Below are 72089 nucleotides of genomic sequence, written 5' to 3'. Positions count from 1 at the left end.
ACAATCAGACAAATTCCACCTGTTCTGCTTTCCTTAGGAATTTTCTATTGAATCTGATCAGAGACAGGATACTGGGCCACATGGATCTTTGATCTGACCCCTGATAAGTCTATTTCTGCTGAATGCTGCACTACACATTCCCTCTGAAGTGGATCTAGAGATAGACAGAATTACTGTCATTTACTACATAAAGACATAGTTACACACACAAAGGACAATGTTTCATCTAAATTTGGCAAAACATTACTCAGTTGTTAGCACTTCTGACTCTTGTGAGGCAAATTGTCAGGCCAACTGGCACATGTGCTATCTAAACAGTGCTTGTGTGAAACAAAACAGAAGGAACACTTCAACAGGTTCAACAGGAACTTGTGCTTCAGCAAAACACACTGGCTTTTAATTTTCTTCTCAGTACAATTCAAGATATAAATCTGAACTAGTTAAGCACTGAAATACTAATTCATTTATTTCCTGTCAAAATTAAATTTCAAGTGCAGCATCACTTTTCTTCACTTTTTGAAATATACAACCGTGATCCAGGTAAATCTAGCCTACATGTAGAAAGATTCAGGGCCTAGGCATATTAATGCTTTTGACATGATACTTCAGCTGTTACAGCCGTTAAGAAATAGAGTAAAAGGACGAAAACATCATTTTAATTGTGATTTTCTGTGGTGTACCATTTATAGATATTTCTATTGTTTATCAATGAAGCTGTAGATATTGTTTTTTTGCATGGCTCACTGCTTTTGTGCAGTTGCAATGTACTCACTACACTGAATTCCAGTTAATTTTAATGGCCTTCACTGAAACTGGTTTCCTTCAGATCCTATGTCCAAAATTTGAAGTGATATTCTATATATAACCTCTGGGCATCTCTCAGTTAACTAATGAACCAGGTGGAATTTTCAAGGGCAGTCATCCAGTATTCCAACCACAGAAGCCAGGTGCACATGCAATTCAGGTGCTTTGATTCCCCAGGAAAACTATTAGGAGAACTAGTAGATTTTCATGAATGACAATGGAATTTCACTACCACTCTTGAACCATGCTTTCTTCAGTCTCTTGACATCTAAACTAGACTAAACCCTTTTCTTCTGAGGCAGCTTTCTCTCTGGTACACCCTGGCCTCTGAGCTTCTATGCTCTTTTGGTACCCAGGCAGAGAGCTTCAGCTCTGCCCTACATGCAGGCTCCTCCAAGGCTGACAGCATCAGAGCACAGACAGGAAGTGGGCAGTGCTCTAGGATCTCCTCTCTGCACAAACGTGGCTGCAAGAGCACGGTCACCATCAGGACTGGTGATTCTGGGAAATGCAATTTTTTTCTATGAATCTTCAAAAACCTAATGAAAATAATACATTATAAGAAACAATCTCTTGATGCAATATATTTAAGACAACTTCTAACCATAAAAGTACTGAATGAAGTATTCTCATTCTTATTATGTGTCTACAATCTAGCAAGCACATTTTAATTGCACTCTGTAAAAGTTTAATTTTTTCTCCCCCTTACCTCCTCCTCAGATTTCTGCTATGAGACATCCAAAAAGCAGTAAACTCTGTGCAAAAAGCCATGGCTTTATTTGCTTGGGAATTCACATTTCCAGTATTTTTGATACAGATTTATCACCTTCAATCCCTTCTCTGGCCTGCAGCTTGTATGGTGCATCTACCTGCTTAGGGCTTATAATACATATCACTTTTTCTACAGGACGGATGTGCTCCAGAAAGTCCTCAGAGTTAACATAAAAATGTTCCTTGTTAGTATATACTTAAGTTTTGATAAATATAAGCCAGATCATATATTATTGGAATTCTGTTACATAAAAACCACAATTATTATTAGGTTTTTAAATGTTTTAAAAGAGATAGAGGTACTGTCAGGTTATGCGCGCAGCTCCAAAGATTCAATAAAGACTTGTACAGATAAGATCAAAAGAAGAACAAAATTCTGTGGTAAGAGGGATTTTATCTGTGATGTTGTTTTATATTTTCATGTAACATATTAAGTAGCAAACAAAAAAAAAAAATGGCAATGTTGTCTTTTTTTTTTTCCTGTCAGAAATAAATCTGATACACAGAGATAGAGGAATTCATTCCTAATTTGAAAGAAGAGATGATCATAAAAAAATTTCACAATTAAATCTTTCAGAAACCATAACCTTTTTTTAGGCTTTTCTAAGTAAGAAAACACTGACAAGAATGTTATATGCATATGTAGTAAGTACTGTTATCATTTCTTCATTGTTTCTATTGTTGCTAGGAACAGAAAAATAAATCTGAGCACTGTTCAATGCCTTTTGGGCAGATAGTCATTAGAAACTCTTTTTCTGGATGTGCGACTTACTGAAAATAATTGTTTAATTAAATGTAACCATAAAAATTAAGCATATCTTTCAGATCACAAAGAACAATTTTTACATTTGTATTCTTTTCTGCTCTTCTCCCTTGATTAGTTATCCACTAGACTTGTGTTCCTACTCTTTTCTTCTTTCTGTTAATCTTTGTCCCAGACTTCATCAGCAAAGTATAATTCAGATTTCCATTAGCAGCAGGAACTACTAAGACTCTCCGATTTTCTGTCAATTTAGAACGTGCACACTCTTCCCTGTTTAAAATCTGCTATATTAAGTATGCTCCCAGTACTTCATTAGGGCATTGCATGATCTGTCTTCCATTAGAGCTGAACTCAGGGACTTTTAGTCAACAAATTATACCAAATGTCATGCAGCTGTCTTGCCTAACAGTCTTGCTCAACAGGGAGCCTGGGAAGCTCACTTTGGCTGAAATAACCGCCCTACGATCAACACACAGCTTCAGACATGCAGATAGGTAGAAAAGTGAGGTCAAGCAACAAAACAATGATTCAGTCTTGAGACAAAATTTCATGGTTAATGATGCTGACAGATTTTTATTCTCCTACAGTATAAGTAATAACTGTAACTCACCTAATTCAGGCCAAAAGCATAGCATGTATATTCATTAAATGAAGAGCTGATAAAGTTCACCAATAGAAGGTACTCCTTTTATTTTTCCTTCTTAAGTGGGACGTGGGGACATTGTTCTTGATGTAATAATCAACCTGATTCCATCTTTGATGTTTGTTTGTCTATTACTATGTAGACAGACTGGGCTTTGGGCATTTCAGCTACAGTGACTGTACTATTGAATTCTTTATTATTCTACAGTCTTCTAATTATTAATGACTTTTAGCTTATGAACTGACCGGATCTGTACAGGTTTTTTTTATATATGCCACTTAAAGCTTGTTTTTGTTCTAAAAAATGGTAAGAATTTTACAACTGATTATAATTAGAGTATGCATTATTCTGTAAAAGTTAATAACTTGTATCTTCCAAGAAGTGACATTTTGGATAGAGCAAGGAACATGTTTGAGAATGAAAATATGTGATAGTTAAGTTCTGTCACTGTCACTGTGACGTTAGAAGCTTTGAAAAAAAAAATACGCTTAGAGTGATACTTTCAAATTATTTCACCTCTAGGTTTAAGTTCTAAAATATTTTATCTATTTTAGAAATAAAAGTATTTTCAGAATGACATGGAAATTAAAATCATTGCATGTCATTAATATACTCCTTAGGTTATTGTACCTAAACAAGTGGTCTGGACTCAAATAGACCATCTTGGAAATTTTACTTTGGTATAAAACAAAATATAAATTCAAAACACTTTTTTTTGTTTAGAATGTAACTACAGATACAGCAGCTTATATGTGGCCATATTTTTGAAAATATGACATTGTTTACTCATCTATAATTTTGAGATATGCATATCAGTAAAATACAATCAATATCCAGAAATCCAAATATGAATCTGAGAAATATCTAATATACTGTATATTTGCTCACTCACATATTATTTAAATACCTTACACTTGCCCTGTAATGGCTGTTATTTTTGAATCATAAATTATTAGTAATTCATTATTCATTTAAATGTTCAAGTTGATAGTCCTATTTGTGATCTACTGAAACGTTCAATTTTATAAATATTCCTTTATCAATTTATACAAGTGGCAAATTCTTAAGCAATAAGCACACCATTTTATTTCTGCCACATTTTATAAAGTATCTCACTCCTGTTGCGTTACAGGGCTCTGAGTTTTTTCTCTTCTGTACACATGTCCAAATTATGGCTTTTGACATTTCAAAATGTTGTAAATGAGAAGTGGCACTTCCACTGTTTATTCAGGTAAACTGTTTTGAAAATAATCTAACTAGAATTGAAGCTGTTGAGGTTCTTCTGCTCAAGTGAAAATAACAGATGCAGGGGTTGGTTCCAGTGCTTTTTGCCCATGGTGTGAAATGGTTTGCCTGACAAGTTGATATTTCTTGCCATTTCTTTGAATGATCAAATTCAAAATCCTACATAAGACTGAACATCTGTTTATCCATTAAAACCCTTCCTTATTCATCTACGCAGGCTGGATGAATACCACTTCTGAACTTTCTCTCAGCATGAAGGAGCTGTGAAAAGTCATTAAGGCTTTTATGACCAGCTTGAAAAATATGCTTTAGACTGATATAAGCAGCAGAGCTTTACATGTGAAAAATGGAGTGACTTTCTACAGCCACTGAAAAATAGATCTCAGTATTGAGTACTCTTTTCTTACTTTAGTATCTACTATCACAGTAATAGCTATTTTTGAGAGAATACATTCACACAATAGTTCTACAATTTCAAGAGACTATAAATGCTGAGTAAAATATTCATAGTAGCAGCTGCATGCCAGAAGAGAATATTATGATCTTCTTTCATAAGTAAGGGTGTCAGATTTGTCTAACTTGTGCCTAAATAGCTTCAATGACAAAAGGGGGGTGTTTTAAACAGCAGGAAAGGATCCCAAAAATTAGACTTTATGTGGAGTGTAGAATAGTCTCCTCTAACTTCTCTCCTTCCAGCATTGTAGTGTGTTCTTCTGCAAGAAGTAGGGTAGGACTGCCACTGTGCTATATAATGAGTCATTAAACATTTTTTTCGAAAGAGTCAGCAAAAGAGTTTATATAGGCATCATTTAGGATTTTGCTTCAGCATCTTTAGAGAATTTCTGTCTGATGATTTTGATACCTGAAAGATCAAGTAGTTGTGCTGACTATTTTGAAGGTTAAATTGAGATTATATTACTGAATTAGATTGGCTTTATAGAACACACTACAGCAAATAAAAACATTCTCATCACAGCTGACAAACAAGATTGTATACTAGTAACACTCTCATAAACATTCACTGATTAGTCCTGATCAAACACTTGTACTTACATGAGTTATCACATTCACATTTGACAAAGAACTTAAGTGTACAAAGAATAGAAAGATAGACTTTTCTTACCTTTATTTTCCTTTCTTTCATTGATATTCATTTCACTTCTAGGAAAAGAAAAACAAAAGACATGAACTACAAAAACACAAAAACAGGAAGTCACAGAATATTGCTCATTCCATTTATCTTACATTTTTCTAATTTTTTCATGCATACATAATGAAATTTTTTAAGAACTATAAATATTTTTTTCATTTTTTAACCATCCACTCTACCGCAAATGTGTAAAACACTGAAGTAGGAAATAATCATCTCTGTATTTGCACGCTACATTTTTATTTTTTAACAGAACAGGAAGCAAAAATAAAATTTGATGAAGGATGCAGCATTCATAGAATGCTAAAATTACTATTCTGTGAGCAAGACTGTTTTCTTAAGACATTTTTTATTGTAAGCCATCACTTACAAACAGCTCCAAAACCTATAATAATTATGCAGTTAATACAGTACACAATGCTTCACTAAACAGCTAAAGGTATTCTGAATGGAAATCTGTAACCATTAACTCATTTTTAAAAGAAAAACATGAGTATTCCTTGTTTACAAGGCTCTAGGTAATTTCTGTGTATGTACTGGGGGCTGAGGTGATTTGGGCCAGGCTTCCACATGGTCAATTTCCTATAAATATATGCTTCAACAATCATTAACAGCCTCTGCCCTATATAAGCCCGACATGAAAACTGTCTAGTTCAGTGCATCAGCTATTTTTAACCACTCCATACAGTTTCCTCAGCCATGCGGATCTCTAGTTTCTGCAGCATTCTTACCTGACCAGAAAACTAGATTTCAGGCAGCTGTCTTAATGCTGCTTATGTCTACTTCCCATAAATTTCATATTTCTAAGAGACGAGACAGAAATGATGGCTGAACATTAAATGTAAAATCAGTCAAGATAGCCATCTTAGGGTTTCTGTTTGCCCTGCAGATGGACTAATACAGGTATTAAATCTTCAAAATCTTTCAGATAGATAAATATAATTTTGATAATCTCACTGTATTAAAGTACATTAACTTTCTTCATGCTAGCCTGAAAATATGAATGTGAAAATGGAAAGACAAGGTCTTATTCTGGACATACTTGGCACATTCAATGTGCACTGAACTGCCCTATTTAAATCCTAAGTTCCTTGAATCGTATACTATTTCTATTCATTTTGTTCAATATTAGGTGTATATGGAGTTATTTGAGGACAGATTGGAGGGGGCCCCAGGCAGCCTAATCTGATGATCAGCAGCCCTGACCACAGCAGGTGGTTTTGGGCTCCACAGTCTTTAAAGTTCCTTCCAACCCAAGCTGTTCTATGATCCTATGTGTCAGTGATTTGTAAAAACAGTCAGAAAGTGTCAGAATAATATAAAAACAACTGGAAAGTTATTATTGATACATTGGTAGAGTTTTGCCCTGACATCGGGAAAGCATATATCGCAAATAACTCTATTCTCAGTTTGAAGATCTAGCTGATGAACAAACCTTACTGTCTTCACAGTGTGAAATTGAAACTTAAGTCCATAAGTAGAACTCTGACACTCACCAGACCATATTTATACTAAATTACTCATTAATTAAAAATAACTGTAATTCAAATCCAAGAATTTTCCTTAAGTTGCTGAATTGCAAAATGTGCACAGAAAGATACCATGGGGAAAATTTGTAACTCACCACTAAATGAATGTATTTGTTCTGGCAGCACAGTAAAACCAGTGACAAGTAGCAAAGGGAGGTCTAACTGATGACATGAGAAGTTTATGGTTTTGTAGTAATAACTTAACAAGTGACTCTGAGGATCTCTGATATTTGAATAGTTGAAATAGACTCACATTCCAAAAACCTGAAGGACCTTCCTGTAGATCTTGTGTAGATATCTACACAAATACTATTTGCAAACTGTGATTTTTATTTACTAAATTTCTGAGATGAGTTTCACAAATTCAATTAAAGAAATATCATAACTCAAAGTTGAGCAAAAACTGTCTGAATTTCTTCATTATCAAGGCCCTCACTGGTGGTCCATAAGATTTTTCTGAATGTTTTAGATGCTGTTTGTGGGTTAATGTTGCTGTCTTTAACAAACTATACAAACTGCACTGAAATTGAGCATGCTTGTTACATGTGTCACATAACCCTTGAGAGAAAGTCTGCTTAGACATGGGTATTATTCTTAGTGGCATTTAAATTCTAATTTTAAAATGGAACTAAATTCAAAGAGGAACATAGGGAACACATACCGTGGAGTTTCAGAGATACCTGAATGAAGAAGTGGGGCTTGTTGCCTGCAGTTGGACCATGAGGCCAGAGCTATGGTGAGTTCCGATTTATTCTCCTATGCAGACACATGTGACCATAATTTAAGGGCAATTTAGCATTTTAAGATCCAGAATTTACATATCTCTCTTTCAACTGTAGAGTCAGACTTGGCACAGATACCTAAGACAAAAGTGCTGTTAGGTTCCATATTAAATTTTATAAAAATGCCTCCACCTCCTCCCCCAAAACAGAAACTAAGATAAATAGATTAATTAAATTCTAACTGAGATTATTCAGACCCATTCAAGACCTTGGAAAAAATCCTAAAGAACTATAAGCTATCTTGGAAGCAGGGCACTTTCTTCCCCTTTTCTGAAGCCAAGATACTGCTCAGAATTTGTTACAAAATCGAGAAGTGATCCATCATCTCTGAAGTAAAAGAACACCTCTCTTGAAGATGGCTTCAGATCTTCCAGATATTTGTATGAACAGCATCAACAATGGATTAGCAAATACTGTAGGTAGGCAGGCATCACTGCATGTTCTGTAGGTGACATTATTATAGGATATGAATCAATAGCAATGACCTGATAGACTTCTAAGCTATTCAGGTTTCAATTAGCATTAGTATTATTTTCTACATATTCCACTGCTCATTAGCAAGACTTGACAGTCCTGACAGCTGGTGCTTTGGAGTATTCCTGTATAGTATTCCCAAGTGACCTTGATGAACCCTTTAAATCACTTTAGCTCTACTTTGAAGAACAGATTGTCCATGCTGATTTTATAACCCACACTGCTGCTGAAGCAGCTTTCTTGGCCAGCTTCTGTCTCCCCACTTCTGAACATCTGCTGCTTGGAAAATTCAAGTCATCACCTGCATATTAGTCAAACTTACTGATAACAAAGTTTATAAGAACTTAATCTGCCTCATTTCCCATGTAATATACTGAGAAATATATGTTTTTTTCAAATTCCTGTATTTCTGCGTGTTTGATCTTGTAAAGGCAAAATCAGAAGTCTCTACAACAGTTATAGAAATGTTCACTATCATGTTCTAGGAAAAGAAAAAAAAAAAAAGAAGAAAAAAGAAATGTTTGGTTTCTTTACAATTTTAATGCATTGAGTGTTACTGCTTCCAACTGGCACCATCCTGCCCTACAATCCTGTACAGCTTCCTGACTGTCAGCTCCATCTTTGCCTCTTACTATAAGGTCACAATTTATGGACTACTGCCAGACCATCAGCAGTCACTTCTCTCCTTTGTCTTTCCAGTACATGCTAAGTGCTCATAAGTCACATTAACTAGAATTGAGCCAAAGCAACAAATTGAACAAATAATTATAATAGCCAACAGGGAGAGCAGAGACCTGTTTATAATTGCTTAGTTTGCTGAGTACATGGATGTTAACGCAACTCACTTCAAAGCAGTTATGTTGTAGCTTCTGACAGGTGCAACATGGAATTATTTACTTTAGCACAACTACTCTAGGCAACCTTGGAGAGTCCATGTCAGCATTTAGTACTGTGGCCTTGTACCTACCATTGAACTCCCTGATCTTCCTTGAAAAACAGAACTTCTCTGTTTACCCATTATTCCAAATAAACATCTGGTCCTTCAGATTTCACTGACTTTTTGTATCGCTTTCTCAGAATGATTACTGTCAGAAACTTTTGAAACTACCTTGCTTTATAAGCCTCTTTGCGATGTCTAAAATGGAGCTGAGGCTGGTCTGAAAAGTGATCACTGCACAGCAGTTAATCACTCATGCAAAATATCTCCCAGTTTCCTATGCCAGAAGGGAATAAAATTTGAGCATTTCATTATTCATTTTCCTCATTTACAAAGCTGATTTTTTCATAAAAAGCCTCAGTTGCTTCCATATGACCCTGCTCAGCCTGGAAATCTTGCAGTCTTCACAGCCAGTCATGGACTTTCTATTCAGTGTAATCTGTGTAAACAAGACTGCATACTGTCAGGGTCAAAGCTCTCTACTATTTGGCCTCAACAATTTTCTAGTACTATGAACAGAGAGCTATGTACAGAAGACACACATTGACTTCATTTAAAAGCATATTTGGATTCTCAATGTGTTTATGTATTTTTGAAAAATATTCTGGATCAGACCATCTCTATTTTGAACTAAAACCTGAACAGAGGTAGAATGGAAAAGAAGAAAAATATAGCAATGACATTAGGAAAAAAAAAATAATAAAAACACACTTCCTGCTCCTTACAGTTACCCATATTTATTTCAAGTGTTAGTTTCTCTCACAAGCTTTTCTCCTTTCTGTTCACAAATGTTTACAAATTAATTTCCTCAAGAATTTTCTTTATTAATATTAACTCAGTACCTTTCAGTGGCATTTTTATTACTGTTGGTCAATGTTCTATTTTTCTAGTATCTCTACATTTCTTCATAGATAAAGCTCCCACAAAATATCTGGGAGATTTGGTTAGTTATGACCATTGCACAGTGCCATTTCCATTCTCTGACCACATGTCAAGCTCTGAAAGCTTAAATATTTGTAATCAACAGAATTTTGGTGACTTGCAAATGAAGATAATTATTTGGATACCAAGCTAGAACATTTCAAATAGGACCATTTGGTAAAAATCACTGTATAGGCCATCTTAAAAATCGAGCACTATAAAGCAGCCCTGCTTGGCACTAATACTAAGGGAAATAAAAGTGTGTACTTCCTAAAATTTATCACTTCGCTTCTACATATATTCATTTCAGGAAAATTCAGTTAATTGAATGTAAGTGAAAAATATACTTCAAATAGAGACATCCACTCAGCTGAAATAAACCCAAAGAGTTTAGACAACCAGAATTAAAAAAAAAAAAAAAGTGATGGAGAATGACCAAACACATTTTGTGCTCTAAATTATGAAAAACTGATTAGGACCCCTAATCAAAATCGAAATCTTCTCCCTGCTGTTCAAAATGTACCAGGAGTAAAAATGTTCTGATTTTAACTGATTTTAACTTTTAACAATACGTACATTATAATAAAAACTATTATTAAATTACATTAGAAATCTTAGCAAAGGCAATTAAATTATCCCCACGTTTCTAGCAGATGCACAAGAAATTTCTGTTGTCCAGAGAATGTGGTAAGTGACTTAAGTGAAATACTTGCCTTACACAGCAGTCTTTCATGGCGTGCTATAACTAGTAATCTACCCAGGATCAGAGCCAAAGAGGGATTAACCCATCACAGAAAGACATTCTATTTTAGGCTTCAGGCACAAATGCCTACTGACTGAACACACTGAGCTTTGTGCAATACGCCACTGCAGTTTGCTGCTTGATGAAAAAGAATGCTGTAATTTATCTTAAGCTTATAATACTGTGTTGATGCATCACACCTGTCAAAATAATGTTAGTATAGTAGACTGGTAAGTCAGATGCATCTTCCAAAATCCTTGTTTGGTGACTCTTGCAGTGTAAAAAAAACACAGCTATAGATTTTCAGCAGCATTCTTTCAGTGTAAGAATCAGATCCTTCCCACCATTGCGGAAGATCCCACATTTATCACTGAGAATATAGGCCTGCCAGCAGAACACATATTTTATTCCTTAATTACAATGACTATTAAGCCACCGATACAACTGACTGTAGTCCCCAGAGAACTATGCTTTAATCTTTGTTCTAGAATACATAGATCTAATAGAGGGACAGGAAAATATATTTCTGCTAGGGGTATGTGTAAACATTTTTAAACTATTTTCTGTAGCAATTACAGGACACTTCTGTGTAGTCATCTACCACGTTTGATAACACCACGACCTTAATTTATGGTCACAAGAAATTCTCTCTATAAAGCAGGTTTAAAAGTCTAAAAGGCTAAACTACCTTGCAGGTATCCCCAACTCCTCCATTTTAAGAGTTTATTCTACAGGAGGCAGTTTTCCTATTTATTTATTTGTAATATGTCTGATTCAAAAGTATATAATTCAGGATCTCCATGTGGGACCATGTGCTATAAGACTGCAGTCATTTCCTTTGGATTCCTTCACATTTTCGTGAGCCAAGGGGTCTGACATAACACTACAGCGGTTCAGAAACACTGTTCAGCTATCAAGGAAAATGGTCATAGTGGGAGAGGAGCTATATAACTAAAATTATACGTACATTATCTAGCAGGCCTTTTGATAAGCACTCCAGATGATAAATCAAGAGATGATTTTCAGACACAAAAATCAGCTTGATACTAAAGTGCTTCAAGTTACTTTGTGTAGTAGACATCCTTTTGATTTATTCTGGTTATAATTAGTTATTATGGATTTTAAAGCAGAGTGTAGAGAGCTCTCTGGCATTTGAATGATCACTGGAGATCTCCATCTGCTATAATTTATCTGCACTCAGCTAAAATTTTAAATGAGCTGAAAAGAGGACATTATATGGATTTGTACATTAATAGAACAGATATGGGAATCAAAATGGCCACTTTCATGTGTTTTTAACTGCTTTTTTAATAAATTTAATTTACTTTCTATAGGAGCATTTTTTATAATGCAGTTGAGGTGTGAACAGCTATTTCCTATTTTGCTTTGTGTTCATGAAAAAAGAAGAAAGACGACTGTCTTGTTTATTACACATCAGTTGTTTTGTGTTCTGAAAACACAATTACTTCCTTGTGTAGTTCTTCTATTTGTATGGCTTTTGTAGCTCTTTACAAATACTACTGAACTTTGTACCACTGTAGTGAGCTGGTGTTCTTATTCCCAGATGCATGAATTCAAAATTCTGTGCAAATTTGGATAAACAGTTTTTTTTAAAATGTACAAAGAATTTATCAATATATGCCATCATTTGTATACAAAACACATATTTTTTTGCTTTTAAATGAATGTTCAAACAACTTACACCTTCAGAAATGAATGATCACATGTGGACACCCAAATTTATTAAAAAAAAAAAAAAACCAAAAAACTATGTGACAGAGTCAAGGATAGAACCCAATTCTTCAGAGTGATTCTTTTTTTCCTTTTTTTTTTTGGGGGGGGGGGGCAGGGTGGGGAAGGAGTGCTTATCATTCCCACTCTAAATATATCTCAAATTCTCCAACAAATGGAACAGATATCCAAAAGAGAGCAAACTAATTCAGTTGCAGTACAGACCTACCTGGTGCACTGAAGTCGGCATTGCTGAGGGGAAAGCGGTGTGTGATCATGTCATTTTAGATCAGAGCTCCATGGGCTTCAGGGCTCGAAGGGCCCATCTTGATCATCCAGTCTGACAACGTGTATAGGAAGAGTCCATGGGAACAGCCCAAGATGAATCTCCTTTCATAATGCATAAGTACAAAGATACAGAATTAAAAATGTGTGAGCAACTTCCATTCTGACAATCCACAATTTAGAATGCGCGTTTTTGCAATGCTTTTTTTTTTTTTTTTTTTTTTTTTTTTTCCCCCAGGAGAGAAGGAAGGGTAGAACTGTTTCATGTTTAACTCCTGGATGTTGACTTCTGAAACAACCAGAATTATCTATAAATAGCCTCCTGAATCAATTTTCTTCCCTCTGGGGTGTGTAGAATAACAGCTTTTCAGCATGCCAATGAAGTGACCACGCTGTCTTCCTACAGGAGATGCAAAGAGGCAGATTCTGGAAGCACCGCACAGAATGAAGACGTATCATTCTGGGTACAGTGAGTGAGGCTGGGGAATGGGATAGAGGGACCAGGCTTATAGCTGGGGAAAAGGGGACAGGAATAAAAATAGATCTAGGGATTTGTTATACCTTATTTTCCACATGCTGTCATTACTGTGTTTGCAGTCTCCGTCACGTGTCTCTTGGAATTATGTCCACTTTATACTACCTTAAATATTTTCTTATTTTCTTTTCTTATTTACTAATAGACTAACTGCTCTTTCTAAGTCACTTGCCAATTTTAGAGGAAAATATCTACGCCACTATGACATTTATAGACGAGACAGCTTGGCTGCTTTCACCTTGGGAGGTATTTGATAGACATTGTTGCCCTGTTGATAGTTTATAACTAACAAGCAGCAAAACCTGGCAATTTCTCTGTACATATTAAATATCAAAACTCATGTCATTGACTCATCACGATAGGGAAGACAGCACTCAGCACAAGGCAGGAGAAATCCCTTCTGCTCTTCAGCTGAAGGAGCTGGTATACTGTGGTTTTGCACCCGAAATGGAAGGTTGGATATCAATGAGATGTGCAGCATTCTCCCATTTGGTCAATCACATGCTTCTCATCTCAGTCTTATAAGGAGTCTGTTTTCCACTATATTCTTTCCTCTAGATGTATGACTTTCTATAAAACATAGTCACAATATTAAAAACTTGCAATTGTGGGCCATATTCTGCTCTCAAGCATATTTGAATAAATCTGAAACTCAATAGCTAGACATTTTTTGGAACTGAGTATGTGCACAATCTATTTCTCTCATCCATATGTCGTTTAATCCAATCAGCAAGATGTACATTTGCTTTGTAAAATGAAATAGAAATGGCAAGCACACGTGCCCTAGTACTTAAAATATCATTTTACCCACAGTCATCATGTAGTAAATGCTGTTAAAGTAACAGAGTTGTGCTTGGGGGATGGGGTGCAGTGCTGCCTGAATGTTCCTTATCTAAGAAGGGAAGAGATCTTTCTTTTTGCTGATATTCATGTGACAGCAGAGCTGGAGGGACCAATTCAAACTTAAGAGCTAGATTTAATCTGAAATGATCAATACCCTGGAACTTGCCTTGTCCCACATGATTAGGCCAAGTAGCAGCACCATATATTCTGAGCTTGTGTTGCAAACCACTGTGTATTCACCAATTCTGTTAGGGAGAGTGTTTTTCCTACTACTCACATATTTCCAGAGGATAAGCCTGTGCCAGCAAATTTGACATTCAGTCTTCAGAGAAGAAATGGCTACTGATACACAGAAAAACCTTTTCCTATAACACGCAAGAATGCATTCCAAAAATCTGTTGTAAGAGATAATTATTTTTAATCCAAATATGTAAAGTTTTTATCATCAATAATTGAATTTTTAAAGCCAATTTTAGTTCCTGGTATACAAATTCTTTAATGGCACAGTACACACTAAGCTGTGGACTGCAAGTTCAGGGGCTCATCCATCTTCACACATATTTACTAAAGACCAAGGTCTTTCCCAGTCATTACCCTAGCATGCATCTAAAAGTCACTGTGTCACTAGTTCTGGCTGCTCCTCTTAAAGAAATATGAAGAAATTATCTTTGGGTTCTTTGGATTCTGAATGATGTGACAGACAGTTTGGATGAAGCTTTTTCTAGGAGTTAGATTATTTTTTCTATGATGCGGGTTTTTGTTTGTTTTGCTTTGCTTGTTCGGTTTGTTCCTTTATTTGTTTTTAACCCTGGATTTCTTCCTGCATGGAAAAGCCTGATATGGAATAGCTGAATTACGTATGAAGGGACTGAGTTTTCAGTATTAGTGAACAACTGAAGTTGGAAGCTAAAAGCAAATTTACTTCTAAGAGACTGCATGAAGATGTTACATTATCTTGGGACCAGATCATTTGCAAAATATTGCAATTTTTTTTCCTACTTTATCTCATAGCATCCTTGCCTTGTCTCAAGTCTTGCTGTAGGTAATCCCTTTCAGTACAACTTTACTCAAACCAAACAATACTTATGGTATCCCTGGCATAAATTAAAGCTGAAAGCCTGCTAATAAAACTCAAAGAATGGAACAATGAAGTGAGACATTATTTCAAAAACCATATAGAAATATGGCAGCTTCATGTATGTTTCAGTACATTCACAAAACATCTAGATTCTAACGTTATAGGGACTGTGATATCAGTAGCGCACAGAATCATCAGACCTCAGCAGAATCACACAAGTTATTACAATCTAGTAAGTATTATTACTTTTCTTAGCTAGAAAGAGTCCATCAGACCCTGGCCCACATAAAGCACCCTTATATGCAACCATGGCACCAGTAGTATTTCAGGGCAGGTTTTGATTAAAAGGGATACTTTGAACTATGTACTTTTCTGAATCAGAGCCATAAGCATCCACCCTTGAAACCAAAGATTTAATGACTTCCTTGAGAAAGAAAAAAAAGTTTCCTGATCTTTGACAAAGGAAAACTTACTCCTCTGTATTCAACTGAGTTTCAGCACTTTCAGAATACTGGAAGCACATGAAAAGTCAGTGAACATATATTTAGATTCACTTATTAAAAAAAAAAATGACACATGCAAAACTAACCACACTTATCTCTATCTACACTGAGAGAAGTACAACTTTTTGTCTGACTCAATACTTAAAGTAAATATCCTAAGCATACTGATTGTGTATATATAACAAATATATTATTACTAATTTAAACTAAGTCTACATTATTACAAAAATTTAACATGAAAACACAATGTATATATATATTTTTTTACTGTTTGCTGAGAAATCAGAGATATTAAAGCAAAAGGAAAAGGTAAAGACCAGTGTGGACGGAAAGCTGAGACACTACCATTTTTAAATTCACTTTCTATTTAACATCCAGCTGTTGGGACAACTGCAAAAGCAACTGCTTGGCTTGGGGCCCTTTTTTTGCTTCCCTTTGTGTTGATATGACTGACATGGCAATCTGTTGACAGTTTTTCCTCTTTGAATAGCTAACGTTGGGACTGCAGAGAAGGTTCCTTAAAGACACCCTGAAAAAGAGAGAATGTAAGGACCATCTGTTGTCTGTAGTATAATAAGGTCCCACTATTAAAAAAACAACAACAAAACAAACATTTTCTTTGAAACACTGGTTTATTTCTATGAAGGATATCCACTCCTGACCACAGCCACCCATCATAAATGGCAGCCACCCAGCAAGAGTTAAGTTCACCTTTCTGACTGACTGATGAACAGGCCCATCCATTTCAAGATATTACTATCTACTCAGTCTGAGCATTAATAACATTCATTAATCAGAGCATCCTGCATTTTCTTTGCCTAGAGTCAATGTTGGAATTTTTTTGTGTGTAATGTCATATTTAAATTTGCCCCAGTTCCACTCAGCTTCTGCCACCTTGAAAATACTTTTAAAATTCGCAGCACAGATGAAAGCAAAGAGACAAATCTACACAAATTGATCTCCTCCTGCGGTATCACGTGAAACAAAAATAGCCATGTAAATCCTAGCTGTCTTCCAGTTCTGAGTAGTCCTCTGCCATTCAGATTCATGGCTCATCCTTGCATTTTCAACAGTCCTGTGTTAGTATTATAATAATTACCCAGTATCTGAATCAGGCCATAAACCTATATTTTTGTAGATCTGTACTTCAACACTGCATAACGTACAACCATTTGGAGACACTGTGGTTCACCCCACTGATCCATCTCAAGCACCCAGATAATATGAAGGTATTCAATTAGCTCACAGATCTATGCCATATATACAGGAGATTCTGATCAGCTGACCAAATATCATTCTTATGCTGTCAACTGCAAGAAGAACCCTACCAAACCAAATAAGGTGAGGATCTCCCCCGTGTGTATTTCAGCCATTTAAGTGGGAGGCAAGCATGCAAAGCCCTTTTCTAAAGCAAAATCATAGCAGTACATTATGATTTTTCAGGGTCAAAAAGAGAACTCCAGCTCTTAAGACTCAGAAATACCACAGAGAGATTCAAATGTAACCATAAGGCTTTAAGGAAGATTTAACTAGCAAGTGAAATGTTATTTTTCACCACTCAGCAGTTAAACACTGGGACTTAGTTCCCTAAGTGTTAAATCAGTACTGAAAAAGTGGGTTAATAAGAATATGAATGAAGGAGTATTTGAAATCCAAGTATTTTTTCTTGAAGTCTGTGATGTTCTGCTCAGTGTTTTAAGCCCCACATAGAAGTGGAAGTCTGTTTCTCTGAAGAATATAGAAAGCTTGCTACAACTTACATCTGTGTCTGCCAGAAAATTCTGACTGAGAGATTTAATGGCCAATGGGTCCACATATGTTTCTGTCAACATGATTCTTGACTCCAACTGTGTCCTACAGAGAATTGCTTGAGCACACAAGAGCTACAGCTGAGCCACACAATAACAAAGGCAAAGCTAACACAATGATCCTATTTTAGAATGGAGACAATATCTTAATTCATTATCTAGAATAGAAGATGCACTGCTCGAACAAAATGCAATGATTCATAGCTGGACTGTCATTGTGTACATTTTTTTGCACAAGGCAGCAAGTAGATTTGATAGGATTCTATTAAATACTAAATGATAAATTTGTTCTAAGATTTCTATTGCACAAATTCACAATTTGAAAGCTGATACAACTTGTTTTATGACACTGTTGATTTCTTTGCTCTACCTCTCAGTTAAACTTCCTTCTATTTCCCATATGTGTAACATTCTCATTTTCATCAATAGCTAAGTGTACTAACAGATATTAAGGATTATCTACTGTATTTTGTAAGGTTTTACAAGAGATATAGATCATAGACCTTGTGTTCATTTACCCTTTTCAAAGATGCAGACTTACAAAGTCAGACTTCAGCACAAGAGGCAAGAGCAGGACAGTTTAATAAACCATTCTACACAGCCAAACCAGTACAGAAATCTGAATCAAAATCAGGCAGACAGACTCAACACTTTGGTTGGAGATTTTGTTTATGCTTCAAATCAAACCTGCATCATAAACTTCTGTTAAATAAATTCCAGCTGTCATGCCATTCTAATCTCACTGCCTGTGGATGATGAAAAGATAATTTTCTTGGGCGGAGAGGTTTTTTTTGTTTGGGTTTTTTTTTTTTTTTTCCCTCCAAAATAAGTAATCAATCTGAGCCCCAAGACCAAGACACTGGGTTAAGTTATGAAGAAATCCAAGTCATTCAGTGCCTGGGTGAAAGAAAGGAGAGGACTGCGCCTTTCTCTTCAGGCTCCCCAGGAGTCTACCACTGTCCATCCTCCTCAAATAGGTTTATCAACAATTTTAAACAGCTACCAAGAGATTGCAGCAGCTGACAAGTTGTTAAAAATATACAGAACTTCACTGTGGAGGTGGAGAGATTGTCACTACTGGACAGAGATAGAAATCATAGCAGCCCAATATTTTTGGCTACTGCTTGCTATATTTTAACACATCATCTAAGAACACTAATCTTATCCTTGTTTTGTCTCTGCTGTCCTTGTTGAAGATCTTTTAAATATAACCTTTTAAAGTAAAATGTAATGCTGTTTTTTTGTTGTTGTTGTTTTTTGTCCCTTTTAAACAAGTCTCTCATATTAAGAGATGAGAAAAGAGAAATGATTTTTCCATCTGCTACCAGTTCCCCAGGCCAAGTTTCCTGGGGTAGCTTAAAAAACAAACAAACAAACAAACAAACAAAAAAACCATTCCATAACTCCACATGGATTCCAGTGGATTGTTGAGCCAAGCCAAGAGCTGTGACTTTCAGCTGTTCTTGCGGGTTCATGTGGCAAACTGCATAGAAAATGCCATACGAGCCATTCCTTCAGAGCAGATGTGTAGAGACATATTAACTAATCATCACATAAACTGTTATAGGTGTTTAGATTCTCTTTATAAAAACAGCTTGCTCTTTAGCCATTTATTCAATAGCTAATAAGCTGGATCTCTTCTACACATTCAAATTTTTCCTTCTTTTTGGGTGATATACAATCGGGACCACAACATGCTCCCACTTGTCGCTGTAACTACTAGTGGCCTTATCCTGACTGCTAAAATTGTCCAAGATTCTATAGTTCTGAAGATTCTATATCTGAAAGCAAGATCATTTAGTAATGTCTGTGGAACATAACATCTAAAAGTGGGATTTTTTTTGTCTTAATGTAGATTTTTTTCCCCACAGTGATACAAGTTACTTATACAAACGCACTCAGAACAGACTAAAAAAATTTATAATTTATGACTATCATAAACTTAAAGCTTAAAGCTTTCTAGCTGCCTATCCAGGTCTTTAACCTAATCTTGAAAAACCCCGAGTTCTTATCCTCTCTGAAAACTTCTGAAAGGACCAAACACAAACTAACTTCTTGTACCCTAAGACTCAAATCCCTCTTTCTATAGCTGAAGACAGACAATACTTGAAAATACTTGCACATTTCAGAGTTATTTTCCCTTGTTCTAAGCCAAAGGAAACGCCTATATCATTTCTCCACAGTGCAGTGGAGAAACAATGAGCCTCTCTGCCCAATATTCAGCCAATGCTATCAAACCCTCAGTAACTCAGTTGTAATTCCACTTCCTACTGAAATGACTGAAAGAGTCTGAGAAAGTCTTCATGTCCTATGTTAATTTAGGATCAATTTCTGGTTGCTATATTCAAGTCAGTACTATTATTAAGAAAAAAAAAAAAAAAAAAAAAAAAACAACCACCTTTTCCAAGCACTTTGCTGCTACATCTTTTTTGTTTTTCTTTTTTTTTTTTCTTTCCTTTTTTTTTTTTGTGTGTGTTATTTTCTATGCTGCTATGTTTTAGGTTTCTCTTCTTCCCCTGTTTATCTGTAGTTTGAAGAAACTTCCTACTAGATGAATTTATCATCATTAGGTCTTGCTTTTTCATAAAACAGATCTTTTTTCATCTATTTCAGCTATTTACATTTTCAGACATTTATTGCATTATCTGCAGCACATCGCATGACTTCTTGATATTTCTTAAAACTTACTTTACAGCAATAAATAAAAATAGCTTAAGACAGCATCTTGTGTCCTCAAGAAACAGCGTCATTTGTTTACAGCTAAGAATCATGACAGCAGCTGCATACTGGACATTCAGTCCAGGACTGAAGATTATTATCTCATGGTATCACAAGAACATTATCTCTATTTGTAGTTACAGAAATATTAGAGATATCAGTCAGATAGAAAATATCCACATGAAACATCCAATGAATGAATCATCCATCTACTGATACCTAAAGATTTGACACCTAATATTGTAAGAGAAACTGTGATAGAAACAAATCACAGAAATAATCAATTTCTTATGAAAGACAGAAACCTAAAGAGCAGGAGACACAATTTGCCCCAGGAACAGAAGAACAAAGAAAGCATGTTTTCCAGTAGGTTTGTAACTTTTAGCCCAGTCTCTCTTCCTGTTGCTCACCTGTTTTTTTTGTGTTTGTTTTTGTTTTATTTTTAAACAGCTCCTTCTGTCTCCCTTAGAGACCTCCTCTACAAGAAAGACAGAGCAAGCCACAACTTGCTAGCAGCTACATTTGCACTGATTGGCCACAAATCTCTTAAATAGAGAGTAAGGCATCTGAGCTTGTGATCAGCAAGAGCACATATTTTGTTTTGTTTCTGCCAAGTTCACTGTCAGTTTCCTCAAAACTTCTAGGAGCTTAGTTTTATTTGAAATTTTAAGTAAATTTCAGATTTATTGAAAATCATTTGTAGGAGTCACAAATAATTATGTGAATAATAGATGACTCAGTAGACAGAAAGTTTGATTGCATAAGTCTATTGTCTTTAGGCAGTATTTCTTATCCTTATTTTCTTTCTCTATATTAGATAACTACAGCACATTTAAATTGGAATGACTCTGGAATTAAACTTTTCAGTTATCATTTCCAGTAGTCACCAATATGCAGACACTATTAATTTATTCATATAAGCAGAGCCAGAAAGTATGAGAATATTAATGGGAATCTTAAAGAGGTAGCAATGTCTTATGTCTCATCTGAGCACGATAGAAGAGAATAAAACAATGTTAACTAATATTGTGAACGAAAGCAGATGGTATCTCAGGTCATCAGTAGCACAGAAGTCTTCCCTACCTTCCCCAGGGAGCTGAAAGTGACTCAGCTTCTTTTGGGTTTTCAAGAAGAGCAAATGCTTACAAAAAATTCACAAGATATATGGGTCTGATGACAGAGCCAAGCATATTCCAACACCTCATTTTAAGGAGATGGCATGTGATGCTCTTTTGATACAGGCTGACATTCATCACTTCTTACAGCCAGTACAAACGCCATTTCTCTTTTTGAAGTTGCATGAAGCTATAAAGCAAATGTCACAGACCAGAAGAAGCCAAGGTTGTGTTTTAACTCTGAAAAGTAATCTACACTGTATTAGGTTGAAATATATATTTTGAAACCTGTTTCTTTCTCTAGCTTTATTTTCATCTTTTCAAAAGCTGGCAGAAATTTAATTCAATTGCAAAATTTTGCTAAGGTGGTAGATGTGATTTGATGTGCAAGTATCGCTATAAAGTAATTCTATTAGCAGACTTCTGTAGGGACTGGAGGCAGTTGTGAAGTGAGTGTTGAAAGAAATGGAATTAGAGGACATCTATTGATGAACAATAAACTAGAAAAGTATAAGACTTCAAAGAATAAGGACATGGAGCTTGGAGGAAGGAGAAACTAAAACTTCAGGGAAACAAGATTAGTAGCCTGAAAGACATCCAATTAGCCTGATATGGTGTTTATGGAATTTATATAATATATAAATAAAATAATATAATTAATTATATTATTATTTATTATAATATTTATTATATTATTATTTATTATAATATAAATAAAATATAATTTATTACCTGATATGGTATTTATGGAGTTTAGTGCCAAACAGCTGAAGAACCCTAGTGCAAATCTTATGATCAGGTACTCTGCGGCATAGAAGACAGGAGGAGATAAATAGAGATTGAGTTTTGGACAAATACTATGAAAGAAATGAAGAAGAGAGCATAAGTTATAGAAGAATATTGCTGATATATTTTATATCAGAAAATATTTATTGGAAGTGCATTTTTATACATATATACATACCAGCACATATATAAAAGATCTGATTATATTAAGTACAGACATACAATCCCAAATAAGACGGTCAATCTACCTTTGTAAGGCAAACAGAGCAAGAATACGAAAGCTAAATCTCTCCAGTTTATATCTCAATTTCCAGCAGTCCACACTTTAAAGATGTTCTGAAGCAGAGGATAGACCAATATTGTTGTGTTTGAAGTCCCAATAAAGGGACTTCAACAAACCTGTCAAGTAATTAGAGTATAAAGACTTACTGGCAAAAAGCCCAACAGTTTTGTAGTAAAAGCTACCATTACTTCATGTAAATCATGCAAATGCATCGCTTTTCACTTAAAGAATTTCATACGCTGTCAAAATAATTCAAAAAAAAATAAATAAATCTTTTTTTCCAGAAATTTCATTCTGCTCTTTAAGTCTTTAAACATTGCACTTAGTACTCTTATACTCTTGCTGAATAAATTAGAGAACTCAGCAACTTTCAGCAATTTAATGACCAGGAGAAACATGCTTTTACTATTTTCAGGAATAATTTATATCAGTATAGGAAGAACACCATTCTGAAAATTACATTTTCTAGGCATGGAAGAATGTTACAAAAAATATATATATATATATATTTTCAAGACTATACAATATTCTTTCCTACATCTAGAATCCAGAAGTGAGAAAAGCACAGTAACTAATCATGGAAGGCAATGAAAAGTTTGGAGAACACTCTCTTATGTACATACCCTGAATACGAAGGAAGAATATAGAAAAACTGAAACCAATAACTTCCCAAGGGATGCCTGAGAGACAATTGCAGCTATGAGACCAGATGGAGGGCTGAATTTGAACCAATTGCTTTGTAAAGAAAATACGAGCTGTGTAAACAGAAGGGGTCAATCAAGGATTTGGTTACTGTAAATCACCAAATCTAATCCAAAGCCTTCACTCCAGTTCCAGCAGATTCAAGACAAATGCCCTGGTATGGAATCAAGGAGAATAAAAAAAGTGCAGTGTTTTATGGCTAACCTCAGTGAACTCAATGACAGAAGCGTTTTTAGATTGTGACCATGCTCTGAGTTCTGAAAGGAATTACTTAACATTGTTAACTATCCTGAATGACAATACTAAGATATAAAGAAAAAAGTAAAGTGATGATGCTCCAGTGAGACAGAAAAGAAAGTGTTGTCTCTCATCTCTAAATAAATAAATAAATCCTTTTCCATATAATTTGTAAAGTTTTTATTTTTATTTGGTAGGTATCCTTTTGAATATAAATGTACAAAAAATGATAGTATGTTCAGAATGCATTAATACAATTGTTAATTGTGTTTATATAATGAGTCAGAGCATATCCATAGCTTTATTTACTCAACGCAATGCATGTGAAAGCTTCATAATCGGTAACCGATTTCAAAATTGCTATACAGAAGTTATTGTATAGATATCATGTAACAATCATTCTATACATTTCCTATGTCTCTTTATGAAGAAAATACTTCAAAAATTAAATAAACTCTTCAGATTATGAACTCTAACATATTACATCCCGTCTCTTTGCAAAAAAAAAAAGAGAAGTTTTGTCTAGTTTTAACTGCACATTTAGGTTTCAGCTCCCTCTTGCTCCTGGACTTACACACCATTGTGACCACAGCTACATATAATTAGTGTTTATATTCACATACCAATTGCTTATATAAATCAGAACAGAAAATTAGTTTGTTCCTCCCTTTCTCAGCTGCTCCACAGTGAGCAAGATTTTTTCTGCTAGGTAGCAGGCAAGCTGTTTCCTGACAAGGTCCAGTCTGCTGTACTGCCTTTACTAGGTTTTCTAGGATCTACTTACTTTATGAGCTACACAAATTTTACCCTTAATAAAGATTCACAAGCCAAAGGCAAACAGTCCGTTTGGTTTATTTCCTGCCTCTCAATGATTCCTGATGAGATTAATGTATATGAACAGTTTGAGGCTCCTATCCAGCGTTAGGAAGTTTGCTTCACTTGTTTAATGAGATATCCAAATACTAGAATACAGTTCACACAATTTTTATTATTGATTCTTTACCATGGATCAAGGGAAATTTCCACAGCACTGTTAAATGCTTTTACAAATAAAAGTTCCTACTCTATTACATTGTCCTGTCTCAAAATATATTTCAGAGTTCTTGTGAGCGAGCACAGAGGAAAAGAAGTTCCCATGTAATACCTTATACGAACACTCTACACATGCCACCTTGGATGATTTCACACGCAGTTATTAGATGCAAATTAAATCTTTATCATGAGTTCTCACTGGTTATAGATAGGCATTTTTTGTTAATGAAAGGAGTTTACTGCTTTCATTGTCCTTATTTTCTCAGCAAAATACAAGGGTTCTGGAATACTTTGCATGGCACACGTTTAGATATCAGTGTCTCTAGGCAGTTTATCTAGATAAAGTATCACTTTCAAAGATCCTGATAATAAGTAGTGAGGACAAATTAAGTACGAACATTGTCGGACACATTCGTTCTTAAACAATATTTTTTGTGCTTTTAAAATGCAGCAAGATACATACCCTACTGTTCCATTCTGGCTCTGACACTGCCTAAGCAAGGTCATTTCAGGTGATCTATTTATAGAGAAGATCTTAGTCTCTTGAAGACTATACTGAAGAAAAACCTGTATAATTGACTGCTACAGGGAGAGGATCCAGCTCATTATTTGAATTACACATCCATCTGTTTCAGTCAGTGGGGTTTATAAAGATAGTTTAATTTAAGAGTTAGTTGAAGTTATCAAATAACAGATAATTTTAAACTACAGAAGAGATTTAATTTTCCCCTGCTGTTGTGAATCAGCATTTTTTTTTTTCCCCCTCAAATAAATGCAGAAGAATATGTTGTGTAAGCCAGAGATTTAAAGGAGTTTGCATTATCCTCATTTGGGCCATGGACTATCTATTATACTGAGCCTGGTTATATTCCTTGCCATCTTTGCATTCTGATTATTTTGCTGTATTCAGTTTGGCTTCTTGTGTTACTTCAATGTTAAATATTTAAAGCAGAAATATTAAGTCATGTATTTATTGTGCTAGCTATATCTTAAGTTTTTTTAAATTCCTTCCTGCAGAATATTACACGAAGGATGAAAATCTATCTACAGAGATACTCATGCTGTATTTTATCAGAGATTAAGCAGATACTGACAGTATGATATTACACAATCTCTTAAATTGTCTCACATGTAAGAACTCCTGTTTCCTATCTTTTTTCCCTTTCTTTTTTATTAGTTATTCTAAGGATCTAGTATATCTAAGGATCCCAATGTACCTGCTGCTAAGGTACAATCTATTGCCTTTCATAAAAATCACAACCAGAACCTACTTCTTTATGATCTGGGATTTCTTATCATCTAACTGAGAAGCATTAGCAGATGTTTACTTACTGTTTTATTCTATATTTAAATGTTAAGTTACTCTAAGTCACAGATTTTTTTTAAGCTCTTGGTCACTATAGATAGCATGGATTTACATTTTTGTGTCTAGATGTTGAATTCTGAATATAGACATTAAGATTGTATTAGAGATTTACATTTTTCACACAGTCCAAGAAAGCACCTGTAACTCTATAACATGATGGAAAATACGATAATAGCAGGATGGCAAAGCCTTTGGCTACAGCAAATGCAGACAAGCCCAAGTAAAGCAAGCATAGAAGCATCAACAAAAGAAAAGAGCTACTTACCTTCAAAAGGCCACAAGTAGGAAAAGATCCCCAGTGAGATACTTTCTTCTCTACTGTCAACCTTTAAATTAGCTCTGGGAAGGGGTGGATCCTGGCTCCACTCTTTCCAATCACTCAGTGCATTGCACGCACCTGAACTCCCCTGGGTTGGTCTTACCTTCCCACCAGGTGCTCAATTGATATTTCATGCCATGGCTTAGCATTTCAGCTACAATATTTCAGTTGTTTCTACACTGTTCTATACAGAAATATTTAAATCCAAAATATTTTGTTTGAACTTTCTATGTTTCTGATATTTTACAGTTGATTGACTGAAAAGGAAACTTCTTTCATAGAATATATTTTCTTTGGTTTTCAGCATCTTTCATGTTTTCCTGTGGTTTGAAGAATGTTTTCATTTGAAATATTTCATAACCCTAGCTTTGGGATATTATGGGAGGAGAAACAGATTCATGAAATTTCTACCAACAGGCTAATTTGGTGATTCAAAGTCTTCTTTCTGATGACAGATACTAATATGGGGAAGGACAAAAAAAAGAATTACCCAACAAAGCAAAATTTATTCTACAATAACTGAAGTTTGAGGAATCTATAGGTACTGAAGTGTATATTCTGATACATTCCAATATCCACAGTCAAGGAAAAGATTATCAGGGAAGGTAATATGAAAATAGAGGAAGACTATCTAAAAAAGCTTTGGAGATTGCAGGAGGAAAGTTGATAGACCCAGAAAACTCCAGATAATCTTACCACTCCAATTCAGACAGAACTATTCAATTGATAAGGTCATTCTTTGCATGTTAGCTGATTAATGGTAAAGTCTTCTTCCAAATATAATTCCACTATATTCTGTATAAAGTTTGTTGTTTAGTTTGGCTATGAATTTTTATCCAGCAATCCAACTCATTAGAAAGAGTGACAGGGGATCTTTCCTTATGAGGAACACTAAACCCATACCTCTCTTCTTGATCTTCTTATTTCTTTTGCAAAGCAGCAGGATTTCTCCGGTCCTGTATGTTTAGGAGATCATTCCTTTTTTTTTTGCACCTTTGATTCAAACCTTACTGTTGAACACAGATTGACAAGTGCCAGCAAGTCCTGGTCAAAATTCGAGAAATCCTTTTTCTGAAGATTTGCAGGTCAGTGGCAAGGAGAGAGAGATTAATAGCAGCTTAATTGCCAGCAAGAAGACTTTTGTGTGGGCTCCTCTTGAGGGAGATAACTATATCTGCATGCTCAGGAATGCTGCACATGACTTACCTAAGTGCCCAGGAATGCCATGTTGGCAGAAGAAGAGGATAAAAAAGGGAACCTACAACCAAGTGAGTGGTGTCTGACATGCCTCATGATGTGATACCTACCTGCTGCTGGACTCTCCTGGGCTTGCTACCTGAGACTTGCCTGTTTCTCCTGGACTCACTGTCTCTATACCTGCTTATTGCCTAAGGCAGGCCACTCTGTTTCTTCTCTCCCCTGTTCTTTTCCTCCTGTATTGGCCTTGGACCATTGGAATGGCATGCAACAGGATGCTGCTAGACCTTAGTGGTGACTATCCCCACTTTACAAAGGAGTAATTCTTGTCCTTTCCTATCACCCTCTTTCTCTTCCCCATCACTCTAATTCATATTAATCACCAGCCTTCCCTTCCCCATCTCCCTGATTGACTAGGATTCCTAATAAACTGGTTGGGCAAACATTTGACCCACTGTGTCTTAATCTTGCCATCAGGTATGCATATATTAAAAGAACATCCTCTCCCTCCTGCAATTGAATCAAGACACTATGCTAGTGTACTCTTGTTTCAGGATATTTCAGTGTCTTTTAGAAAATGAATGAGGTGGAAATTTCCCAATCAGTATGCACTTGTGACATTAATTACTTACAGTTCACTGACATAACAATTTATTACTACTCAAAATAATGAATTGAGATAACAACTGAATTCCTCTTTTTAACCACAGATGTGGAAGGTCTAACTTGCTAAATACAACTGACAAGTTTTTATTTTTTTATGTATTAAGAGCACACTATCTCCAAAGTTAAGTACAGAATTTTGCTTATTGCACTAACATGAGGTACAAGGATAGAAATGTTCTTATCCACAAAAACACAGGGCAGGAATTTTTTTCAACCTTCACTACATTTCATCTTTTCTGCCAATCCTTGTAGTAACAGGTTGAAGGTAATATTCAGTCATTTAAGACGCTAAATTCTTAGTGATTTTTTTTTTTTACCAGACATCAATAAAACACAGGTGTTAAAATCCCTGGTTCACAATAACAATTTTAAATCAGTTTAAGCTAACATTTCTTCCCTAAAGAGATACTTTCTCACTTTAAATGGTGGGACTAGAGTTGTCATTATTTCTTCAGTTGCCCTTCTTCAGTCAGTTGTTGTCATCAAACCAGATCTGCTACCTGCCTGCAAGGCCACAAGCCTCCTCACGGTTCTGAGGAAGCAGCATGACCTTCAGTATAAAATTAACTTGGCCCCTCATAATTCTCAAATTTGAATAGAAATAGTAAAACTCCTCCCTGGCCAGGCTCAGAATATTGCTTCAGAGGATCGAATTTAAACAAACAAGCATCACTGCCCCCCAAAAACTGCTCTTTTGTATAGATGCGCAGCATTCTCTCAGAGACAGAAGAAAGATAGGAGGCTCCAAAAGGAACACAGACCATCAGTCTGCCTCTTTGCTTCCCACTGGGCTTTTACTGCCTGCCGAGAAGGAAGACCTTAAACTACTGACCTGCCTATGCCCCCAGCCACCCATCCCGTATTTGCTTTTTTTCCTGTGGTTAATTATTTACATCACTTGCTTGAATAAGCAATGTTTTAAAACAGAGTCTTTAAAACATCTCACAGGCAACTAGTGTATGTGATTCAGCGTGCCAGTGCACTGGCCCATAGCTCCATCTGCCTCCAAGAAACAGCAAGGTTAGTCTGACCATAAAATTATTCTCAGTAGAATGGCAGGTTTCCTGATCAACAATGTGCTGAATTCAGCAGGAACAGGCTTCTGGCTGAACAGCCTTGATTTTCAGCATAAGTGTGAAAACTGTTACACACTATTCTGTGACCAGGATATACAAAAATATACAAAGACAAGAGATATTCAAGTAGTAAATTTCTGCTGTCCAATTTTATGTATTCCTGCTGTCCAATTTTATGTATTCATATATAGAGGGAAAGAAAGACTGCTGTTCCATCTACAGACTGAATCAAGAAAAGATTTATGAGTGCAACGTTCTCTTTCATTAGGTTATGTGGTGAACTAAGATACTGTGGTTCGTTTAAGAATGGTACATCATTTCATTTATTTATTTTGAATTTTGGACTGTTCCGTTTAGAAACCACAGGTATTATAATAACATCCGGCAAAAGCATTATCAATAAAACTGCAAGAAACTTCATCTCCTGAGAATACAAGGGAGAGAGAAAAAAACTTACTTCAGTAAAAATAATTTTCAGACATAGGTGATAAAGGAAAAAAGCAGACTGTATAAATAACCTTAAGTTCCAAGAACTGCATACCTACAGCTGAGATTTTTTTAGGCTTTTGATTTTTCAGATTAAATGTGTGAAAACATTGCTGCGAAGAATAATTCCTGTAAATGTCAAAGTACTGGCCTCCCTAAAGTCTTCCATTGAATGAAATATGCTAATGAAAAAAAATGAGACTTTAGTTCCTGAGAAACTTAATAAGGTTAGCTAAATAAATACCGAAACTCACAGGCTGTAGGATGGCAGCATATTTAGCCTGAAAATATGAACATATTCCTGTTTGAGCTGTCATTTAAATATCCATAGTCTAGTGATTTTCCCTTAGAGATTTCCCATATTATTTTGAACATCCCCTAAAAAAAAATGAAAGTACAACTTTATTTCAGCCAAATCTCTTCAGAACTAAGACTTGTTTGTAGGGTAAAGACAGCAGCTAGCTAACCAGTATTTCTATCAGTCTCTTTTGAGGGTCTTCAAATTATTATCCACTGCCAGATCACAAGCCACTTGAATGGCAATTGGAATATGTGTTCTTCAGAAGGTATATACAGAGACACCACCAGGTCCATGAGGACAACCAGTGTGGCATTAAAGTTACTACTGCATTTTGTCTGCTCTCACCTAGCTCTAAATTGTCCTTGTTTGTTCATTTGAAAGAGGGAGTCAAAATCAGTTGAGCATTGTCCCCAGCCTCTTTACCGTCATTTCCAGCTACGGAATATTTAACTAGGCAGTGCAACACACCAAAGAAGTAAACCCCAATTGCCCTTATTCTGAATAATTCTTCACTTAATTTAAAGAAGTTATTTCTATATTCTAGATAGATGCTAGATATGAAAAATGTCAACTCATATAACCACATGATTACAACCACTTTAGCCTGTACAGAATAAAATTTGGATATTTTAAGAACTTTTAAGTTAGAACTGAGTATAATTTAGAATTTACCAGTTTGTAAATAAAAGTTTCACAGCACTCTAAAAAGCTCTGAGGAGACAGTTAAGATAACTTAAGTTTTAAGATGAGTGCTGGCTTTGTTACAAACCTTAAATAATCCAAGAAAATTAGGCTTATTGTCAGTACAGTATTCCTACAGCTACATTTCAGTAGTACTACTACTGGAAATATAACTCCCCCCAAAACTTAAGTACAGATTTATAAATATAAATATATACATGCAGTTCCACATGTTAACTCTATTGATTTACAAATAGTATAGGCTTATTTAGATTCTGTGTTCAACAGAAACAATGAATGCTGCATTGTATAACCCCTACTGAAAAAGAAAAGATACCGTAGGTTATTGTTGGATTTCTTCTCTGACAGCTCCCTTAGGAAATTGTACAAAAGTATTTATTATTTATATATAAGCAAGAATGTCAACACATTTTTAGATAACTGTATTTTTTTTCTGTCTAGCAATGGAAACTACAGAATAAATTATATATGACATGTGTAGCTATTCTAAGAAAGTTGGTATTATGTAGCCAGCAATATACATATTAGATATAAAATGTTGGATGGAGGTAGTACTTTTGGAATGTTGTTGATGTTCCTATTTCATACCACTATCTATACAAAATTAAGATAAAAAGTACTCAACATAGTTTTCTGTAACCTGATAATATCTGTCCATATGAGTACTTTCAGATGTCCTGAGGTGATATGCCAGCTGTTAGGAAGGTTGCATTTTACTTCAAAACCCACAGGTATATAGCAAACATATTTTGCTATGCATACCATCTGGTACCTGTTTTTACCAGAGAACAGAGTGTGTTTCATCATTAAATCCCACCCTGGAATACTGAAATTAATTCAGACAGATATATGCATTTTACTCCCTGTGGGTTTTCCTATCAAAATAATCTTCTTACTTTTTGTGGCAGCAGATGAAGTCACCAGATCAAATTATACTCTAAGATAGACACATAAAACAAATAGAAAATCAATAGGTTTGTACAAACATACATGTTCAAAAAGTAATCAAATGTAAATTACAGCTAGTATACAAGTATCTTCTATACACAGTAGAGTGTCATCTTCTACTTCTTGAACTTTATTGTAGCACAATTTAATTAGAAAATCAAGATTTATTTTCTGGTCACGTCAAGGATAGGTATCAGTATTCTCCACCTTGATTATTCCTGCAATTTAATTCTAACAATGTTTCTTTTGTGAACCTAATCAAAATTCAAATTAATGACACTTTTGTCCAGTACTTTCATCAGTTTCATTACACAAAGGATTTTCTAGGGAAAAGATATATTTTCATCAGTGGAGGAAGGCTAAAATTTATTCCAACATTTAAAAAAAAAAAAAAAAGGAATTTGCATCCCAAACAAATAGAAAAATATGATAAATAAATAGAAAACAAATAGAACAACACAACAAAGGAAAGGTTTTATCTTCAACTGAATGAACAGTCATTTTGAAATATGAAAACTGATTTTCACAATAATTGAAAAATTGCAGTTTTTCACAAGAAATCAATATAAGCTTGTGTGAATATCCATGTTTTTAATGAGAAGAAAAAAAAAATAAAGATTACAACTAATTCTTCCCTAAGAACAAAACTTTATTTGGTGGTTAGAAAAGGTGGAACTGCAAAGCAGTGTAATGGCAATCTACTGAATTAAACAGTTATTACAGAAAGCTGCAATTATCTGCATATCTCACTTTTACCCCTGATACCAAGCTCTCATCAGGTGTCACAGTGCTACATATGGAGAATATTTTTGGAATGCTTTCTTCTTTCACCTTCAAGATTTTTGCATAATGAGATTCACTTCTATTCATTTGCTTTTGTTCAGGATAGCTGATGAATTAGACATTACTGTATTAAAAGCATCCTGGGCTTGTACATAAGGGATTAGAGCCAATTAATGAGCCAAGACTGAAATGAATTCTTTTTTGTCCTTGTTTTACATAGTGGTCATATCCTCCAAACTTCTAAACCAAGTTCTGAACAAACTTGAATGAAATTCTGCATTCTAAACCAAATGATCTTCAACTGGCTCAAGATGTAGAAGAATTGGCTCGACGTAGAAGGACTCTGTAAAGTTTCACAAATTTCATAATACAGGAAGAATATAACAATTCAGGGAATTTAGCATTTCCTTTTCCAACTCAAAGTTTCTGTTAACAACCCTCTACTGTGATCAGTCCCGAACAGGGGAGAAATACTCCCCATCTCTCTCCATCATCCCTTTACAGATGTACGGGTTTAATTTATTCAATTAATTCTGTCTTAGGTCTTACTTTATTTTAACAGGGTATTTGTGGAGTCATAATCACCTGTGTAAGTATAAAGCTGATAAAATTGGTGCTATTTTGTTTTCAGTTCACTCCTTTTTTGCAGTACTGTAAGAGAGAGAATTGGGGTTGCACGTGTGAAATTCATATAATTACAAGCTCTTAACCTCAAAAAAGTAATTCAGAGCTCTAATTTTAAAAAGAGCAGTTTAACTTAGTCAACAGCGTAAGGGAAGATTTGAACCAATTAGATTTTAAAAAGTCTCTAACAGCTCTCACTGTTAAGAAACACCACAGGACATCTCCTGGTCATTTTGCTTTGTTATAAGGATGCTAGGTAACAGGAGACTGAATTATATTGATGAGGTTTAGTCCCATAGTTCTAGGTCATTTACTTTAAGTAACCCAGCTTGGCCAATTTCATTACCATTTATCTTTGTAGACCATGTATCAGCTATCAGATACTTGATATCCTTGATATCTTGATGCCTGAATACCTTCTGAGTAATGAAGAACAAGGATTCACTCACCATTAAGGACAGAACACTAGAAATCATAGTTCTGATGGTTACCTAAGATTAAAGATATTTAATCTTATTATTAGGGCTTGAATGATCCTATAAGCTTTATTCTTGACTCTGCTGCAGATTTTCCTCGTGTTTTGTAAATTATCTGCCATTTTTTTTCAACATCATTCACAGGCTTTCACTTGCATACAAGATGCCAAAGGACAGTCCAGTTTGTTTAAAAACAAGCAACCAAATTCCCACAACTTCACAGAAAGAAACAAAGTGAAAAACAGTAAAACAGCAGCTGAAATTTGGTACAATATGTATTTTAGCTTATTTTATTATTTTAGTTTTGAATCTGTTGTATGATGCAGAATATTTTCATAAAACTTGAGACCTCATGTTCTATAGGGAGATATTAGTAGCATGAGAGGCATGGGGGAACGTAGTCTTTGCTCCACCACTACGATATTTATGACAGTGTAGCTCCACCACTACTATATTTATGACAGTGTAGCTCCACCACAAGATCCAAAGATACACAGAAAACACAGATCAGAGAATGGTGTCCCTAAATTGCCTGCAGTGGGGTAAACAGTAAACTGAGTTTATTTAACCCTGGACACCTAAGCCTCAGGAGTATGGCAGTCAGCAGTCCGAGTTCTTTGGCATCACTGTTAGGCTCACAACACGTTTGAGCTTATTTGTGTATGCAGCATAAAAGTAATCCTCACAGTGAGTGACAGCAAGGGCTAGAAAAAAAATGTCTTACAGGGAGAGAGGTACAGGTTTTCTCATGATACATTCAGATCAGTGGAGTAAACACAAATAGGAGTAACTGCTAAATTCAGCAGAAGGAACTGCACAATGTAATTCTTAAAGGTGACTGAATATTCTCTCACCGTGACAAGATGCTCTGCAATGCCATGAGGATGAGCCACTTATTTTCTTTGATGAGTGTTTTTGTCATTAACTTTTAAGGTCACCTGAATGGAGTTAAAATAATCCTGTGGATAACCAGCTATTGAAAAGTAGTCTATATGGGCCTAATGCATCTGTGCAATAGATGACCATCTCCTTTTGTAAAGATATATAAGACAGCCTAAACACACCAAGGGAGTTAACAGAACTTGAAGTCTTCTCAACAAATACAAATAATTTTATGTGTATGAGGAACTAGCAAGATGACAAAAAATGTGACTGGATTAAAGAAAGAAAAAGACAGCTGTCATACTCATCTTGAAGTGTCGTACTGTTCATACTGACATGCAGCTGCAGGAATTGCACAACAGAATAAATTTAATAAGAATTTTTATGATATTGCTTAGTTTTAAAAACTGCACCAGACTCTGTTCTCACTTTACATGGAGAAAATGAGACTGAACCAAGTCTACAACCAATCTGGATGCTGGTGAAGGGAAGCAAGGTCAAGTCCACCATGGGCAAACTATACTGCCAACATTTCTGTGCATTCTTTTTTATTCAAATTCTTACATTCTCATATTTCCTCAGTACATACCACATTTCTTGCATCTTCTTTGCAAGAGGACAAATGATGAGCAGCTGTCTGCCTCACAGTACTTCAATTCAGATCTTCCACCTGTAATAAAACAGTGAAAAATATTCAGATATATGATTACTGAAATTCTAACAGAGCATTTGTGAGAGGCATTTTTAATGCATTAAAATAGTGGATTTTTTCCATTACTACCAGCAACCACTGAGCTGAAAATGTTTTAACTCAGTTTCTTTATAAGATCTGAAATTGAAACTATTATTTGAATTAATCAGATTAACAAAAAGATGAAAACAAAACAAGCAATGAGATCTTCACATAAATTTTCACATTATTTATAATGTGTTAAACCAGAAATAGAACTCCCAAAACCTTATATACTATCAATAACACAGCTGTGAATTAACAAAAAAATCATCATGGGAACAGTAATATGGGTAAAATGGTTTTTCATTTTTAAGATGAAAACTCTAGGTGAAAACTTGTGTTCTTTGGATTAGTCATAAACCCTAAATGCTCATAAAAATCTCATGCATGTACAGAAGTTATTCCCATTGATTTCAGATTTGGACCAGGGCTAGAGAACCTAATGGCTCAATCCAGAAAAATAATATATCGCATGCTATTATGAAGGACAGAAGTTGCTTTGCTGGCTGAGAAACAGATCTAAGGCTGCTGACAGGTACTGCAGAAGGACCAGCTGAGATTATTTAAGAAGTCACTGATCCCAGCTCTCAGTTTCCCTTGAGATGATATGTCAGGGGTGCATTTCTTAACAACCATGAGGTCAGCTTGCACTTGTTACTGTGAGACACTTTCACTGAGCTGATGAAAGAAATGATATCCCACGTATAAAGTGACTGACTACCATTGCAAAATCAGAAAAAACTTCTATATTTGCACAGCTCAGATTCTTCTTACAAAGCTTACCAATGTTAGCTGAAACAACAACCTTGGCAGTTTGCAATAGAGTGCAGGATCTTGCTTGGATACAGCTAAGGAGATTTTAGCACTTTTTCTGTTAAGTGTTTCTGTCATAAGCTCCCACTGCAAGATGGTAAAAATTCCAAAAGCAAAAGATAAATGTGATAGAAAATTTTATGTGCTAAAAGCTCATCTGCACACTTAAAAAGCAGCACAAAAGAGAGACAATAGTAAGTGAAGACTCCCAGCCATCTTCTCCCAAGCCCATCACAAGAGTAATTAACCCACCAGAAAACCATCACCTCCACATGAACAGAGAGTGGAAACACAAAAGCAGCTGGCAAATCTAAATTAAGGAGTCAGGGAGGGACATTCTACCCAGGCCCCTCCCCAACCCCCCATCTCAGGGCTGTCCCAGGAGATTCTCAGGAACAATTTCCAGGTGTGAAGCTCATGAGCAAAGCTTGAAGCACCTGTTGGTTGTTTTTGTCCTGACTGAGTGAAGGTGCTGTCAGAGAAGGCAGCAGAATGAGGCTGTTGTGCTGTGCAGCACTCTGTTTGTGTCTGAGTTGCATATGGTGTATACATGCGTACACTGTTTTCTGCACATACTGAGAACACTCACAACCTCTACTGGTTGACCTGAATCTGCTGCAGGAGGCTTGCTTCTCTCAGGGCAGTCAGATCTAAGATACAGCACATTCACTTAACAAGGTGATTAATAGTTTTAGTCAATACTCTAATACATGCTCCTTATTCTTTCACAAGATTTATGTTGTTAATTATCAGAGTAATTTAGATTTGCAAATACACTGAAAAATAGAATTAGAAACTTTTTAAGAACTATGATTTTCTTTTCTTTGTATTTACTTCCGTCTTATGTTTCTAAAATGTCAATTTATTTGCAAAGACAAAATTGGATAAAAAAAGTTAGGAAACTTCCACAGATGACATGCCAATAGTGATTCCACCCTATCAGCCGTAGCAATGGCAGTGGTTATATGTTTTGTACACATAACTATGCTTGCTTTTAGCAATGTCATTATAAGTATAAGATAAAGTGCAGTTTTGTAAGCATGGATCTATAAGCACACATTGCTTCTACACAATTTTTTTTTTTCAGCTTCATAATTCATTTTTTTTCATAATCTAAAACAATACATATAAATAGGGGCTTAAAATATATTGAATTATGACATTGTAATGCCAGCAATGTTTGCCATTTTCATTTAAGTTGCTTAAAACTTTTCTTGATACATTTTGTTTTAAGAAACAATTCAAATGATTTCTGAAGTATAGAAAATAGAATTAATTCTCTGGAAGACTTTTTAAACTTTACCTTCTATAAACTTTATCTTCTTTCAGCTGAGAATATTTATTTATTTACGTACATTCATCTCAGTACAGAACTATCCTGAAGCTCTGAGTTTGCTGAGTGTAGAAGAAGGTGCTATTAAAAGTACTTAAAAGAAATTGGCAAGGGGACACCTACTCACTTTAATCATCACAAGTAAATCTGGAAGGAAGCCCCTCTATATATATTATCTAGCATTTTATTTCAAAATAAAAATGAACTTCATAGAAAATATTGACATTACGTTTAATTCATTAATTTCATGTGTGGACAATCAAAGAATATTAGACTGTTATAATCACAAAATAAACAAGAGAGTTAGGCAAAGTAGACTATGATAACAAAAGAGAATAAATGGAAGGCTTACCCTTATGCTGCACTCACTACAAAACACCAGTAGAGGCAATTTCCAGAAGAGATCCTTCCCCACTGGTAGCCAGCTCTTAAATAGGTCTAGGGGAGGTGCAGCCAGGCTCCACCCCGTCTGGCAGCACAGGTGAATTGCCTTCACCTGTGCTCCTCTGGCTGACTCATGGCTCACCTGAGGTGATCAATCAGAGGTTCAGGCCGTGACTCAGCAGTTCCCATACACATGTGACATTTTGTTCTTCCTCAGATTACTCTGAGGTTTCCCAACTGGCATCAAAAAATACCCTCATACCTTCATAGATAGAATTTAACTTGATATGCTTTAGTTCTGTAATGAGTCAGCATTTCTGGATGAATGATCTGATGTAAAGAATTTTGTTGTGTACATCTCTGAGCCACTGAGAAATTGCAGCCTTAATTTCATACAATAACTCTCATGTTTTATGACTTTTTTTGCACTATGGGTTGAATGCATGAATAATCATGCCCAAGGCAAGGCTTGATCTTACGGGCAGCTGTCTTGCACAAGAAGAATGAAGATATCCCTGGACAAACAAGAGCTGCCAACTGCCTGGGTTCTTCTATTGTTAGACCCATTACACATCTTGCAAAGGCAAGACAACAGCAGGCACTGCCACTGAGCTTGCTCAATTGCTAAGTCCAGGAAGGGCTACATATGTGAGGTGACAGCCGCCTCTGAGCAGAGAAGTCAGGGGTGAAGGCAAGGACAAGCTGTAATCACAGCTTTAATTCCCCACTTCTCCTTAGCAGTAGAAAAGTGGCAAAGCCAGATCTTCCCGTTCTCTCTTCCCTATGGTTTTGCTTGTGCTGCTGCTGAACAGACTTGCATCTGTTTTGTGCTTCTAGTTCCTCTGAGAATATTATCAGCTGTCCTAGGATGAACTTTGAGAAAACACATTCACTTCAATGAATGTCTTTTATTTCACTGTGAATAACAGCATAGTGATGCTGACCAAAAAATCAGGAATTTTAACTCTTTAACAGGTATGTAAGCCATACAGTATCTTTTAGAGATACACTCAGACAAATGGCCACTCAGGAGCTAATTACATATAAATAATCCCACAGGGGAGTGCAGCAACCATATTGTAGCTGAGATAGCCCTATAGCATAATTCATAACCTTATAATAGAGAAGCAGAGGATGTTTCTGAGCAAAAGTCCTGCTTGGCTATGATTAATGGTCCATGCATTGTTCAATTTTTATATTTTTGTTTTAGAACCTTACACATATTTCCTTACTATACCCAGGCCTCCTGGCCATGCTTCTGTCTTGATTCCTTTTTTGTCTTTTTTATTCAAAGCAGAAGGTCTGTGGGAAAGAAAGTTCAGATAAAAGAAATTCCTAGGCTTTTCAGTATTAGGAGGAATCAAGTATCCACTGCCATACAGCTACTTGGCTCACTCTAGCATTACAAAGTGTGCAATACTGCAAAGCATAAACTGCTATTCCAATGGTGTGACAGTTTCAACGTATCAAATTTGGCACCTTTTCAATAAAATAGGCTAAATTTAGATAACCATATGCTCATCCTGACAAGCTAGCTTCTCCCTGATATGTGTTCTCATGAGCATAAAAGAGGGCCTCAAAGTTTAACTAGTTTGAAGTGAATTCAAAATACCATATAATTTACTGTAGAAAGTTTGTGTGTTGAGTAAACATCACAGCTTAATTAATAGATTCTGCTTAATGAACTAAGATTTAGCTGCACACTACTTGTTAATGTTCATGAGTCATACTGGCAAATTCATAAATCGTACTAGAAATGTTTTACCTATCCATGATTTTAGTGTATTGTAATAACAATGGTACAATTAAAGTCCATTCTCTCTTTACTACCAGAATGGCAAAGTTGAACTGTACATGCAGTTTCGCAATTACATTCCAATCTAAACATCATCTTGAGACAGTTCTAAACAACCATTTGAGACATTTAAAAACTAATGATTTTAAAACAAGGGTCCCTCAGAAGTCTCTAACTGCCTTTTTGTTGGAAAGGTTCCATATGATACACAATATCTACTTAAGTATGTCTTATAATAAATACTGTAGAGGTTGACTTAATTTATACTAAGATCAACATCATTCTAAAATTCACTTTTTTTTTTTTTCTGTGTGATCATTTTGCTCACACACTGATCTTACTGATCTAAAAGCAAGCCAAAATCTGAAGAGCATATCACCTTTCTAAAGGTAGAGGAAATCTTCAGTATACACTTACAGACAAGACAGTGCCATGAGAAAACACAGAACACGTCATTTCAAGACTAATAATTAAAGTGCTTAACAAATTCCAGTGAAAAGAGTTGGACTTGTTTGTAAAACAAACAAACAGGCTCACAATTACAAAATTCTAGTGATACTTAATAGCTTGTCTCACTTAAATTCAGCAAAAAAAACATGACAATATTTGTTAACCCTGTTTTAGAATTACAGTTCCTTAAAATATGTGCAGAATCTCATCAGCTCATTATGATGACTAGAAAAGAAGCTGTGCATACACAGAGCTTCACACATTCTTATACAAAAGGCATTGCTAGAGCAGGACAACATTTTTTAAGTGTAAGTTAAGAAGTATCTAGAAAAGCTATGTTTCTTCAAATCACCAGTACTTTTAAAACATCACATGCAGTGGAAGCCTCTTCGTATTTAAAATCTTCTAACCATGTAGTAAATCCATTCTTAATGTGTGTTCATTGCAAGTTACCCTTGAAGCAATGTTTTAACGTTAAAAAAAAAAAAAACAGTTACCATGATTGCATCAGAAATACCATAAAATATTTTAAAAATTAAACTTACATCTGATTTTATACCATGCATTTTTATAGAGAAATCATATGTATTTAGTTATCATCTGTGCTTCAGTCATTACCAGGAAAAAGCTGACAGATTTTAATACAATGAAGGCAAACCTCTTTTTAGTTGCTCAGTTAAACTTGCTATTACCATAGCCTATAGCCGAATAATTTCATAGGAAGAAAGGTTTTTTGTTGTTTTTTTTTTTTTAAATGTGAATTGTTCAATTAAAAGAATGCACTTAGTTTTTAACTGTGTCCTTGACTATTTGTTTTCTTCTGTATCCATCTCTGCAGTTCAGTCTCTAACACAATAATATAATTTAGGGAAAACTCCCTTCGCAATCTTTCAAATATTTGTGTGTGTGTTTGTACTCACATGTGTGTATGGTTTATTATTGTTGCAGTTCTATGGAATGATATGGAGAAGTACCATCTGACTGCACTTATTTCACAGGCAACTGACTCCTGACTTCCTTAATGCATTTTAACTGGCACAATATGAAGCATTTTCAAGTTCTGTTTTTCACAGAAATATTATCAGTGTTTCACAGAGAGGGATATTTACAATTTGGAGTTAAGCATACTAGCTGATAGCAACCTAGCATGTTTTCTGAAAGCTTACAATAACATAGAACTTCTGGGAAAAGTATCTCAAAATGTCCAGAAAATAGGTGGACATTAGAGAAGATGTAATCTCCCTGTTAATCTCAGGAAATAATGAGATGTTCCCTTCATTTGGGAACTGTCTTGGTCTCTCAGAATGCAAAATCTCATCATTTCATAAAGAACAATATCAGACTTTCAGAACTATCTAGGCCTGTTCTCTCCCTCACAATTTTTGGACCCCATTTCTATACTTGTACATTGAACAAATCAAATCATTACAATTGATATGTTTGTTCTCCAAACATTCTTCAACAAAGATTAAGGTCTTTACATAACTTTTAAGTCAATGATCTATAAAGCTGAAATATTTATGGTAATAATTCAGACAGTTTATCTCCCCTCTGTACAAATGAAGTTAGTTTTCACTATTAAATTAAAAAAAAAAAAAAAAAGCAATTCCTTATTCTCTTTAAAAAAAAAAACACAAAAAACCCCCACAAAACTAATATTTCAAATTAAATATACCTAGCAAGACAGAAACCCTAAACAAATAATTTTAGAAATCCACACAAGTTTAGAGAGAACAAGATCAAGACGATGCAAAAAATAAAAAAATAACACTACTATTTTATGTCTGTTTATAGAAATCAATAGCATATTCAATTCTGCTGCAGCTTTCTATAAACATATAGTGATCATAATATTTGTTTTCATTTAAGATAAGAAACATTATTGTCCACTAGTACCAAACAGAGAATACAATGAAAAATACAAAGACTAACCGAATTTTCACATTTAATATCTGAATCTTCCATACATATCACTGGAAAAATTGACTCATTTTTAGTGAGACAGGAGCAAAGTCTAAGTGACTGTAATTTATGCTTTGGCTCTCATTCATTTTCTTTCAGTTAACACTCTTTCCCATTGTTGTGATAATTTTAAACCATTTATTCTGTAAATGAATAGTCATCTTTTGAGCAAACAGTCCATTAGCATCAATCATATGGCTCTTATATGATACACTGACTGAAAAAGGTGTTTCCAATATTTCTCTTGCTTATGACAAATAAGTCATAGGTAAGAAACAAAAAACAGCAGTTGAAAAGGCTTGAAAACATGATCTCCTAACATCATCTCATTTCTCTTCTGAAATACAAAAATGATTTAGAACTTACTGAAAAAAATAGAGGAATTGCATTTCTGTTGACCAAATTATGAGCTTTTACCCTCTTTATCATAGATTCTATTGAATAAATCAACATCTGTATTTCCTTATATATTTCTCTTATGAAAATTCTGAAGAATCCCAGCTTACTGGAGTACAAAATGTGCAACCGCATAAAGTAATTGAATGAACTGAGTCACTGCCTTTGACTGTTACAATCATTTCTGTGTCATACATGAAGGAATTTTAAGCATTAAAATCTTACAGCTATCAAGATGTGCACCTTCACTCGAGTTTGACTGAACACTGGCTATGCATCTGCAGGAAATAACTTGCATTAGCGCTTCTGCCTGACAAGAAATCAAGCTGAACCTGAACCAAAGCCCAGTGAAGTCAGCATGATTTTTTTCCTTCAATTTTAATTGGCAATGGATCAAGCCCTTTGCACAAAATCTCCTATTTCTTCAACTGTAAAACAATCCCTACAACTGTCAAACATTTTTCATTTCAATATACATTCAAAGGGAGACTTTGCAGAACACACCATGAATCCACAAAATGAAGATCAGGCTTGGATTCCTGTGTCAAATAGTAATCTTTAGAAGCTTGTCATATTGCAGATGGAGATTTTAGCTTCCATGTTGCCTTTCTAAAAATAACAGCCAGTTTTCCAGTGAACATGCAGTCAACTAGCAATATCAATGAGCATTTATACTGCAGAGAATCATTTGACAAATCCATTTTATGATCTTCTATAATCAAACTGTGAAAACTTTTCATTTTACACATAAGGAAAGAGATTTTTAAAATCTTTAAAAACATGACATATTTCAAAGCCTTTTTATGTTTCACTGTTGAAGAAAAACGCCTGTAAACAAAAATGATAATGAATACACTATCTAAGAACTAATTACTTCTGTGGTTTTTTTTTATGTGGTTTTTTGTTTTTTTGTCAACATTGGCAAGTGACAAGAATTAAATGTTGAATTATTAACTGTAATCCAAAAAGAAAATATTTATATGCATCTCCAGGACAAAGTACAATAAAATTCATTGTCAGGCTTGAAATAAAATACAATCAAAAGGCCATTTGCATTTCCAAGCCCTCATCTCCTTTGTGTGTTATAAAGTATCCCCAAATTTTTTAGCACCATTTGGGCACTTTTCTTTAAAATGCAGATACCTCTTAGTTAAAAATGAACTTGTATGGTTTTCAAGTCCTGATCCAAGTCCTACTGTTGCCACTGAGATATTTTTTGTCAAATTCAGTGGGAATTAAGTATCGTCCATAAGCAAAACTTAGTACCCTATATTAAAATCATTGCTATTAATAGAGATTTGTTTCTGACTGCCCCAGTGGCTTACGAGTAAGTTGAGGGGACAGGAACAGTGCATTTCTTGTATCAGCTGTAAAGCAGAAAAGCTGAGGTTACTATTTGGAGTCCCTGATGAAAAGCTGCAATCGTTTCATTTTCAAGGTAAAACGCACCCTGCTATTTCCAGAATGACCTTGGCGGCCAACTGTGTTGCCCTTTGTGTCAGCAGAAAGAAGGCTGTTGGTGTCAGTGGGCTTTGGATCAGGCTTTAAAGACAGAGGAAGATTGCTTAAGGAAGAAAACGGACATAATGAATAGTCCTGATTTTCCAGGTTTTGTCACTTAGAGTTCAGAATATCAACAAGACACTTTAAACCCTGAAGAGTATTTGTAAGTCAATTATTTTGACCTTGTGTATTTCTTCAACTGTATACAATAATAAAGAAGAACAAACCTCTCTGGCTTACAAAAAAAAAAAAGGCAAATACTTTATTTATGAATAGAGATTTTAGCTGCTTTTTACACCATTGCAATGACTAAACAAATAGCATAAAATAAATGAAGGAGAGTATAAAATCACTTTATTCCAGCTGGTATTCCAAGACAACCTTCTGATTAAGTACAGAGTTGGATGTTTCAAGTATGGCACTTATATAAATAAGAGCAGAGAGAAGGTGATATAATCACAGTTAAAAGCAATGAACTCTGTTCCTTTGGTATGTGTGTCACCATAGGTAACTGTAGGTAAGTACGTAACTTGGCCAGCATGAACCAATTCCATCTTGTTCGTGCACATATCAGGAAATGAACTGAAATGTACTGATATATTTTGTAGATCACAACTAACATAGGATGATTAAGGTCTCTGGTGTGTGTGGACAGGCAAACAATAAATGGCAAAATTATATTCAGCATTTATTGTTTAGCATAACTAAATGATGCACAAACTAAGTTAGAAAATAGCTAGTAATACACACCAGGAATAAACTCTGTGATGTAGACAAGCAAAATAACATCAGACATCTGTGAGATAGGTGAGAGCAGATGTCCTGATTGAGCTGTGGTCACAGTGCAATTACCCTCCTTTTAAAACATGCTTACATCTTACATCACAACAGTTTCCCCCACCCCATCCCACCCCATATAGAGTATCCTTGCAGATTTTTAATATGAACATTCTACATGTTTACAAAGATTTATCAGACAGTCCAAACTGTAAACTCATCCTAAAGATGACCAAAAAGCTGCTCCACCAACAGATAGCATCCAATCTTTAGAAACAAAATTAGTGATAATAGTAGCTGTAAGGCTAGATCAACCATGGTTTTATAGCTGTTTTGTTTTGTTTTGCTTTCAGTCTTTTACATAGCACTGCAGTTTTGCAGCTAGTTCAGTAAGTGCAGATCCAATACCTTAATGGCTTTCTTGGTGGTTTGATAAAATGCTTGCCTAAGCAATGTACCTTTCTCTAATGGTGTCTGGGTCTGTTCCACCTGGCACCAAGTTTCAGTTCTGTCACAGCCTCACACATAAGCTGAGTCACTTGACTGAGTCCTGCCAAAGTTAGGCATGCTCATTCTTGGCAGATCCTTATTTCTGATCTCGTATATGGATTTCCTTTTTGCCTGTACTCCTCTCACTGCCATTTTGATCTTTCTCCAGCCCAAGTGGTTCAGTTCTGCCAAATTGAGCACCACACAAATGCCACTGACAGCAAACATGAATACCAAGAACACAGTCTTCTCAGTGGGTCTAGAGACATAGCACTCTACTTCTTTAATGCAAGGGTATCTGTCACATTCGTACATGGAAGGGACATTGAATCCATACAGAAAATACTGCCCCACTAAGAATCCAATCTCTAGGGCATTTCGAAAGACCACTTGGATGATGTAAAATCGAGAAATGCCTTCTTGCCTCCTCATCTTTGATTTTGTAGTTCTGATTGCAGGATTGGGGATCTCTTTCACTTCTAAGCAGTCTGGTTCTGCCTCTTTGGTGGAGTTCTCAGTGTTCTGCAGCACCCCATTGACAATTGTGTTCTTGATTTTCTTACTATCCTCACGCTTCATTGAATCCTGGTCTCTCTCCAAGGTGAGGAAGACAGTGGAGTACCTCCGTTCCCTCTGCTTAGCAGACTGGTGAACAGAGTACGTTATGAAGCACAGGCTGGGAGTGCACACCATGATGATCTGGAACACCCAGTACCTTATGTGAGAAATAGGGAAAGCCTGGTCGTAACAAGCCTGATTGCAGCCTGGCTGCAGCGTATTACAGACAAACATAGTCTGCTCGTCATCGTACACCGTCTCCCCTACAATGGCCACAATGAGGATCCTGAAGATCACCACCACGGTCAGCAGGATCCTGGAACAGAGAAGCCCGTCAGTGCGCGCGGCCGGGAGCTGTCCAGTGCTGATCGGCCCGGGGCGCCGCAGCCGGCGCGGTATCGCCTCGGCGCGGCAGGGAGCGGCCATGCGTCGCCGCAAGCCCCAGCCATGGTGGGAGCTGCCCCGGCCCCTCTAGGAGAACCCACAGCGACCGCGCGGGCCGCAGCCACCGAACGCGCAGAGAGGCGCGGAGGGGCTCTGCCTGCGGGACCGCTGTCGCGGCGGGATTCCCTCAATGTCTGCCCGCCGCCCCCCTACTCCTCGGGGTCGGGAAGAGCTCCGTGTCTCCGCGGCTCCGCATCCTGTGCCGTGGCTCCGTGCCCGTTCCGCCCGTACACGGGCTCTTTCCAGGCGAGCACGGTAGGAGCCCCGCGCAGGCTGCTCGCACCGCCAGGACTCTATAGAGCAGCAGGGCACCCCCGCACCCCCCGTAGCGCCCCGTCGCCCTTACCTCCCTATCATAGTAGAGTGCTGCTGCACGGCAGCTTCCAGTAGCCTCTCTAGAATAGTCCATTCCCCCATCGCTGTTCATCCGGAGACAAAGACTTTGGCAAGCGGAGGGGATATCTTCACTTCTTCCTACCCCTTTCTTCCTTCCCTCCCCCCCCCCTTTTTTTTTTCTTTTCTTTGTTGTTGTGTTGCAAGGGATGAAGAAAGAAAAAAATAAAAAATAAAACGAGAGAAATCCCCCTCTACCGCCTGCAGTAGTCTGGTAGTAGGAAGGCAGCTGGATGCGGCAGCCCTTTCGAGGACTCTCGGCTCGGCTCTGCCCGGTTCGGCCCGGCCCGATTCTACTCGGGGCCCCGCGGCGGCCGAGCCCGGCACGGCCCGCTCGGCTCGTGCCGCGGAGCGGCGGACCCGCGGCAGGAAGAGAGGAAGGTTGGCTTTTAATGTCTTGCTGCCTCTAATCTGCCTTTAAGTAGTCTCCGCTTGCGTCACTGACAGGTTGGTGGAGAGCAGCCAAAAGCAGCGCTCGGATTTTCTCATTTTTTATTATTCCCGTGAATATAAATAAATAAATGGGATAAAACAAATGAAGTAAATAAATGGGGAGGAGGGAGGCGGAGGAAGACCTGACCCAGCCACCACGAGCCTCCTCTCGCCAACGAGCAGCTCTTCGCCCGACCAGAGCCCGCCTTGATCACTGTGAGGCCACTCCGGCCACCTCCCCGCCACTGGGATCAGGCCACAGGGGAGTGTCCCCCTGGGAACCGGTGCTGGCCCGCGGCCGCTACTCTGGGATGCTGTGCCCCCGTGCCTGGCTGCAGTCTCGGGGACTGTGGGGCTCTGCAAGCTCCCCGGGCTTGAGAGAACAGCAGTGTCATGCAGCAGTAATTTCATCTAGAACAACTGCTTACCCTTGGGGGATAACCGGTCTTAAAACTGTATTCTTACTCTCCTCTGATCACAGATATAATACAAGAATCGCTTGTGGAAGGAGAAGTGAACATGTATAGCCATTTCAGATAATTCTGAGACTGAGATTGGATTTAAGTTAGAAAGGACACCAAATCTTCACTCAAGGCATCTCTAAACAGCACATGAATAAAGACATCCTTTCATTATAAAACACCTACATATTCCACCAAATTATTACAGTATGTTTAAAATATTTTTTATTTTATAACTACCCTTACCTGAATACCTGAGACACTCCCCAACAATTTCAGATAAACCACTGACACCAGCTGAGATTGACTCTTTCCTGGTGGTGAAACCTAAAGTGTGTTCTCTACATTTCCATAAAGATAAACTATAGCCTTTTACCTACTCAACTGGTCTTATTAAAATGAACATAAGAAAAATTCAAATCAGTCTGATAATAGTGTTCTTGCTGCCAAACTCAGTAAAATCAGTCTTCTTCCAAAGCAGAACTGTTTAGGCCACTGTAAACAGTGTGGTCCTTTTTTTACTTTGCAGCTCTCTGTGCAGGACATTGGTGTGTTTTAAACACCTCAAAATTTGTCTTTTCATTTGATGGTGCAGATGGTCTCTGATTCACATTACTAGAATCTGTTGCCTGATTGGATCCCTAAATCTTTGAAATGGGAAAGTGTCAAATATGAGAAGATCAGTGAATACTCCTATTTGCAGAGAAAATGGTAGATTTTTCATCTTGTCCAATCAAGAATCTGTTAAGAAGTACTCTGGATTGGTTCTTTCCTACACCACTGCTTTTCCTTAAATCCTGACTACATCCTTCTTCAAACCTGAATCTCACACCTCCTGCAGTGTGCGTGTGTGTGTTTGTAAACCTGCTGTTGCAGCAACACCATAAAGAAAAAAAAAATAGTAGGTGTTATTCCTTTGGTTTTAAGAGGACTCCATTATCTGTCTACCAGCCACGATGTTTTTCATATGGGTCCCAAAGTGTCTCTGTGGAGAGGGATCTGAAAATAACAGAGATCAAAACAGGAAAGGAAGCAGTAATGCATGTGCAGAAGGAGAGAGGGCAGGGAGTATGCTAATAAGCTAATGATGATAATCCTATTTGGAGAACCAAACAGAGAGAAAGACCTTGACAGAAATTACTGAAGAGCACAGAGGAGATTTTGGTCCACAGTCAAGTATAAGCATTCCTACAAAGGGAAGCTGTTAAATAGCCTCAGGATAAAAAACATACATATCTGAGTTTTTATGACCAGCAAACAAAAAGGAATCAAATTCTGATCAAACCAAACACTGAGCTTTTGATGAACAGTTAACCAGTATTTGCTGTATGTGATGAGAAACATAAAGGGGAGGTGACATAAATGAATGTTACAGACATATAAATACTGATATGAAATATTTTTTTTATTTATATGTGTTTTAAAGTTAAATATTTCAGGTGCACTCTTGCAAGAGTTGTATTTCATTCTGAAACAGCTGACCTCTCCTTTTCTAACAGTAGCCTCATATGCCACACCACCACCTTACTCAGAAACAGAACACTTATCGTTATATTTGACAGTTTGTGGACTTCAGAACTCTGTAAGCTTGGGTAAAAAGATAATAATTTCAATCTGAGTGTCATTTTCTTGATGGTAAAACATATTTTAAGTGACTTGAAAGTAATTATTTGCATTCCCATTATTCACCAGATGTGTAAGAGCAACCTGTAGACTTGTCTGACAAATACCTAAATTACAAAGTGTCCAAAGTTTGAACAGTAGGCTTAAGAAGATCTTCAGCTTCTTGGAGTTTTTATTGGATTTTCCACCATTTCCCTGAATACTTCAGCCCATGATAAAGCCATGATTTGCAGAGGAGTAGGCTGCTAAGAATGCTACGGAAGTATCTGCATCATGTATGTTATTCACATTATAAAATCATGCATATATTTCATTCACAAGCACTCAGGATTATCAGAGTTTTAAGTCTTCAAAAGCTCATGGCTTACAAAGAACCATTTCCTACTAAAGAAACAGGATCAGGCCTGCCCAGTTCAACATATTTGTCAGCTGTATAAAAAGGAAACAAAGTTGGTTTCACACTCCCAAGCACAGGCTTTGGAGTTGAGAATGTAGTTGTATTTGGTTTGCTCTGCATTTGAAGAAAGTGACTATTCATCTGCAGATTAAATTCAGGATATATACATTCATAACAAACCCTCACAAACCTCACACCAGCAAAAAGAACTCCCCACACCAAAGTCAAGACAGCAACTGAGCTCAAGCAACCTTTCCGAAACAAAATCAGAACTCCAGCTCCCACATGTATTCAAAGAAGGCTCTGCCTCAATATTAATTCATGTTAACATAATACAGATGGAGCTGATCTTGGATTAGATTTGGAGAATGAGACTGTGTGTGTCCTCAGTTCAGATGCCAAACTGAGGTTAATCTGTCTCTAAGAAGCGATAGGACAGATTCTCTCTAAGAAATCCATCCCTTTTGCCCTGATTTGGTTTTGCAAAAGGCGGGGAAGCCAACAGATCTCTCAGGCTATGCATTCCTCAAATACAGGGCTGAGCACACAGGGCCTGCACCTACACATTTGGCTCTGGTATCAGACTCCCGGCAGCCCCAGTACTGATGGCATGACTTGGGCAGGGCAAAGTAGCCAGTTGGCTGCTGCCTACCTGCTTTCAGATTGTATACAGAATCACTGTGTTCCCACCTTGTTGTTCTCTATGTTGAGATTAACTCATGTGAAAACAAGGTCCAGATCCTACAGAAGCATCTCCCAAATACTACATCCTTTTAATAATATAGATTATTTTTTTTTCCATATAGTTTATCTCAGAACAAATCGCCATTTTTTGATACTATCCCAAGGACCTTCCTTGGTCATCTGTGTTTTGCACTTGTACATGGTGGATCTGAAATTACAGCAAATATATAAATGTCAGGCTTAGATTCAAAACTTGAACAACAATACTGTATTTCATGATTGTATTATAAAACCATTTCTACCAAGTGCAGAAAACTGAGAGCAAAGAAAATTGCAAGCTATCACTTAAGAATAGTAGGCTATAATAATAGGCTATAATAATAGGCTATAATAATAATAGGCTTTTCTTCCAGAAATTTTGTGGAATGTATTTCCCTACATCAGCTTTGTGGTTGCATTTTCAATTTAGTGTCACAAAAGTGAGATATTCCAGCATTACTTTTATAAAAATGGAATACTTTCTTTCAAAGACCAATGTGATGAATGCTTTCTTTCTGATAGCAATTGGGGTAATCCACAAAATCTAAGTAGTTAGCTACTAAACTGAAAACGCCTATCTAAGACCTCTCGCAGCCATCTGCTACACTCTGCTTTCATTTGATGCCATGTGTGTATTAATGAAATGATTGCATCAGATTATATCTTTTATTCATAAAATCATCTAGGTCATCTTCTTCCACCTGCACTTCCTCATTAAAATGAACAGTTGTGTGTTCATTCTTCACTTGCTGTGTGAGTGCAACCCTGGCACAACTGCTCTGTGCATTTTAATCAGAAATCCTTTATGCTTTTTCTTCTATGAAATTTCTACAGTAGGCAATTTCTTTGTTTCACACCACAGAGAATGAATTTGAAGAAAAAAGACTTCTGAAAAGGTGCAAGACCTGCATGCGCTGCCAGAGGTCATCTGCTTTCAAGACAAAGCAACAACAGACCACAACACCATCACTTTGATTCTGAGAAACATGTAGCAGATTCTTGTCCTGTAGACAATAGTGTTTGTATCAAAACTGCCAATATCAAGGCAGTTATGTTCCTTGATATGAGAATGGAAGCACGCCATGCTAGGGAACAGCAAGGCACTGGCTGCACAAAAGTCAGGGCTTCATGCAACACGTAAACAGACAAAATAGTTACCCTAACAATGAAATCAAGACTGTTATCAGTCTCAGGTCCATGCCTACTGTTTACTACTGAAGAATGGTATGAGTGAAAAGTTCTTTAGCAAATCAATGCATGTTTTTAGGAAAGATGGCATAAACGTTAGGGCTTATATGTCACACTGAATTTCTACAACTAGTCTTGCCAAGCTGGGAACTGGTACAAGAAGTATTCATGAGGCAGGCCAGCACTGAGTAGAATCTTCATAATATTATGAACTAAAAGAATTTAAAATATCTAAGTGTAACTGCTTTATCTAGAAAATGTTTTATATCTCACTTTTCTAATTGCAGGTCCATTCTTTCAAAGACACATATTCAAAAAGATATGCAGTCCTGTACAAATGTTTGGCAGTTTATGGTAAAATAAGAGCCAATCATGGCCACCATACTAGAACAAATACAGAATCTTGGCAAGATTCTTTTTGTCAAACCTGATTTTCCTCTTCTTACAAATAAAAAAAGAGCTATATATAATAACCAGAAGAAAATTAATCATATACAATGACAATAATAAATTCAAAAGCATTTATTTTCAATTCACATAAAAATATCTCAGTCCCTAGGTAGTCAATTTTTGTGCTACTAATGTCAATTCTGACTTTTGTGTGGTCAAAATTCAAAAATTCATAAAATCTTACTTATACAAGGACATTTTAATATTACTAGTGGCCAAATGCTAATGATGAGAAAGTGAGTGCTGCAAAAAAAGCAAAAATAGCAAAAAGAAAGATTCAGTAATAAGAACCAAGATCTGTATGCTGGAACTGCAAGCAGCCTTTGCTTCTTCTATCTTGTGGAAAACGAATAACCATTTATGAGAATTCATGCTGCAGTATTTCAATATGAATGCATTACATCAAGCATTCTTTTCTGACCTACTATTTTGCCTTCCCTACTTTTATTTTTCTCCAAATGCTATATCCTTATATATCCAGATGCTTTCCACTCAGTGGCATCATTTGCAGCAGAGTTGCTTTTGTTTATTTGGGTTGTCATACCACCACATGTCTTCAGCTTTCCTGATGTCCATCACTTTTCTCCTCTCCCTCCACATCCCACCACATCTCTTAAAAGGGAATTCACATTACATTAAAACATCCCAATGGAGGCTGTGCTGAAGTAATCCTTTGAAATAACTAGAGCAGGCAAATGATTGATTCAAAAGTAAACTATGACAGCAGGAGTGAACAACTCAGTAACAGAAGAAGTTCGTAAGAATTTTAAAAATCCTTTTGTCATTCAAAGGTTTTGCAGTTACCATAAAAATGGGTGAGATACATTTGATATGCAAATTCATTACAGTTATGCAAAATATAAATGCTATGCAATTCATTAGACATATAAAGTACAAATGCATATACAGTTGTACACGTGCAAACACGTCAGTGAGTGTTTTATAATTACAGTTCATTTGACACAAAAAAAATATTACATAATATTAACTAAAGCATTCCATAGGAATTCCTGTTCTCTAGGAATCCTCTTCTGTGAGATTGTTAGGACAATTTGGAAGGCCTATGTGGGGAGGATGCATTCAAATTCCATGTGATTTTAGCCTTTCTCCTAAGTCCCAAGTTGAAAGCTATTTAATTATCCTTTCAATTACTTCAGTGGATCAAGAACATACAGTTTAACGGAATAATCTGATATACTTTCAATAGTACATGTAATATTACAAAAAAAAAAAAATCAAGTGAATTTAAATTTTATAATTTTATGCAAGTGTAATGCATTCAAGTGTCATGTATTCAACTTTAGTCTAGAAGCTTCAGTCTCATTTACAGATCTACACACTGAAAAACACCAATTCATAGACCCACAATGTTTTCCTAGAACTACTCCAAGCCATGCACATCTGGAGTTTCACAGGTGGGGACGAAATTGGCCTTTTTATCACCTCCACAACTGCCTTTAACACACTGCATCTTTTCAGTGCTGCGCAGAGTGTTACATTTTCAAAACACTATTTGTAAACGTCTCCTAAACAAACAAGCAAAAAAAAAATCCAGGATATTCCTTAAATTTTTGTAATGTTTCTGTTTCAAAATGAAGGAAAATCGATTTTGGAGTATCAAAATATTCTATGAATATAAATTCCTGAGTTTTAAAAAGATGTGATTAAGTATTCAATTTCTTCTAATCCCATAAAATCAAAGTGGTTATACAGAGATTTTTCCATACTTTTAAGGCTGTGAAGTATTCAATTGCCTACTGTATTTTTCAGCATCTATCAAAACTCATTTACTTTTGACTATTTATGAAGGAAATAATTTGTGGGGGAAAAAAAGAGGAAAAAATAAATTCAATAATTTATAAAACATTGTAAAACTGTGTATGCTTTATTTCAGTGCTTCCAAAAAAAAAAAAAAAAAAAAAAAATCTTCATTCTGCATAATGTCACTATGGTACTGGAAGCTACAGTATTCAATATATTTAATATTATTATATTTAATAATATTTTTCTAGACAATGGAGAAGTCCCTGTAATGTCTTGCATAGGTAACAGTTGCTCCAGGGCTGCACTGAATTGAACACATCCTATGCAAATCTGACCTCATTTTTAACCAGATATTAACTTCTCATTTGAGATTTAGAACTTCTGCTTTGCAGCTCTTTACATTATCTTTCACACTTCCCTGCAAGAAATCATGGCCTGTTTTCCTGTGATGAACACATCCAAAGTAGCAACAATCTTTAGAAAAAAAAAAAAAATTATTTTGTACCTTGCCCCATGATTTCCTTAGTTGAAAGATGTATCTGCCCACCTCAGCAGAAAGCTGAGCATGTCAAGAAGTACCTCCCTTTTCCCTACCTTCTCCTTGAAATCCCCAGAAATCCAGGGGCTGGTGAGGGCAGGTGGACCATGCACAGCAGTGCCAGAAGGAGAAACCCCTGGGGACTGTTCTACAGCCCGTGGGGTGGCAGGGGACCTAGAGCATGCCATCATCACCACTTCCCAGGCTGTACGCCTTTTCTGTACTTCCTGTCATTTAAAATGCTAGTCAAGTGAGTGCCAAAGGTTCCAGCAGTGAGAACAGTGAAATAGATCTACACTTGCATGCAAAGGGATGAATATTTTATGCATACATTTTTATCAATTTTTTTTTTTTTTTGTATCAATTAATAAGAATTGTTGTAAACAACACTTTGTGTTCTATCTACGTTTCCTATTTTTCAGGTCTTGAAGCATCTCTTGCACTTGCATGAGTCTGTGCCTGCTGGTCACACAGTAAAAAACAGAATTTTATTTTCTTCAGTCAGCCTCTCCATTTTCCACACAATTTCCTCAGTACAGATTCACTCAGGTTGTGTCCAAACATCCTGCCTTGGGACAATAAGCCTCCCTTTCCCCTTCCAGATTTACTCTCCTCTTTCTTGTACAGCACATAACAGAACAGGCTTTCGGGGGGAAGTGTCTAAGAACTGATCCACGGAAAACTTGTCTTATCCCACAGGCTTCACTCTGCCAAATGAGAAATTACAGAGAGCCAACAAAACAGGACCAGGGCATTTGAGGGAATGCAGTATAACCTCGCTGTGGTCAAATGTCATGTGAGCATTTACCTTCCTGCACAGGAAGTCAGGAGAGCTTTCAGGCATCAGGTTACTGGTGTAGATAATTGGGGAACTGTTTTAAGCTGAGAATAGGGGGAATCCCGGCTGTAAAATATGGCTGCTGCAATTTAATTTCAACAACACAGTGCAACTTCTCAGATTTAGGAATCAAATAAAATAATTGTTTTTTTTACTTGTATTGAGGATATCTGAGCCAGCCCCATTTCTATCCTTAGATGTAGAATTCATAAAATAGACTAAAATATGTTATAAACCTCCATTCTCCAGCATTTTCAGACAAGGATTTCAAGGTCTCATATTGCAACACAGCTACCCAGTGTTTTCCAAAACTCTGAAACACTCAACATTTTATGAGGATTCTGATACAGAAGAATCTGTAGTTTCCAGCTCTTATTTCACTGAGACTATAAGGACATTCATGCTAGAGTTTTTGGGAGCAAAGACCAGGATACTGACTTCAAATATTTGTTGATAAGCACACAAAGGCCTTACCTATTTAAATATGTCACTAATATAACATGAAAACATGGATAAGTTATCAATCTGTTTTGTTTCATTAGTACTTTTTGATAAATTTCATTATTTCATGTATTTTCTCTGAGCAACGGATCTGTCACGGATCAGGAATTGTATATAAGGAGAAAGAGCTTACAGGAAGGCTAATCCAGGTGGAGAGAAAAAAAATTAAGTCCTCACAGGGCTCTAATAAAAATCTGTGAGGCACATTTAGGCTAATTACACCAACAAGTTAGCAAAGTCCAGAGTCACAGTACCTGAAATGTCAGTGCAAAATGTTCCCTGGCCTTGAAGGCAGTACATAAGGCAGCACTGAATGTGTGAAATCCAAATATAACTGCCACAAAGGCAAACAAGGCATGAGAGAAAACATGAGCTCAAAGATAGATCAATTAATTCAAAGAACACCAACTAGACAGGTGGATGAGTCAGAGATATCAGGCAGGCAGAGTTCCTGTTGAATGGAAAATGCATTTAATACAGCGTGTTGCACTATGTGAGACAATAAGACCAACAAGCTAAGATAAATTTGGTGTGCCATGATGACAGAAACATCCTTAAGCAAAGAACACAGAATTAGTTTCCGCTTTTAAAAATTTCTTCTTCTATGATTCCCAATTCCCAAGCCAAACAATACAGTTTTCTTCAGTTTTTTAGATTATCTTGGAAAAAAAAAAAATAAACACAGTAAGATATTCTCTTTGATGTGATATATAAGAAATATCTGATTTTTCTTTCAATGAGAAGAGTAGGTCAGAGAAATACATTAAGTGAATATATTCAGACATACTTAAAGAGTTATAATTGTTCTTTTCTCTAGGGAAAAGCAATTGCAGGGAAAAGCAATTTTTCCAGTGCTAGAAAGTGCCAGTGTACTTGAAGCACAAGGCAGAGATGATTGTCCTGCAGAGATGATGGTATGTCACATCACAGCTGGCTTTGCAGCAAATCTGGTGCACTGCTGCAGTGTCTAGGAATAGCTCAGTATTACTTTTTTTATTTGTTTTTGTTTTTAATTAAGCAAATGTATAAGTTGGAAAGCCAAATCATAATATACATAGAAAAGACAAATATGAAGTTGTACTTTACTCAAATTATAAATTGTCTTGTGACTGTGTAGCAGTACATTCTTACTTAAAAGAACAAATGTTTCTGATATTTGGCATTTATTATGAAAATCATCTTCTCAAAAGTGAAGTAGCATTTGGATGCATATCATTGCATTTAATATAACACATAAACCTTCAGAATTTTGAGGGAATAATAAACAATTCAAAATTTGCACACACCAGCATTGATGTTAATTCTCAGTACGTGCAGCAAGTTGTACCAGGATCTGGTCCAAGGGGTACAGTTGGAAAAAATGAGAACAGAGCTTTTCCACTTCACTGTTTTCAGCATTTTATTCAATGGTTGACTAGAAGTATGCATAGATATAAAGCACAGTAATTAAAGAAAAAAAAAAAACTTCAGAAAAATAGTCATGCTTTCATGTGCTTTAGATTGTCTTTGAAACAACAGCAATATTCTAATTGATTCAAGCCCCCAGTATTTTTATTATCAACACAAGAATATACTGCATTTTTTATTTGTTCTACATTTAAGTTATATCTATAGTTTCAGTCTTCCAAAATAATATTTACCAAAGTGAAACACATTCCACTCTTCAAGTGATTTTTAAAGATATCAACCTACGATCTGGGGAAATACTACAATATTTTATAAATTATTCAAGTTGGATATAGTACTCTCTTTCCTTAGTATACTTCCCTCCACTGCTTTCACCACATAGATTCTCTCTTTTGTTTGTATGTGTGTGTGTGTGTGTGTGTAAATAACAAAGAATTTGCTAAATTAAGGTGAAAATTTCATATCAGGTAGGGAAAGTAGGCCTGAGTTGTAACACACAAATTTTGTCCCCAGCCCAGGAATTTAACTCCTCAGTGCAGTAATCAGATCCATTCAGTAACTTAAGAGATTATCAAAGAAAAAGCCTTAACATCTTCATGGAAGCGACATTATCTAACAAACAGTAAAAGCTCCTTCTTCACAACTATGACCTTATTCTATAAGCTTTTTGCTATACTTTTTTAAACTATGGCAGAAAAGAAAAAAAAAAAAGAAAAAAAAAGAAGTCCCTTTATCCAACTTAATACCCATGATTTTAATAACCACAACACCTTCTTCAGTTAAGGAGGGACAGAATTGCACTTGCACCTGTAAACACTTGTGAGAGGCAGTCCATGCTCACCCCCTGAGCCTGGAGAATATTTCATCCCTGTATTTCCTTCCATATCCATATCCAACAACGCATGGAGATTCTCCTTAGTCCTCCTTTTGTTACTAATGTATTTATAGAAGCATTTTTGTTTTCAGTGGCAGTAACCAGACTAATCGCCAGCTGGGCTCCTAATTTTCTCCCTGTGTAGCCTCATGACATATTTATAGTCCTTCTGAGTAGCCTACTCCTTATTCCAAAGGCCACAAACACTCTTTTTCTTCCTCAGTTCTAGCCAAAGCACTGTTCAGTCAGATTAGTCTTCTTCCCCCCTGGCTTATCTTTCAGCACATGAGAATGGACTGTTCATGTGCCATTAAGATTTCCTTCTTTAAGAGTGTCCAGCCTTCTTTTCCCTTTCAGAACTGCTTCCCAGGGGACTCTGTCAACCAGTCTCCTAAACAGGCCAAAGTCTTCCCTCTGGAAGACTGAGGTGGCAGTTCTGTTAACACTCCTCCTTAGATTTCCAAGAATCAAGAACTCTATTAATTCATGCTCACTATACCCAAAATGGCATCCAATCTTCACATCACCCACAAGACAGCATTTATCTGTTCTGTAGTATTTGTGGCATTCTCTATACTTAGATTGGCAAATGCCATAAATACCATGATAAATTTAACCACTGTGAATGATAAATGTCAGGCTTTTAATAGCACCCACTGTTTCCCTGTCACCACATGACCCTATTTGGAGACTGCACAATCATCTCGGATTATTACTTGTAAAAGAAATCATGTTTTTAGTACTTAAAAGGACATTGTATGTGCTTTGTATAATATACATAGACAGAACAAGCAAAGTATACCTTTTGGCAAAAGGAAGATCCTTCAGGGTGCTATTCCTGTTCATTTAATATTTCTTTTTATTTACAAAAATAAGTTAAAAGGATAGATTCCTGTTTCTAGTAGCTGCTAGTACAATGGGCAAAATCCACTATCTCAGTTAAAATGAAAAGGAAGTAAATTTGTCTAGCAAGCTGATGACCGTGGCTGATACTACATTTTATTAGAAAGAAAAATTGTACAAAACTATTGCTGCAGATCTTAAAACACTGAATGTGATGCTAGACACAGCACACATTCTCAAGATGACTTTGGACACTTTTTACACTTCCAGTAGTATGCGATGTATTTAGGCTACATCTGAAGATCATATTTCTGTGGATTTTTGACTGCAGACTGTAAGTCACATTTAACTAAAAGTACTCAAATTCTGATCTTTCTCAAAAGTCTGTAGTTCTTATATTTTATCTCAAGCATAACATCAAAATGGGAATTGAGTTCTTTCTTAGAATTCAGGCTACAAAATATCAGCAGTTCTGTGTTAATCAAATGTGTTTGAATTTTATGGCAAGAAATATTTGTCCTTCCAAAATCCATGATGTTATGTTGCTAGAGGAGATACTCATTTGCCATGTTATACAGACATGATCTCTGAATTGTGTTTGAGGTAGAGGTATTCTTCAATTGTAAAGAGAAGTTAAAGAGAAGATTTACAGAAAATACTTGCATTTCAGAGAATTTGGAACCAAATGCAAAAGACTATCACCAGCAATAACATAACCACTCATTTTGCTATGTACAGTGAATTCATCAGTACCACAAAAGTCTCATTCAAAACCATTAAATTTAGCTGCCAAAATATACCGGCAGAAGACCAAATGCTACTGCTGCATTACTGCGATTTGTCTGGTTGCCATATAGAGCTAAGCTGCACAAGATAGCTCCAATCCAATCATTTCAACACTAATAAGTGTTGTAAATCACTTTTGTAAACCTCTTCATCACATATTAGAGTGGTTTCTGTGTCTACAATACAAGAAATGATAATTTTATAGCATATCTGGACAAGTTGTAGTATTTCTTTGCAATGGATTGTGAGGTATAGTCATATTAAGCCATATTAAACATTAAATTCCTACTAAATATTCTTTCCTGTGTATGTATACATAGATAATTTAAGTATGGTTCAAGTAAATTGTTAAATTTCTTTAAGCATATACCACAAACTTTATTTCTCACAATCACTTTCTTAGTTACCCAGCTGCAAGAAACTCTTTCTAGATTTCAGTGATCTGAAAAAACATAACTTTATCTCTCCACACCTCACAATTTGCATCTTCTTTTGGAAGATATATAGCATTATGATTATCAAAGATGTTAATAGACACAAAAGGGGGAAACTGTCTTTCAAGTAATTGGATTCTTTTAACTCCTTCACTGTTGGAGTTAATGGCTATATCACAATAAAAATAATAAACTACTACATATTTCTTACTGATTCAGTCACTAAGAATGTTAACATCATGCACACACTCATATCTGTTTTGAGTTCAGTATATTAATTATGAATGAAACAGCAAATAAGGTTGAATTCACAACGAATGGTGATCTACCAAATCAATTAATGATATTAATTTACATCATCAGTTATTCTAATTGTCAAACAAATACAGATAATGGAGTCAAAAGTTTAGCATAAGAAAGGGGCTTTCTGTTAAGAGTGTAACAGAAGACAGAGGAGAACATTATTCCATTTAATCTTTAGCCCAAAATAAATTTAGAGCCATAAAAATGACGTGGTTTAACTAATGGAAAACAGTGTTTTCTTTTCTTGGATTTTCTTGTTCCTTGACAGTGAAGGATCTTCTTGCTTTGGTGGTAACTTCAAGACATAATTCATATAAACGTAAGAAGTACTTTTTTTTTTCTGATACTCTGAGTTCTTTGTGCTTAAAAATCTGCTGAGGTTTCTATTTCTGCAAGGATTGTAATTCCTGGCTTACCAGAAAATCAAAGTACTGCAAACCATACTGCATTGGCTTTTCAAAAGAAGTAATTCAGTTCATTCATCTAACAGCTAATTTTTTACTAACCAGAAATATTTTTAATACATGAGTCAAGATAGACAATTTTCTTGCTTAAAATTGATGTTCCTTATTCTCTTTAGTGTTTATTTACTTATTTATTTGTTTGTTTATTATTTAATAGAAACTTAACCCGTGTTCTTGAAATATTTTATATAATCAAAACAAATAGAGAACTTGCATGATATTCAATATCAAAAGATATCTATCATGTAAATGTGACAGTATGGCTTGATTCCTCCTTTATTGACATCTAGTGCTGTAAGCCCCTGTAGATCTGGATGTGGAGGATCTCCCCACCTTGACTGTCCCAGCAGTGTGTTGCTTCCAGACCCCTTCCTCCTCTGAATAAAATGAACTGATTTTTCTCCCACTTCCCAACTCATCTGAGGTACCTATGATATATCCAAGGAATATCAAATGGAGGATAGTATGCTCTCCTCTACTAGAGAAGAGGAACTGTGTTTTAGCAACATTTTTAACCATAAGTAAGTCAGGGAAGGTACCTGATAAAACTTAGGTAGCAAGGCATTAAAGAAGTACTTTAAAGATTAGATCTGAGTCCCTTCTGATCAGGAAGAGATCACTAGTAAGAGTATTGTCAAAGAGAATGAGGAATATGCTGGGTTTCTTTCCAATGGATTTCGATTCCCTCATGAGCTATGCAGTGTCCTTCAGACTTTGTCTGGTGTAATGGCAATGCTGACAGGGAAACTGAGGAACAGTGCTTTAGAGAGTGTTTGCAACTTCAGCTGTTCCAAGACAGCCAAAATTAGTTGCAGTAGCAGCAGAGCAATTTCTGACATGTACTGTTGCCTCTCCTTCTACTCTCTGTAGTTGGCTATCTGTGTGAACTATTCCTTTGTGATGAAAAATAAGATCATCACCATGTATACTAAATTTTTTCTAATGTCTGCTGAAATCATTTTATGCATTTCACACAGGACAGCCTGATCACAAAGTAAAGTTATCTTTTAACTACATATCAACGTTTTTTTTCCCCCAGTAATTAACATTTCTGTGTGCTGAATTTGCAAGTGTCAACTTTCTCATGAGAAAAAGCAAAAGATAACTAGCTGTATATTGGCTGCCTGAATTGCTTCTTTCTTGAGTCCAGTGAGTGAGATTTACTAATCACTCATTATTTACATATATATATGTATATGTATATGTATATGTATATGTATATGTATATGTCCATATATTTTATCTTGATAATAACAGAGATAATGATAATAATCCAGAGATGAGATGCTCCAGCATGGATTTAACTTCTAGTAAAAGAAAGCAACAATCTCTTCCTGCCTGGTCCTTCTACTAAATCTGTCCTACTAGCAAAGAAAGGGAATTTCTTTATCTTTTTCTATTGTTGCATGATTATTGTAGATTAATCCGGCTGTCACATATACTTGCTTATCTAAATTTTTTACTATAAATCTCTCTTAGTCTATATCCATAAGCTATGGGATTCAATTTTTCTAAATTCTTCTAAAGATAAAAATTTTCATACTAGTGCTTAGCCCAAGGGTGGCATTTTTAAGACTTTAAATGAAACATCCTTTTTAGAGATTAGCACAAAGTAGATAACTATCAAATTTATGACGACTATTGTACCATTTTTTTTAAAAAAGAGCCTTGAAGAACTAACAAGAAACTTCTGAAACATGTCCTTATTTTCTGTTAAAAAGCAATCATTTTAAACACAATCTTCATTTAGTATATAAAACATTAACAACTGCAATTGAGTGTTGCTGTAAAATGTAAACAGGATACATTTCAGCAATAGGTTCTGTTAGCAGAATTTTGTTCTAGCTTATGTGACCCAAATTCCTCTCCATCAAACTGGTCAGTTGCATTCTCTATATTTAAAAGTTCTAAAAATTTCCCAAGTTGTATTTCCATAAATAGTTATCATACTTCCCATTCTACTGAATTATTGAAGTTTTCACTGCGCTGACTGCGAATGCATATTTGATAATGGCATAATATGGGATAACTGGATTAAAATTGAATATATCTGGAAACATGCTATAAGAAGAGAAAAAGAGTAAGGTGCAAGTTCTGTTTAATCATACCCTACTTGTGGTCAAACATACTGTATTTTACATAATCCTTGCTGCTCCATAAACTGTAAATAGCCAGAACTTTCTATGTAAGTAATTTTTTCACCAGTCATGGAATCAGTGACTTCTTTCAGTTCCCTCCTTATGCCCACAAGCTTAAGGATAAAATTCTAACCACAGTCACAGCAGTGCTGCCAGCTGTATGCTTGCCATTCCTGGCTTATTGGAGCCAGGCAGTCAGGAATCCACAGGGCCTGACTTACTAAGCCTTTCGCATACTTGTTTAACATTTTAAGCTCCATTTAGTTGCAATTTATGTCCAGTATCATCTCATTAATTCACAGTAATACCTGAGATGACCTCTTTGATCAGCCATATCATTCAAATAGTAAGCAAGACTAAGCAAGAAAATCTCATTTAATTTAATTTATGCTTGAACACTTGATTTTATCTTGTTCAAAAATCTGGTAAAGTTCCTATATTTTCAAAACATATACTATTCCTCAATTATATGAATTTCAGCTTAATGTCCTACTCTGGAAACCTTCTTGAAAACACTAGTAAATGTTGACCTTGCCTTAAGAGATTCACAGATAATTAATCTCTACCGCACTGTGAAAATTTCTGTTTGTAGAAGGATTTCAGTGATATTTTGTGCAGTATATTTCAGATTTATATTCAAATTTCATTTACATTTAACAATTCTATCCACCTTCTACGCCTAAAATCAAATAAATAACTAGAAGCAGCTAAATATTTCAGATACATTTCAGTGGTAGGCAACTACAGTAGTACCTAAGCCAACTGGCTTCAACTGCCTTCTATTATTAAGTAAACTAGAGACAGGTAGTAAACATGTCTAAATTAATCAAAAGGTAAGATCAGTTCTGATTAACCGCAGATCACACCAAATGACCAGTTTAAATGCCCTTGCAAAGATTAAGAGGTATGAGGAATAGAAAAAGTTTCTGTTCTTTTCTATCTAAACTGTCTATTATTATATTTTTTTCGATTTGCATTTGAGTATAAAATTAGCATTAAATCTCATGTTTTTAACCACCTGCAATGGCCCTTAGCTGAGCACGTGCCTAACTACATGTACTAATTTGATACATACTTTAATTGATTTCTTCAATCAAGTTTGGACTAACTCCAGTCTGTACACAGTTCAAGCTGGGATACTGACTAGTTCCATTATTTTGATGAAAACCTCCCAGGTGATTCTGGTTCTTCGCCTTTTAGGTATTACTTTTTTAAAACAATGAGCACAGTTATAAAAAAAGTCATGGTGAGGAACACAAAAGCCCATGGAAAGCATATGTAGGTCAGGTAATAAGAATAGCAAAGATTATGGATTAGAAACTGCCTAAGACATATGAATGATGATGTGCAACTAATCAGGGCAATAACAATTATATGTTTACACAGCAACAGTTTGGTTCCTTGCATTAGCACAACTAAGGCTTCTGGCTTTAAGAAGAGGAAATGAGTAAATCGTCAATTAGAAATAATGTTTTGTCATAAATATTTATAACCCACAGAAAACAATTGTATGACTCTCAAGTACTGAGTTAATTAGTTATAAATTGCTTTCTAGGTGTATTAGCATAATCCTTCTTGAGAGGCTTTGGCTTTCAGTAAGTTGATATTAAATTATTTGGGTTATAAGCAACGCAATGGAAAAAAAAAACAACAAACAATTCTAAGCCCATTCAGTCAGTGTGAGAGGTTTCCTTCTTGTTCCACTCCTTAGGTCTACCCTCAAGGTTACTTTCTTGTAAATGATAGTTCTTTTGTTTCAACTTTAAAACTTAATACTATTAAGTATGAAGTATAACCTAACATGTCCACATCACTTAGAAAGATATGCATGACAAATTTGAAGGGAGTTTCCAAATCCCAGGTTATTCACAGACTCTTTTTTAACCAAATAACACTTACAATAAAACAATCAGAAACATCTGTAGGTTGCAAGTCCCAGATCTTTATTTATAAAGCAATAAATATTAGAAGCACAAATAAATTGCACAAGTGTGTAAACAAACTGTACAATGACGGAGGAGTTCAGGAAGGGCTGCCAGAAGACTCCAAGAAGCATACTGTCATCATCCTGAGTGGGAAGTAAATGTAGGGAAAAGTGCTTAGAAGCACTTGCGGTGGACAATGGATGGACCAGCTTCATCATACTCCTGTTTGCTGATCCACATTTGCTGGAAAGTGGACAAGGACGCTAGAATGGAGCCACCAATCCAGACAGAGTACTTGCGTTCAGGTGGAGCAATGATCTAGGATGAAGAGAAACAGCAAAATCCTACGTTAACAGTTACATTCCTGCACAACTAATCCACATCATCAACACACCAAACAGCTAGGAGTTTCTTCAAGTAAGAATGTATGGTAACTTACTGGTCTTCAGCAGCTGATAACGTAATATTCTTTAAGTAAATCTACAGATCAATTTTCCTGATTTGTAACAATTGATTCTTATTAATGTCATTATGTTAATTAATGACAATACATCTTATTTGCCCATCAGCTGATGGTCTCATTTATGAGTTGTTACTATATCCCAATTTAATGACATGGACATTTTCCCCCACCTTATTCATATTTTATAGTAGAGTCAAAGTCCTCACCTTGATTTTCATTGTGCTAGGAGCAAGTGCAGTGATTTCTTTCTGCATGCGATCAGCAATACCAGGGTACATTGTTGTACCACCTGAGAGGACGTTGTTAGCATACAGATCCTTACGAATATCAATATCACACTTCATGATGCTGTTGTAGGTAGTTTCATGAATACCAGCAGATTCCATACCTTGAGAAAAAAGAAGCTGATCAGTAAATTATACAAGAGGTCTTTGTGAAAAGGTCATTATAAATATGAAGTTTTATTGTTTTGTTCTACAATTGCTTACTGATTACCAGTTGTACAGAAAAATACAAAAAAAAAGAAAAAGAAAAAACAAACAAACAAACCCAAAGCTATAGGACAAGCTTAGAAAACTAATTTTTTGTTAGAAAAGCTAAGAATCATAATGCATGTGCAAAGAAAAGACAAGACCTACAATAAGAGAAGAGTTAGACACATAAGATAAACTCACTTATTGTGAGTCTATGCCATTTATAAACACGAAGGCAAGACCAAGACATGGATGAAGATGTTACTATTTGGCGATAAGTAAAAAGAAACCAGAAGCAAATGTTCATAGGTTGCATTCCAATGTATAATTTTAACAGGTGCTTCCTGAAAGAACTGACACTAAATCCACAGTAACACATCAGCTGATGAACAACTGCATTTGTTGCTTGGGGCTTAGATTATAAGCATTTGCTGTTATCCGTCAGCTGCATCTACACACAGCAAAACCAGCCATCTTGTCCACAGCAAGATTTAATTTCAGTGTATGTAAATATACACTTCTTCCTTACATGTTTTTCTCTCCCACACACTTTTATTTCTTCATGGAACCAGATAGTGTTTGAAGTAGTGAAGAGTATAGGTGGTACAAATACATCACTGAAAGCTGTTCTTGACATTGGTGACTTGACAATATTGTCAGTGTATATTCCACCACTAAAAATTGTGAACTTAAAAGCTGGCCTAGAAGTTGCAACAGGAGTCCGGAGCTCAGCTAATTACCAGCTAGTAATCACATTAAGCACCGCTAACAGGGAGAAGAGAATCAAACTCCCTATTTATATTTGATTTTGTGCAAAATGTAGATGAACAGGAAGAGGAGTGGGACACCTTCTAGAACTTCTGATTCATTTGCACCTCCTACTGAAAGAAGAATTTCCTGAAAGCACTTACCAATAAAGGATGGCTGGAATAAGGTTTCAGGGCAGCGGAAACGTTCGTTACCAATTGTGATCACTTGACCATCAGGCAATTCATAGCTCTTCTCCAGGGAGGATGACGAAGCAGCTGTGGCCATTTCATTCTCAAAATCCAGTGCAACATAGCACAATTTCTCTTTGATGTCACGAACAATCTCACGTTCAGCTGCAGGTACAGAGAAATCAAATCAAGTTTTGGAGAAGCAAAATATTAGGGAAAGAAGATGGGTTAAGGGACACATGAGGATATTCAGAAGAGGTCAAGCTGAAGGACTGACCAGTTGTCACAAAGGAATAGCCACGCTCTGTGAGGATCTTCATGAGGTAGTCGGTCAGATCCCTGCCAGCCAGATCCAGGCGCATGATAGCATGAGGCAAAGCATACCCTTCATAAATGGGCACATTGTGGGTGACTCCATCACCGGAATCAAGAACAATACCTGAAAGAGAAATGCCAGAAACCAGTTGGAATCACCTTATAAACCTTACAACACAGCAGTACCACAGATAACAGAACATTTTCAGGTAGTATAAAGCAGCGTGGTTCTATTTTAGCCAGCTACTGACATGCAGGTCTTGCCAACTCCTTCCGATATTCCCGTTTGGTCAAACAATCCCCACAAAAAACTGTCCCATACAGACTTTTAATGAATCCATATGAATAGCCTTCCAATGCTACACTGAGCAGGAGTGTACTGATGTAATGATGGCCTTGATCCAGTAAAGGGCAACTCTTAGGCCTAATTTAAACTCAAACTGGTGTAATACTTGTGTTAACTGCAGTGATGTCTCCTTGTTCGCACCATGACAAGCAGCAGGAAAATCAGTTCCTTAGTGCCTTTCTTTTAAACCAATGCAGACAAATTCATATAGTTCCACCCACAAACTAGCTTTTCTGCTAGTCAGTTACCTTTAATAAGCATAATCTTAAAAAAAAAAAATAAGCCAACAGAGTAATTTTCTGTAAACTGGAATGCTGTTTTGTATGTTTGTCTATGTGTGTGTCTTTGGAGTGGGAAGGAGAAAGGGTTTGTGGGTCCTGAAAGGAAAGAAGTCTATTTTACCTGTGGTACGACCGGAGGCATACAGGGACAGGACAGCCTGGATTGCCACATACATAGCAGGTACATTGAAGGTCTCAAACATTATCTGGGTCATCTTTTCACGATTAGCTTTAGGGTTCAAGGGTGCTTCTGTGAGCAAGGTGGGGTGCTCCTCAGGGGCCACACGGAGTTCATTGTAGAAAGTATGGTGCCAAATCTTTTCCATATCATCCCAATTGGTGATGATGCCATGTTCAATGGGATATTTCAAAGTAAGGATACCTCTTTTGCTCTGTGCTTCATCACCCACATAGGAATCTTTTTGACCCATACCAACCATAACACCCTAAAAGAACAAAATACAGGAACACATGACTTGAGAAAGACAACATCACAGAACTAGAATCCTCAATCAACTATGCTATTTTCCAGAAAGGTACAAGCAGTAATGCCACTAAAAGGTTGTTAAAGTTGTTTATTAAAATATTAACTCAATAGATCTTGAAGCTCTCTCTTGAAATTATTTTTCCTTTAATCAGATCAAAGAACTTCTCCCACTTTTTTTTTTTTTTTTAAATATATATCCTTCATTTTCAATTACCTCTTTCTGGACCAAAGTTCAATTGATAGTGAAAAGCATGATAAGCTTTTTTGTCACAGCAATTATAGGAGAAAAAGCCTTGTGTTTTCTGTGTTTTGAACAAATTGTGAGAAAATACAAGGAGAATGAAATAGGACCCCAGAAAAAGAGGCTTAGAAGGTGGCAAGAAGGCAGAGACAGACAAAAGCAGCAGAGGAAACTCAAGGGCTTTATATGTGGGACACTGGGTTGGATGGGTGGGATAAGTTCAGCCTATGGAGATGCCTTTGAACCAACACCAGAAGCATGTCTAGCTATGGGAATGGTGTGGGCGGCAGCTCTGGAGGAAAAAGGGTTTCCTATCTCATTATGGGAGAGAGGAGGGATACTGGTGAATTGAAAAGAACTGGTACAAGGGGTGACAGTGACAGAGATAAGACGATGGTGAGCCAAAGAGGGAAATGTAAGGAAGCGGCACAGACAACAGAAAAGGTGTCAGTAGGGTACAAGGGAAGAGAAGGCTGGGGTGGCAGGAGAAGAACAGAATTAAGGAGTGAGGCTGACTCCTGATGGAGCCTGGTTCTGTTCTTGGGCAGGAATTTACCTGGTGCCTGGGGCGGCCAACGATGGATGGGAACACAGCCCTGGGGGCATCATCCCCAGCAAAGCCCGCCTTGACCAGCCCTGAGCCGTTGTCGCACACCAGCGCGGTGGTCTCCTCGTCGTCACACATCTTGGCTGACAGGCACGGACCTGCAAGACAACGCGGCAGTGCATACAGACCCCTGCAGGCACGCAGGGCACCTGCCGGGTACACAGGAGACGAGTGGCTCGGAGGGTCCCGGCAGGTCCCGCGGGGTTTGGCCACGCTCGGGCATGGCTTCCGACGGGACCCGTCGGCAGCTGCCTTCGCGCTTCAAAAGGCACCCAGAACTCTAACTTAGGGCATCACTAGCGGAACCCTCAGGGCACGGATCAAAATGGATGAGCGAAATGGTATCTCAGAGTCTGCCGAGCGCACTCTGCCACCGGCAGGGCACCGCGCCCCGTCGAGCCGCAGCCACTCCCGAGGGGTGGAGAAGGGCAGAGGGAAGTGTCCCCGTCCCCGTGCTCGCGGCAGGAGCAGGCAGAGCGCCTGTAACACCCGCACAAGCTGAGCCGAGCAGTGCCTCCCGTCGGTGCTCCCCATCCATTCTTCTCTGTTTCCATCCCTTCCGTCCCTCCTTAAAGCACCACTCACCGGAGCAGCGCAGACAGCGAGCGGTTACTGAAGAGCGCCTGGGTGCCGGCGGGGCAAGAAGCTGCCGCTTTATAGCCTGCGGCGGGGCCGGGCGGGCCGCGGGCCGGGGCAGCCACCTTCTCCTTATTTGGCCGGCTCGGCGCCATGCCGGCGCAGCGCGGCCATGAATGGCGCAAGGCGCGGCGCGGCTGCCCGGCCATCTAAGGCAGGTGCGGAGCCGCGCTGTCCCGCCGCCGCATGGCCAAATAGGGAGCCCCCCGCCGACGTGGTGGGAGGGAAGGCTTGGAGCTGTCCTGAGGCCCCCCATGGTCAGTCCTAGGCAGCGTGAGCCACCGTGCGTGGCCCGAGGTATCGGGGATCTGCCCGTCCCGGATGGCTCCTCACCGCGGGGCGTCGAAACCGAAGCACTGAGACATGGCGTAGGTGGTGGAGGACGTCGCTGGGTGTCCTTTCCCCCTCTTTTCGTTTTTGTTTCCAGCAAATACAAAAACCCAGTCTATCAGCTGTGTAGTCAGTGACCCATGAGGCTCTTTTGGAAGCAGCAATGGAGGCGTCCCTGCTGCGCGTGGACAGCATCTGCACTGCCACAGGAAAGAGCACTGCATGCCTAACTTCTTTTAAACTTTGATTAGCACATGCAGACCACAATGGGGCTCCTCTCTAATTTGGCTGACAACATCTACAGCACAAAACGGGAGCTGTTCCTTCACATTTATACATATACTGAAACCCCCCATTTTTGCTCTTTTATTGCAAACTGGGTCGGTAATTCATAGTGATATGTATAAGGCAGAGGAGAAGAGATGGAGATAGCTCAGACAAAAAAAAAAAAAAAAGTGTTATTAATGTAGTGTGGCAGTTGTTTTCCTGCTCAGTTGTTGAAACATCCACGCTGATAATTTGTTCCAACACTGGAACCCAGAAAATCCATCTAACTTATTATTATTTTGTTGTAGTTAAAAATAGAAGTGTGGGAGAGGCGTCCCTTAAGTGGGCTTGGCATAGTATGTAAGGCAGAGTCCCAGAGGGACTGCACTGAAACAGCAGCGTCCTTCATCCCTCAGGAGTGCTGTGTGTAATGGCTCAGCATTGGCCTGCAAAAGGCACAGCAGAAGTAAGAATGGAGATCCGGTGCAGAAGGCAAAGAGGGAAGAGATGAAGGAGGGAACCAAGCCAGCTGCATCAACTGCTTCACACAGGTTTAGATTATTGGTGTCACCTCCATGATATGGCTCTGCCTTCAGAGAGGTGGGAGAAAAGAGCTTGTGAATTCATCCCAGCCTGGAAGTGCTTTGCTGTGAGAGCTGTCTGTGCTGTGACTTGGCTCTGACAAAGGGTACAAAGCCGGGAACAGCCACTCATTGCTGAATCATGTCCAAAGGGGGTGTCAGAGGCTCCTAAACTTTATTTATTCTGAAATCAGAGATAGTGGCATCAGTTTCCTCATCTCTAGCACAATTAATGAAGTGGTTAGCTTCACTCCAGCCCTGGTTTGTCTTGAAGTTGTGCCCAGTTGTGAATACAACTCTGAAGCAGATGTAGCAATAAACTTCTTGGCCTTTTCTAGCTCCTGCTTTTCTCTAAGTGCTCTGAGGAAACAAAGCCTAGAAATATATATGTATATTAGCAACATGAGAAGGAGAGGTGTAGGGCTGTGAAATACTCTGACCTAAAAAGGTCATAGCAGGAAAGAACTGTATGCCAGTGCTACTGCTTTAGGCTATCTTCAACTCTCAGTCTGTAGGTATAGATGAAAAATCATCCAGAATTAATGGTGATGGGATAAGGACTCCAAGTGAGTATGTATTTATCGAAATTGACATAGCTTAACAAAGAGTTGTAAATATTTTGGTGATGGCAGTGCCTGTTTGTGTAAGAATTCATGTATCTATGCCAGAGTGTATAATATAGCAGAGGCTATGTGTGCAGAGAGTACCATTTCAAAGAAAAAAATCACACACTGCTTTCAATTAAGAAGAAAGAGAGGAAGAGAGAAAGGAAAGAAAGGAAAGAAAGGGAATGAATGAATTAATTAATTGACAAATCTAGGGAATTTTTTATTTTTTTTTTTTTCTCTAGCACATCTTTTCTACAGAAACCTTACAGTGTGAGGGATTGGCCAGCTTCACCAGCACTAGAGATTAGTTTACAGTGTTATCTCAGCTGTTCCTCCGTGCAGAGGTGTTACAGTATTTACATAGAAGCTTGCTGCTGATAGCTGCATTGAATTCCTTTCCAATCAGACTCTCCTGTCACATCCTGCATTCCCTTTGGCTCAAGAGACTGCTGAAACTGAGACAGAGTAAGCTCTTGGCTGCAAAATCTGCACAAAATATTTTCTTGCTTCCTTTATAACTAAATATTGGCTTTCTCTATGCCTTCCTCAAGTTTTGGATTTCTAATCTTGTAGGACTCACATCCAGGATTCTGATGCACTTCAGACCTCATCAGTCTCTTTTCTCCCTTCTCTCTCTCTCTCTTTACTGCATACTGCAAGGTCAAACAAAAAGGGTAGCACAAAATGCACATAAATCCAAAATCGCATTTGCTTCTTTGCAGCCCTTTGAGAAGTCCCCTGATAAACTTATACCTGTGGCCAAATTCACCTTGTTTGCTGAAGCAAAGTGCTGTCAGTGCTTCAAATAAAACAAACAAACAAAGAAGCAAGAACCTACTGAAATGTGTTGCATGCCATCTGGGGCAAAAACACTCTAGCATCTGACTGGCAATGGTCCCACATGCTGTATGCATTTCTCATGACACAGCTACTGGCAGCACTGTGGTGACAAAGGAATAAGCAGTAGTGTGGAGTGTGCAGGCAAATCTGCAATAAACCTGAGCTGCAAATAACTTGAAACAGCCTGAGCACTTGGGGACTATCTACACTGTATTATTGCTGTAGCATAAATGCTGTCTATGATACCAAGGCAAAGCTGTGTGTGTTCCCCAACTAACAAGACACTGCCAGGACTCAAGGCAGCAGAACATGAA

The 72089-nt window shown here is 36.8% G+C and overlaps 2 protein-coding genes and 1 long non-coding RNA gene across 3 annotated transcripts; all 3 read right to left on the bottom strand.

Moving 5' to 3' along the window:
- Nucleotides 1–34737: 34737 nt before the first annotated feature.
- Nucleotides 34738–37514, bottom strand: LOC122181101. Its single transcript, XR_006179345.1, has 3 exons — nucleotides 37475–37514; nucleotides 35760–35876; nucleotides 34738–34913 (listed from the first exon to the last, which is right to left on the bottom strand). It is a non-coding gene; the product is annotated as an uncharacterized LOC122181101 (long non-coding RNA).
- Nucleotides 37515–44908: 7394 nt separating this feature from the next.
- GJD2 (gap junction protein delta 2) lies at nucleotides 44909–46297 on the bottom strand. The gene is made up of 2 exons (XM_042870899.1): nucleotides 46227–46297; nucleotides 44909–45752 (listed from the first exon to the last, which is right to left on the bottom strand). The coding sequence occupies exons 1-2, from the start codon at nucleotides 46295–46297 to the stop codon at nucleotides 44909–44911; spliced, it is 915 nt and encodes a 304-aa protein (XP_042726833.1).
- An 18062-nt stretch (nucleotides 46298–64359) lies between these two features.
- Nucleotides 64360–69179, bottom strand: ACTC1 (actin alpha cardiac muscle 1). The gene is made up of 7 exons (XM_042868961.1): nucleotides 69099–69179; nucleotides 68463–68611; nucleotides 67300–67624; nucleotides 66514–66675; nucleotides 66210–66401; nucleotides 65032–65213; nucleotides 64360–64680 (listed from the first exon to the last, which is right to left on the bottom strand). Exons 2-7 carry the CDS (start codon nucleotides 68589–68591, stop codon nucleotides 64537–64539), a joined length of 1134 nt encoding a protein of 377 aa, XP_042724895.1. The 5' UTR covers nucleotides 68592–68611; nucleotides 69099–69179; the 3' UTR covers nucleotides 64360–64536.
- Between the last annotated feature and the right edge of the window lie 2910 nt (nucleotides 69180–72089).

The sequence above is a fragment of the Lagopus leucura genome, unplaced genomic scaffold, assembly GCF_019238085.1.
Source record: "Lagopus leucura isolate 7727_CA_CO unplaced genomic scaffold, USGS_WTPT01 Super-Scaffold_1, whole genome shotgun sequence".
In the NCBI taxonomy this organism is placed as follows: Eukaryota; Metazoa; Chordata; class Aves; order Galliformes; family Phasianidae; genus Lagopus; species Lagopus leucura.
The sequence above is the reverse complement of the archived record's forward strand: the minus strand, read 5'-3'. Positions and strand labels throughout refer to the sequence as shown.

Coding starts and splice junctions, on each gene's coding strand:
- ACTC1 (XM_042868961.1), bottom strand. CDS start 68,591: ATGTGTGACGACGAGGAGACCACCGCGCTGGTGTGCGACAACGGCTCA. Junction 66,676..67,299: donor TGCCTCCGGTCGTACCACAG/GTAAAATAGACT, acceptor TTTCTCTTTCAG/GTATTGTTCTTGATTCCGGT. Junction 65,214..66,209: donor ATTCCAGCCATCCTTTATTG/GTAAGTGCTTTC, acceptor TTTTTTCTCAAG/GTATGGAATCTGCTGGTATT.
- GJD2 (XM_042870899.1), bottom strand. CDS start 46,297: ATGGGGGAATGGACTATTCTAGAGAGGCTACTGGAAGCTGCCGTGCAG. Junction 45,753..46,226: donor CACTCTACTATGATAGGGAG/GTAAGGGCGACG, acceptor TCTCTGTTCCAG/GATCCTGCTGACCGTGGTGG.